Source organism: Eumetopias jubatus, unplaced genomic scaffold (genome assembly GCF_037043125.1).
Source record: "Eumetopias jubatus isolate StellerSeaLion01/CBP00866 unplaced genomic scaffold, mEumJub1_p1.0 scaffold_3, whole genome shotgun sequence".
NCBI classification, from domain to species: domain Eukaryota; kingdom Metazoa; phylum Chordata; class Mammalia; order Carnivora; family Otariidae; genus Eumetopias; species Eumetopias jubatus.
The window spans coordinates 158,541,422-158,613,510 of NW_028274809.1; positions in this window are offsets into that span (position 1 = coordinate 158,541,422).

Genomic DNA, 72,089 nt, shown 5'->3' on the forward strand with positions numbered 1-72,089 from the left:
CATTTATACAACTTAAATATAGCAGTAGTTAAACCAGGTATTAACTGCCATAATTTCTAATAAGACCATGTCCAGGTAAGGCTTTAAAACCTAAGCCAGTCTTTCTAAATATATTTCTATGTAGTAATTTCTGAAGTCCTTGGTAAAAAAGAATCCAGTATGAATTTTGTTACTCTTTTAAAAAATTAAGTCTCCCCATTAATTAAAAATAAATGAGCATTTAAAAAAATCTCTTCAATCCTGAAACATATATAATGCATGTTCTATTTTGTTTTATATACTTATTTTCATATATGGGTATCTGATCTATTTTAGGTTGTTTATCTCAAAATGTTTATGAAATATATATTTCCATTTTTCTAACTTAACACAAAATAAATGATCTTAGGGGTGCCTGGGTGGCTCAGTCGGTTAAACGACCTACTCGTGATTTTGGCTCAGGTCATGATCTCATGGGTCAATCGAGCCCTGTAACTGGCTCCCTGCTCAACATAGACTCTACTGGAGATTCTCTCTGTCTGCCCCTCCCCCCCACTTGCACAATTGATGAGGGAGCAGAAGGCTAGCTGAGGACAAAGCCAAAGCTGGCACCCTACCACCACCCCCCATGTGATATATGTGACATTCCTCAGGCACTCCTGGCTGCCCTAAAGGAAAAACAAGGTTAACTGATAGAGATCACAGTCCTGCAGGACAGGAGTCTCCCTCAGTTTACAAATGTCCTAGTGATTTACAAGGAAGAAGCTTTCTTATCAATAACTTAACTTCCAGAGAGCCATAACTCAGTTTCCTGAAGCCCTAACATCACCCTCCCCTACATGAAATTGAGGGAGGCTGAGGCAGAAGGAAATGTAAATAAAATTGAATTTCTTTTGAACCTGAAGCCCATTGACAAGGACTTGTGATAGGAGGAATGTAACACTCCTACAGGAAACTCCCAACTGTCTTCATGTTGATGCCTCATTAGAGGGAAAAACAACCTTGGCTTGACAATAACCAGGCCTCCAGTATCCTGAGAGTCTTTAGCATATGACAGTCCTTCTGGACCCCCCCTTTGTCCTCACCTCCCCAACCCTTGAGTACATAATCAGCCACTCCTCAAGACCACAGGGCAGCAGCTCTTTCTGCACCCCCATGCTTTAATAAACCACCATTTTGCACCAAAGACGCCTCAAGAATTCTTTCTTGCTCGTCGGCTCCAGACTCCACTCCCCTGAACCTCACCTATATTCCAAAACTACATCACAATAAATGAATGAATGAACAAATGAATGAATCTTAAAAAAAATAATTGATCTTATTCTCCCTACCTATCCAGCACTAATATTCAAAACACCTACCAACTGATAAGGGACCAGCATCAATAATCCAAATGCACATGTCTACACCCAGCATCAATAATCCAAATGCACATGGCTGCTTTGAAATCTGCAGCTGCCCACTAATCCATATCTGCTAAGAAAAAAAAAAAAAAAAAAAAAACCTCTCCCCAAAGTAAGGTAGACAAGGAAGAATATGGGTTCCTATACAATTTTATTTGTGAATAACTGTTTCTATAAACCTTAAAGAAAAGCAACTATGAATTTCTAACTGCTCTTTTTAGAATCTGATAGTAAAACCTTCCTCCATTAATTAGACATGAGCGTATACTTCTCTTTTGTCCATATATTCAATTTTTGCTTTCATCCGATCTGACTGTATAAAAAGTACTTTCTCATTTTTAGAGCCTCCAGGCTCTTTCTTAGTGTGTTATACTTCTGGGCCTGTTCCCCCCTTCTGCAACTTAATATAAGAATCTGTGGGTTAATACCTAGAAAATTCAAAGTAATTTAACCAACTTCTGCTTTAATCCTCACAAAATTCTTCTTAGGTAGATCCAACTACTGCCCCTCCCTTACAGATGAATAAACCAGAGCTTAGAATGATTAAGTAATCGTCCAATGGTACCTATTTAGTAAGGAGAGAAAAAGATCTCAATAATTTTCCTCCCTGGCTGCTTAAAGCTTGGCCGCCATCATGAACACAGTAACTATCTGGACCAGGAAGTTCACGACCGACCGACTGCTTCCGCAGAAACAGATGGTCGTTGATGTCCTTCACCCTGGAAAGACAACAGTACCTAAGACAGAAATTCAGGAAAAACTAGCCAAAATGTACAAGACCACACCAGATGTCATCTGTGTATTTGGATCAGAACCCATTTTGGTGGTGGCAAGACAACTGGCTTTGGCATGATTTATGATTCCTTGGATTATGCAAAAAAAATGAACCCAAACATAGACTTGCAAGACATAGCCTGTATGAGGAAAAAAAAAAAAAGATGTTAAGAGAATAGTGAAAGGAACACAAGAACAGAATGAAGAAAGTCGGGGGACTGCAAAAACCAATGCTGGTGCTGGCAAAAAAGAAGTGAGCTGGGTTGGACAACAGAAGGAATAAAGATCCTGCAGTGACTTTATCTGTGGTGATTGCAGGTTTTTCATGAGAGGATTAATAAACTAAGAACTTCTATGTGTAAAAAAAAAAAAAGATCTCAATAAAGATATGTTTGATTGGAGCTCACACCTTTAACTACTCAAATATAGTGTCAATTTTAAGCTGTTTTTCAAAAAATGTATAAGAAAAGTAGGAAATAGGTCTTCAAATATAATGGGTGGAATACATGGAAACTGCCTCCACAAGAGGCTGATAACTCAAATCTGCGTGTGGACTCCTGTCAATTTCAGCCTTAAATTCTATGGTCCTAAGCAATCTTGTATATGTAAATTCACATTCTCAATCAGTATAAGATGAAAACAAGCAGAGATGCAAACTTTAAGCCTCATTTTGCAAAGAATGAGATAAATTATTTCTCTCCATTTGTTTGACAATGACTGGCAGGAGAAAAGCTTAATTTCAGAGTTCTAGATATAAGTGCCTGCATAGTTTTCCTGACTAATGGTTAGCTCAAAATGTCGTCAGGTTCCACTTCCATGGTTTTCTGAAAATCGGCTGGAACCCCAGAGTGAGACTATAAGAAAAAAATAAAAAATTAAAGTGGTACCCTCCTTCCTACCACATGTAAGAGTACTTATATTATAAAATTGTAAGCATTAATTGGGTAAATAATGGTCAGGTTTGTGCAGCATGGTAAGCTATTCAATGGTTAGATATTATTATGCTTTCGATTACAGTCAAGATTTTTAATTTCATATAACGCTTTATACAAATCTTTTTTTTTGAGGAATTAATTCTGGAACCATTTTTGTACTCTTTTTTTTTTTTTTTTAAAGATTTTATTTATTTATTTGAGAGAGACTGAGAGATAGAGAGCACGAGAGGGAAGAGGGTCAGAGGGAGAAGCAGACTTCCTGCTGATCAGGGAGCCCGATGTGGGACTCGATCCCGGGACTCTAGGATCATGACCTGAGCCGAAGGCAGTCGCTTAACCAACTGAGCCACCCAGGCGCCCGTGTACTCTATTTTTAATACTAAAGATCACATTCAAACTCACACTTCTGATGTTATTTTATTGGTCTAATACAATTTCAGCAGTGTTGTTTTTGGGTTTTTTTTTTTTTTTGTCTGATATTTATGGTAAAAGGTGATCTTCATATTTTATATATGCACATTTTTCAAAACCTAGTTAGATTTAGTTCATTTTAAATCAAATATACTACTTTCCTAATCAAATTTTAGGAACCTATTTTGCTATTTAGTTCAAAGTACATTAATTAAGAATATTCATTTTTTAAAGAGTTTCCCAAGCAAGGCTAGGAACAGAAAGGGGAAGAAAACTGTTCTTGGTTTTGGTAGAAGAAGATATGACACACTATATAATAATTGCAAGTCTATGTTTCATATGGTTTTTGAGGGGATGTAGGCGAAATAAAATCATGCCAACAAGAAAAAATGCAAACATGTTTTGAGAGAAAGGGGGTAGTTTAATTTGTGTAGGCTATAAAAGAAGTTTGTGATAGCAAGTTGGAATGGCCATTCGTATCAAATCAAGGCTAGGAGACCTGACTTAGTTTCAGAGACAACAATTAGTCATTAATGATACTGAAAACAATAAAAATCACAGAAACTTTTTCCAGTGATCTTGCAAAACTTCTTATCTTCCTGCTATCTGTAAATTTTACCAAGTGAATAAAAACCAAATAAAGTAAAACCCGTTCCAAGTGCTTGTATCTCTGGCCTTTAGAACCCAAATTCAGCATCTGTACAAGCTTCTACAGCAAACTCAAAGCAAAGCTGTCATATTAATGGGCACTCATGAGAAAATGAAAAAAGTATTCTAAAACACATGTGAGGTATTATGGATTATTTATGATTGCTGAGATTTCTAGAAAACACTCTTTGAAACAGGTAACAGGGTATCTGCCACATTTTTCATTTCCCCATTCCACTCTATGGTTTTCTTAACAGAAAGAAACAATAGTTTTCTTTACATAGTCTGACATAAAAAAAAAAGTATATCTGCTCTTACAGAAAGCAAGCATGTCTTTGCTTTTGCTAAGTACATTTGCACTAATAAGTACTTTGCATTGCTATTCACTATTACATATCCCAGAAGACTCAATTGTAATCTCCATAATTATCAACATGCAGGTACATTTCACTCAGAATCTCTTCCTTTCATATGGAATTATGTGAGGCCATAAGCTCAATTTAAAATGCACATTAGATTATCAATTTGGGAGAGATTTTTCACCAGACCTATTTCCGGGCCTGTGTGAGGCTACAGAGATAGAAACTGTCCCTATCCCTCCCAGCCTAGGTTGTAATCTTATCACCTTTTCCCTGCCTTGTTTAGGGTAAGATTAACCTGTATTTTCATTTGCTTATGGTCAACACCTCCATGCTCACAGATACCCATAACTAGCAGACAATATAAAGCAAGTCAGAAGACTAAAAGCTTTTCTCCCTCAGCAGCTGGAATATTGAAGTTCCAGTGTGAGTGTTAAGACTCCCAGGATTTTGAACCCTTTTTGAATCTCCAGAGACCACATTTTTTTTTTCTGTGCTACAACTGATTTCCTTGGCTTTATCCTGTGTCCCAGCGAACCTTCCCATATTTGTACACTAACACTTATATTGTGACATGCCTTATTTTCATGACTGACATTTTCTACCCTTTTGCTTTCAGTAACTTGAACTGATATTCCCTGTTAATTTTATACAAATCAAATTAAGTTAAAGTAAACCTAAAGGAAATCTTGAGGAACATCAAACAAAGCGATCAAAAAGCATTCAGAAATCTGCGTGGAATTAGAATGCTAATCTTGTGATGGCTCATATAGGTTTGCAGACTATGTGTATTCATGTGTATGAGGCCAAGAGTTTTTGTTTGTTAATTTTACTTTAGCATTCATTGCCAGAATTACCTCTTTTAACAAGACTGATAGTCTCACCAGGTCACTAGTCAATATTTAATCACCAGGCAGCAACGCACCATTCAGTTCTTGGGCCTGGGCCATGGGTCATATCTGAAGGTGGCTAGAGGTATAACACATAGAACTCCATGTGTCACATAACCCCAAAATAATTCCATAAATTTTAGGTGGGATATAGTGGAATAAACCATATATCACTAACTGGCTCTAGTCTTGAAGACCTACACACAAGCATAGCACATTCCTAGACTTTGATTTGTAACTCAAAGAGGATAAGAACTCCAGAAGAGTTCAATATAGATACCATTAATTATCACGCTTTTAATTAGGCAAGAAATTTTTCATTTTAAAGTTGTCATTAAGCAATCATTTTTACTGTATATCTTTCCAAATACTACAGTACTTAGTGTCATGGTTAGTATTGCCTTGAAAGATATATGGTCGCCACTACAAATTCTTCTAAGAATCATAGACTCTCTATATTTTTTGAACTTCGAGGTAAAAATCTGAGTCCACTAAATAAAATATGGGTCTCTAAATCTATTTTCAAAAACTAATTTTACTTATTATATGTTTTGTGCTTACATAGCACCAATTATGTCTACTGAAGGTTTTGCAGGTAACACTTGTCAGAAAAATTTGAAGATATTGCACACACGCATTTTTTTTTCTGAGAGAGGGAGAGTGAGTGTGAATGTGAGGGGGAGGGGGAGGGGCAGAGGGAGAGAGTGAATCGTAAGCAGGCTCCACACCCAGAGTGGAGCCTGATGCAGGTTTAATCTCACTACCCTGAGATCATGCCCTGCCTGAGCTGAACTCAAGAGTCTGACACTTAACCGACTGAGCTATCCAGGCACCCTGATGATATTGCATATATTAACTAAACTATAATTCTTCCAGTTTTGATAAAATATTTATGTTTTTATCTTCATTCTGCTTTTCCATATTTAGCGTTAGCATGCCATCTCCATTCACAATGTGCATCACTTATGTATACTGGAATGATATTCCATGACTGCCCACATTTTGTGACTTAAAAGTGCTATCTGTATTTTACAACAGGTGTCATTCAATCAAGGTTTTCAATTCTGAGAAAACTAAAGCAAGTTATTAAGTCTCCTGAGCCTTTTTTCCCCCCTCATCTGAAAAATTACCAGAAAAATATTTATCTTCCTTATTTTTAGGTAAATTTATAATGACATACTATATATAAATGAATTGATTTTTGTACCTGGAAATTGTTGAGCCTTAAATATTATCATTCTTTCTTCTTTGAGATTTAGTAATTCATTATCATTCCTACAAGTATTTCTAGTATTTCCAGGGTTATGTCTTTGATCAAGAACTTTATTATGGCTCTGCCTACTTGTGTTCTCTCTCTCTGTCAAATAAATAAATAAACAAAATCTTTAAAAAAAGAACTTTATTATGGAAAATAAACAATGATTTTATGTTAACTCCAGATATTTTTTCTACGCTTTTAATCTATACTATTTAGAAGTAGAATCTGGATTAAGTATAAGCAAATTGGCAGACAATACCCAGGGAGAAAATCCACCCAACTCCATAATATATAATACATTTATAACACAAATAATACACTCTGTAGTAAAACTCATTTCAGGCATTACTAATTTTTTTTTTTTTTTTTTTTTGCTTTGCTTTCTACATGGCTAAGGCAATCATGGAGAAGATAATTTGAGTCAGAGAGAAAGCAGATAGCCAACATTCTTTTAAAAATGAAGCATATTTATTTATCTCTAATTATCTTTCCATGAATCCATATGTGAATAATTTTTATTTTGTTCTGAATTTAAGAATGTACACATATAATATATAGGTATGTATGTATATATATGTATATATATATATATACACACATAGATATATAATATTTCCCATAGTACATGGACTGGTTACATAACTGGCATCATTTTATATTTTTAATATTTTGTGTAGAAATATAAAGAATTATAAAGATTTATAATTTGAAAATGTCATTTTTAAGGGTCCATTTGAAAAATAAAACAACCCACTAAAAAAGATGATTTAAACGAGTTTTCCTGAAAACCCACCAGGATTTTGTTTTTGGTGAAATTGTTTCAAAATACTCTTACTAATATGAAAGTTTTGCATGCTTATGGTGGAACAATGTGTTTCCTTAGATTGCTCTATAGCAAGCACAAGACAGGTTTCCCAAAATGTATTGCGTACACTGTCAGCAAGATTTGAAGAGAGGTCATGCTCACACAAACGGTTCTGTTTGGGTAAATGACCATTATATCCAGTGTCCATATCATATATGTTGACACAAGTTAGACACAGTCTCAGGTGAACCCACTTAAATAGTGGCATGGGAATTTTGTGGTCGCTCCTACATATACATTCTTTCACTTTGACTACTGACTGAATGAGAATTCTTATACTTCATTTCTTTATACCAATATTATTTTTCCTGTGTCAGTGGCTGTAAACTAATGCCTCCAGATGGAAAGTAAAAAAAGTAATAGAATAAGGTGGGGTAGCTATAATACTGACATTTGAAGTAGGCAAATGCATGGACAATTACAAAAACAAGCAAAGACCCATAATATCTTCCTCTTCTAATTAATTAAGATGAATAATAGTACAGGGGGCGCCTGGGTGGCTCAGTCGGTTAAGCGACTGCCTTCGGCTCAGGTCATGATCCCGGAGTCCCGGGATCGAGTCCCACGTCGGGCTCCCTGCTCAGCGGGGAGTCAGCTTCTCCCTCTGACCCTCTTCCCTCTCGTGCTCTCTATCTCTCATTCTCTCTCTCTCTCAAATAAATAAATAAATAAATAAAGATGAATAATAGTACAGGGAAAATATAAATGTTGATTTTAGAAATGTTTTATTTTTGTTTTGTAAATATAAAAATCAACATGGAGACTTAAAAATGGATGAGAAAAAAACACTCCTCAAATCTAACTACCCTAACATTTTTAAAACTATTTTTCCTATATTCATTTTTATGGTCGGTCTTACATTAAATGCTTTTATACTTTTCTATGTATATTTAATATTATGTCAGAAGCCTTTCTTCATGTAACTGCATTCATCCTGATGGTGCACAATATCCCATCCAGAGAATAAGCAGATAAACTATTTATTGTTGCAGACTTAGTATTTTCTCTCTTGCCTTAATATTTATCAATCACTAAAAAATAGTGCCAGTCACCACACTAAGAGTGTCTATATTTTAACTAACTAAGAACTATTTTCAATAATTCCTCATATTTAAAAATGCTATGGGGGTACCCGGCTGGCTCAGTCAGTAGAACATGTGACTCTTGAAGTTGTGAGTTTGAACCCCACGTTGGGCTTAGAGTTTACTTAAAAACACTGCTACAGTGACAACATTTTACTCATATTATTTTATATTTTCTCTATTATATTTTAAGATTGAGGTACCAGAAGCAGAATTACCATGCTAAAAGTTTTAAATGTGTCTTAGCTCTGATTATATAATATGCATATAATGTATAAAACACTTGTACCAAGTTCACCATACCAAACAAGTTGTACCAAGTTATAATGTTACTGGCTTTACATGAGAATACTCCTTTCAGCATTTCTGCTTTTTACTTCAGATGTTCATCAAGTTTAAAAGCAAAGTTATATAAATATATGGACAATTCAGATCATATTTTCAATTAAAATACCCCAGTCACGGCAGGAAAGGCATATATTTTATTAAAACTTGTAAAATTAACTTTTTTTGCCTTTACTTTTTTTTTTTTAAGATTTTATTTATTTATTTGAGAGAGAGAGACAAAGCAGCGAGAGAGGGAACACAGGCAGGGGGAGTGGAAGAGGGAGAAGCAGGCTTCCCGCGGAGCGGGGAGCCCGATGCAGGGCTCGATCCCAGGACCCTGGGATCATGACCTGAGCCGAAGGCAGACGTTTAACGACTGAGCCGCCCAGGCGCCCCTGCCTTTACTTTTTTTTCAGAGATTGTGCATTGAGTACCATCATAAGCAAGCATTGTGCACTATGCAGGAAAACTTAAACGAGCAATAAAGATTGACCAATAATGCATCTTTTACCCTAGATCTCCTAAATCAATTCATTATTTCAATCTCACCATGCCCATTTTTAGCATGTGCATTTTTCATGATAAAGAAACCTGGAGTAAGAAATTAGCAACATACCAAATGTCACATTGTTAGTAAATAAAGGACCCAGAATCCAAGTCTGGGAACATAAATCCATACCTCTGTTACACTAATATGAAATTTAAACTATATGAGAGTAAGTGAAAAACTAGCATACTTTAATTTTAAGACATTTGCTAACTTTACATGATTTGGTACCTGATTACATCAAATAATTGTGCTTTATAAAGAATTTTGCTTTTGTTTTATAATTAGTAAATTTAGTACAAATATATAATTATGAACATTTATAAACTTTATGTTTGCATAACAATATCATTATATTTTCTCACATTTTGTCTAAGAGAAAAATGCCTTGGCAATAATATTTTGGAGGTGATAACCTTCTCTTTTCATCATATAAGAGCATATTTCTATGCAGCGAACAGTCCAACAGACTATTATTGTATCTATTTGTTGTTTCAGATTCTGCTGCCTTTGAATTTCTGTTCTAATATGCTGAAAATATAAACCAGAAGCCCTTTTTAAAACCACGTACTGACATACAACTTTTCTTTCACTTTGGAAAATGTTGCAAACTAACTTAAAAAATATTTAAACAGAATTATATTTTTTGTGAGTGCTTGATAAGAATGTGGTTTTCAACCACCTTGTGAAATTTTAATACGGTTAGGAAGAGTTTGGTTTTTTTTTAAAGCCACATATCATATATTTTATTCTTTCATTACTGCATAATGCAAAGACCAAAATCCTGTTCTCTCTGCTATCAGTTAATAAAACATTTCCTGAATTATTTAACTTCCTTACAAATTCAAACCATTTTTATGTTTTTATCATTTTTCTGTCAACAGTCAAATTCCAAAGGGAAACACTATTTATGTTCATGTTTGCTTTTATTTAAAATTGTTTGATTTTAAAAGGTGTGGCATGAGCAGCACTGTGTTTGTTTGACTCTGGCTGATATATGTTATTATGGGTTGACTTTGAGTAAACTGCCATCTTGTTTGCTTAGAAAAAGAAAGATAGTGCTAATTGAATGAAAACACCATGCAAAGGATTACAACAGTCCATTTTCTTTATTTGAAATATGTCAACACTGAAATATGAATTTGAAAGTACTATATGTAAAATATAGCAAAGATTAAAATGGTTCCTGAAGATATCTTTTGTTTAAAATATGGTAATTTGCATGCAAGAAATCGCATTAATTTTCAGTGCCAAGCACATCTTTTTATTTCAGAAGAAAGTCATTGACTTAATATTCATAGAGGCATTTTTGTTGTTTTAAATGGTTGCATTATCACTGCTGCTTTAGTCTGTTAATGTTGTCTTCCTATTAATCAGAAGCTTGGAGAGCATATATGTTTATTAGCTAGAAGGGTGTTTGATAGTAAAGTCATATTTTCCTACAATTTGCTAGGGAATAGGTGTTAATGGTATAATTTCTCTTTTAAAATCTGATAATATTTCAATTTGTTCACAGAAATTTAAAAAGAAGATATGATAAAATGACCAAAAGGATGACTAGGCTTTTAAAAATATGTATGATACCGGGAAAAATAAGCCATATCTGCAATAGTCTCTATACTACTTTCCCTTTCTCAATTTAAATCACAAAATGCATCAATTTAAATGATATTCCACATTGTTTTAAATAACTCATTTTGTCATAATCTTGTTCTTTTCAATAAAATATTTGAAGCTGCTACTGTATTTTTAAAAATGAAAAATTTAAGAACAATGAGTAATTTACACTGTAAATCCTTCCAACTTGTATGATTAATTTTTCTCCCCTCATTGAGTTTTCTATATTAACCAAATTATCTAATCAAGCAAGGAAACCATTGTTTATCTGAATTATGTAGGCTTCAATTTCAATGCAACTATTGCCTACTGTGTTTATAGAATCAGATTCTGAGTAAAGGTTGCCCTAGATCAAAGTTCTTCCCTGAACGATCTTTTCTCCTTATCTCTTCTTCAGAGTTATCATGTTGCACTTTATATCAGGTGTCCTTAAGTGCTTGTCTTCTGTGGGGGACAAGGTGGGGGCAGATTTAAATTGATGGAGAATGTTCTTGAAAATTATTAATCTAATAAACGATGTGTTTCTAAATGTTAATATTTATGTGTTTCTTTTTTTATCTTAAAGATTTTATTTATTTATTTGACAGAGAGACAAAGCTAGAGAGGGAACGCAAGCAGGGGGAGTGGGAGAGGGAGAAGCAGGCTCCTCGCCAAGCAGGGAGCTCAATACAAGGCTCGATCCCAGGACCCTGGGATCATGACCTGAGCCGAAGGCAGACGCTTAACGACTGAGCCACCCAGGTGCCCCTATTTATGTGTTTCTAAATGTTAATATTTATACTGGGTTGCTACAACATTCAAAGTGGTAAGATATTTGTCCTAACCCATCCTTAGCTCTTGCATAGATCAAGACAAACTGCACAAAGTACATGGAGACTGGCGGCCCCTTCCTTACCCTACCCCATTCTCCATACTCACAGGTACTTAGAGGTACTGGTGCTGCTAGTGAGCATCCCTAGTTCCCAGGAGAATTTTAAGACCCGAGGAAGGTCCTCAAGACAAAAACTTCACCATAACAGAGACTCTCCCACTCATGTCTTATTAACTGATCTCTCCTCTCACATGTATTTCTACTTTAAATGGCATGTCTTAAGCATAGACAGATCCTGTGCAGAGCCTTAAAAATATCCTGATCTTCAGAGTTTACGATAATGGGTAAGAAAGCCCAGTGTATTCTGTCAAATAGAGATATATTCTTGGATACCACTGGTCAAATTCCCCTGTAGGTGGACAGTTTTCTAACACTCTCCATACAACTGGAAATACATGAGATTAACCCAAGTACATCATGTGAGGATATGTGTACACAGATCTCCCAGGAGACAAATTTCATATATTGGAATACACTAATATGTTTTATGAGGTTCCTGTGACCAATCTCTGCCAGAATATAGTTTACTGAAGAAAGCAGGACCTGTTGCTCTAAACCCTCAGTGCCTGAGGTCACAGAACAGGGTTATGAGCAAAAGTGAGTAAGAGAGGTTTATGAACTTGTTCAAAGTCATACAGCTCCTAAGACAGAAGTTGAATTCAAATCTGTTTGGCTCAAGCTTTAAGTCTTAATTACCGAGACTGGATAGATGGGTGGAGAAATGGATAAGCTGATGGATAAACAGACTATACACATACAAATACACACCCCTTGAATACGTAAATAGAAGAATGGGTTTATGAATAAAGCATGTTTATGTATTTATATGTTTTTGGAATAAAGTAGAAACATGAATAATAAAATAATTTGTGGAGTAATATATTTTAAAAACATTTAAAGCCTGGTTTTTAATTTCAATTCATATTACATAAGTCTACGACTCAGAGTACACGAGATGTTTTAGAGAATGTGGACAAATAATTGAAAGTTTAAGCTGCTCTTTTTAGTATGAGTTTGAGGCTTCCTTGAAGGCAGGATGAAGCTTTGCCATTCCTTCTGTCAATGGCATATAAGAAATTCGGGGGGGGGGGTTGGACTGGCATGGATTGGTGATTCAAGTGCCTATTGAAATACTATGGAGCAAACTCTACAGGCATGCTAGATAATTTTGAACAAAATATCCCAAAGGGCATCAATTAATGTTTTCCTTTTATAGGATGTATAAAAATGTGAGTAAAAATTGTGTTCATGAAATCCTCTCTTTGCCAAGGGTTTTGGTGAATACAGAAGCATTTTCATAAAAAAAAAAAAAAAAAAGTAGTGGGTGCCTGGGTGGCTCAGTTGGTTAAGCGACTGCCTTCAGCTCAGGTCATGATCCTGGAGTCCCGGGATCGAGTCCCGCATCAGGCTCCCTGCTCGGTAGGGAGTCTGCTTCTCCCTCTGACCTTCCTCCTTCTCATTCTCTCTCTCTACCATCCTCTCTCTCTCTCAAAAAATAAATAAAAATCTTTTTAAAAAAAGTAGTAGCTTTACCTTAAAGCCAGGCTTTTCCTGACTGCTTAATTCACATTTATTTTAAATATCTATTGTTTGATTCATGTATTTATTGGTATAAATGAGAAAATAAATTCTTGATGGTGAAACTATGTTTAATCACACTATCTTACAATCTTAGTGTCAGACAGTAAACATCACAATCTATATTACATTACATGAAACAAAACATTTTTCATTTCCAGGAATTGTTCTCAGATAACGGATGTGGTCAATACAACTTTAATAACTCCCCAGTAGTTTTCTTAAAGACGGTTCAACTATAGGATTGTGTGAATATATATGGTCATGAACGCCTGTTTTATCATTTGATGATCATGAATTTTGTAGTCCTCCATTCCAAAGGTTATTAATGAATACAGAATTTCTTTTAACAAGATTGTTATAGATTTGTTTTAAGAAGATAGTCTGGCAACTGACAAAGGTCACGGTTGCATTTAAAAACAAAACTGAACAAAACAAAGAGCTAGAATAAAGAAAAGGAGAGCAACCTGCAGTCATACAGAAGACAGACCCATCAGGCTACATTGTCATATTTCATCTCCAGATCAACAAGGCTGCAGGAATCATCATAAATATCTGACATGCTTAGGTTAAAGCAAATGTTTGCGCATGACAACAGCTAGGAAATAACAGCTAACTGATTGTGTACAAGTACAGTACAACCTTACTGCTGGATATTGCCCTAATTATATTTGGAGTTCCTTGATACTGTTATAAAAGGAAATATTTCATCTTAAGATGCAATCAAAGGATTTATTTTAGTTGTTATATATCCAAGTACTGAGATTACTTATGAAAAAACTGCTTACAATCAGGGAGGTTATGTTGTAAAATTAAGCTAAAATGTTGAACAAATTTATTTAGTTAAGCACTTTCATAATAAAATATGTTTTAGATTCAGATATTTTATGAACAAGTGTTTTCCTCCTTGAATACTATGCGCACAGATAAATGCAATGAATAGATTAGGAGCTTCAGTAAAATTCTACAATATCAGCACATAAAAAAAAAGTACTCTTATCTAGCTTGTATGAGAGTTCTGCGATTTTGTATTTCTTTGAATACCGAACTTTTTGAGGGAAGCAGCAAAAACCTTTTGGTGTTTGTAAGGGGATTTAGGTTCATTTTTAAAGATCTCTTTTAAAAAGACAGAAATTGTTTAAGACTATAAATGTCTTTATTGGAATTATGCTCTTACCCTCATTTATTTTAACAAGATTTGTAATGCATTCTGGCCTTTGATCTCTTAGTTTGAAACACTGCCTGTTGTTCCATTATTCCGCCATCCATTTGCAGATAACAATACATCAGAACCTTTTTCTTGCTACAGAAACAATGCCCTTTATTTGAGAAAGGACATTGTTTTGACAGATAAAGTAGGCATTTGATAAATTGAAACAGGTTCTGAATTATTTTGAGGGGAATGTGTGCTACATCTGTCTGCTGATTTTCCACTGAAGTAGTGCTTAACTTTCTTGTCTGTTTGTGATTTATTGAGCTACAGAAAAGGTTAGGAAAATTTCATGGCTCTTCTCATATAATTTGTAAGTGAATCAAACAGCATTTGTTCATGTTTATGAGACTTAAAAGGCAAAATTACTACCAAACATTTATTCACAATATCTATGGTAGTGACAACTAAAACAAAAGGAAAGAGCAAACAGAATTATTATTTCTCCATTAGTAAATTCCAAGCTAGAGGAAAGGAACACCAAAGTAAAACCATCATCCCAGTAATTTTAAGTGGTGTGGAATTTCAAATAAGGTCTCATTGTTAATAATTTACTCTTGGAATAATGCAGCTATAGCACTCTGAGGAAAACACCAAATGCCACCAGAAATGACCTTAAAATGTATCTAAGATACATTTTAAGAGCTTTGAAGAAAAATTATATTAATAGCTTGTATTTTTTTTCTAAATGAGTTTGTAACTTTCAGAGTGCTTCCTTTAATAATCCTGAAGATTTCCCTTGAGGGGAAATTACAGCCATACACAAAAAGTTTCCCAACTAAAAATTATTTAAAGTGCAGCATTCCACAAATCACAAACTTCTATATAGCATTTTCAAATTGAGAACCTGCTCTCTCTCCTGCGAGAATATCTAAAATGGTTTATTTTAATATAGAGTATAACTATGTTCTCGTAAACTTTACTATTAAGCATTCCAAATTTAAAAATCTTCTTTTAAATTATTTTTTGAATCCAGTTATCCATTCAGTCTTTAGATAAGTAGAGACAGAATTATCATCCCCACTCAACAGATGAGGTCACTGGGGAGAAAGAAAGAAAGGTCATGGAATTGTGGCAAAAGTACTATGCTGAAAGACTCTTGATCTTGTAATACCTTTTTCTAGTAGGCAGAACTGCCAAGAGCTGCATAAAACTTAAGAGTTAGATTCTCTACATGGATACTTTCTAAGTATTGTTAAATACCTGGTATGAAAAGCACATTGTTGTTTATATCTTTATGCCAAAAACAAATACACAAGACATAGTACCCTAATTGTTCTGATTCCCTGACAAATATTATTGATTTTAGACCTACTCTTTCCTTCTCTGCATAGATTTTTTTGGGGGGAAAAAGGCTATATTTAATATACAAAAATATCAAATATTAATTTGCTATGTGAATTTTCAAAATGTGCCCTAATTTTCAATGAAAAGAGTAGGGAAAGTTTACAAACAGTGCTGTAAAGCAGAACTAGTACTTTAATAAGGCTGAGGAATGAAATAGAGAGCAAGTATGAGATTATTGCTGTGATAAGATCTCCTCAATAGGTATATTTTTGAAATACAATATACAATAACAGGGGCGCCTGGATGGCTCAGTAAGGTAAACATCCGACTCTTGGTGTCAGCTCAGGTCATGGCATCAGGGTATGAGAACAAGCCTTGTGTTAAGCTTATCTCCCCCTTTCCCTCTCCCCCTCCCACTCATGCTCTCTCTCTCTTAAATAAATAAATAAATAAATAAAATCTTTAAAATACAGTATACGATAACGTACCTATAAAGTATACATAGTAACAAAAATAAATTGGTATTTCCTAGTGCTTCTTAAATTTTGTCTTCTCTTATCATAGCATGTCTTTATGTCTTTTCTCTCTTCCTCACCCCTCCCCTCCACCCCCAGCACACATACAAACACACACACACACACACACACACACACACACTTCTGATCCCGGAAATGCCAATCCACAGTTTAGCTGAGGTAATCTATTGCTGAAGATCCAAGCATGACTGAATTGCTTATTTTTATGTTCTTTTTGAGTCACTTCTAAGTAATGTAGCTTAATTTATAATTAATACATCTGTTGCCAAATATATAGTCATCAGTGTTATAATTACTGATTATTATGTTGCTAAGCCCCGCCCCCAACAAAGTTGCTGTATGCATTTTGAAGGGTAGGAAGTTGTGTAAGAGTAGGTTAATTCATTCAGTTAACAAATACTGAGCACTCATGTAATTATGGATGAGGCGTACTTCTAGTTACTGGGAATTCAGTAGTGGTCAAAACACTCAAAAACTTGCCCTCATAGGAGACGAACCATGAGAGACAATGGACTCTGAAAAACAAACTGAGGGTTCTAGAAGGGAGGGGGTGGGGGGATGGTTTAGCCTGCTGATGGGCATTAAAGAGGGCACATTCTGCATGGAGCACTGGGTGTTACGCACAAACAATGAATCATGGAACACTACATCAAAAACTAATGATGTAATGTATGGTGATTAACATAACAATAAAAATTAAAAAAAATTAAAAAAAAAACTTGCCCTCATAGAACTTAATTAATTCTGAATTTTAAGGGGCATAACCCCTCCATTTCCTGCCTCCACCTCCTCCCTTTCTTTTCTTCCTCCTTTCCTCTCCTTTCTCTTGTTTTATTCATTCATGTATTTATTCATACAGCCATTCAATAAGAATTTACCAGACACTGTTGCAAGGCACTAACTTAACAAACAGCAACACTGGAGACAACTAGTAGTCTATTAAATACATTTGCCCCATACAGAATACACCTTGTTTTCATTTTATTACTCTGAAATCTGTGCTCCATTCCATAACAGCCCCATCTCTGTCTGGGGCCTGATAGCAACTCATCTGATTAGCCTCTTCTAAGATTTCATGGTGTGAAGCAGGAGAAGATGTTAACATGTGATATGACAGCCCACAATATATTTCTGATAAAATACAATTTGGATAAGTGGACACACACATCCTTCCATTGACTTTTGACCAAAAATAATAAACTATGCATTTTTTACTTCTCATTTAATTTTTAATATTTTAAGATCATGGGACCATTTTAACGAACTGCCTATGTGTCTATGTTAATTTTTGTTTCTTTAAAGTAGAAGAATTAAAGACCCATTCTTAATTTTCGACTAATGTACAGAAGCTGCTGCACTTTACAGAAACAAAGATGTGCCTTTCTTAACATCTATGCTGAGATAGAATACAGGCTCTTTCTTTCCCTCCATAGTCTAGTCTAGTGGGCACTACTGCTACTTCATGCACATTGAGCAATTTATATTTTCATAAGCCAGAATTTGTTCCTCCATGCATTTATTCCTTTTGCCTATAATGCCTGTAACCCAAACCTTCTCAGCTTTGGCACTACTGACAGTCTGAAACAGATAATTCTTTTTTGAGGGTGTGGGTGGAGCTATCTTTAGCATTATAGGATGTTTAAAGCATCCCTGAGCTCTACCCACTAGATATATGTTGAATTCCCAACCACCACTTGTGAAAACCAAAAACGTTTCCAGACAAGGCCAAGTATGTTTTAAAATGCCAAATTTGCATCTGGTGGGCAATCACTGCTCTAACCCCATCTGCCCGGCCAGCAGCTACTCACTCTTTAAGACATACCTTAAGTATAAGTTCTTTGAAGCACTTCCCAGCCTTCCAATTACAAATGAAGACCCCAGGCTTTGTGCTCCCAATGTAAATGTTTTTTTGCCTTCTCTTATCTCACCTAACTGTACCCCACACTACAAGTTTCTCAAGGGGGAAATGTGTCTTCTTTTTTTATTCACGTCCCTGAAGCCTGTTAGCTAGTAAATGTCTATCGCCCGAATTCATGAAGGAGAAAAAAAAAAAAGAATAAATGGGATTTAAAGATGTAGATTCATTAGAAATAAACAACCCTGAAAAAAAGTTGTTATCTAGGTACATGAATGTACTATTTTTAGATAGCAAATAAGATAGGGACTTTGAAAACTGTAAAGTGCTCTACGAAACAAGGCAATTACCATATACCTCCCAGTATTCCTTCCTGGACTCTTTGTTATGGAACCAACAAAATTCAATCAAATTTCAATTCATATAATGTCAGAGAGAAAGGGTTCAGATTTCCAGGCTAAATGAAGTATTACCATCATCTGTGGAAACTCGAAATACCCTAAGGGGTGTGTGTGTGTGTGTGTGTGTGTGTGTGTGTCTGTGTGTGTGTTTAACAGAAATGGCCATTGTAACCATTATGAGGGCCTGCTGCTATTTCAGCAAGAAGCTTAAATTAGGCTATGAGAAAGTAACTGAACAGTATTTTCTAGCTTAGTTATTATTTACATTGGCTATCAATAACATTTGTTTCTGTGATACACCTGTTACAAGAAATAATATTTCTTTTGTGTTACATTCCCATCAGGCATAAAACATATGAACAATCACTGATGAAAACTAATTTCAAATGGCTTTCTGCTCAGACTAATGTGGAAACTACGGTTGTAATTATAAATTGCTTATACTTATTAAGACTCTCAGCTCTAATCCTATATGTTTCCTGTAATCTAGATAATCATTTAAAGGAGATTTTATATATTTTGAAAATATAGCTATAGAGCATTATGTTTCAATTATTTTTCCAATGTTTTTTTATTTTGAAAAGGCAAGATGTAGCAATAATTTTCAAAGCTTATTTTCTTAAGCAGAAAGTCAAATGACTAAATTATATTTCTAAACAGTATTATTTTATGAGAAAATTACTATTATTCCCGCAAACTTTTAAAATTATAATCATTTTTTTGTGCTTCAACTTTTAAGGAAAGCTTCTATAATTGGCTTATGTTCAAAGGATATGAAAAACTATGTATTCATTAAGATGTCAATTAAATTTCAGAAATAATTTTAAAAGTGGAAAACAGAACAAGCAAGAATTTTGAAAAATGCAATTAGAAACAAAGGCTCGGATTACTGCTGAATGAAATGTCAAGCTAAATTCCCAAAATGGTAAGTGGCTTAAATATTAAATTATGTGTGAAACAATCTAAAGAATAAATATGTACATAGCTTATGATGAAAAAAACTATTCAGTATTTAAGCCTAATTCAAGTGAATTTCAGCTTGAACTTTCCTTAATAATGATTTTATGGAAACTATCAAAGTGAGTGCTCTGTTCTGCCATTCCTTCTGAAAAATATCACTTGAAGACAAAAGCAAAAAAAAAGTTTAAGAAAATTTGAAAAGCTCAATATTCCTAATAAAAGAAGTTACCAATATCCTTTTCATTTTACTTAGAATCAGAGATTGCACCCAATACCCTCCATTCACCCAATGGCTACCAGCTCTTTCAGTCAACATGATATTTATTCCATTTATTCTGGAAATTGCTACTTTCTGCAACTAGTTTACAGCATGGACAGATGGTTTCAGTTGTACCTACATCTGGGTACAAAATTACAAAAGGATGTATCTATTGGCTGTGCTCTTTTCAAGAAAAAAATAAATGAACATGTCAAAATAATCTTCGGCTATTAAGGATCTTGGAGACATTAATGCAATCTCCCATTTCAGGTAAAAATCCCATTTCCAGCATTCTTAAACTAAGAGATGGCAAAGCAATTTCTTACATTACTGGACGATGTTCCTTTAAATGTCAGAGGAAACACCTGTGTTTAAGATATGCTTTCATGCGTCTTCTACTCACTGGGCTTAGATTTTTTTCAACACTGAAGCTATTCCTAAATTAGTTTTTTTTAAATCTTAATGCCAAATAACAATTGTAACTGATTTTTTAAAATTTAATTAATCTTCTTATTTTGCCTGAACAGATGTATTTATTTATTTGGGAGTACTGGAGGCAAAGAAACATTGTAGCACACTGGACAACACGTCAGAGGGGCCGCCTGTGCAGTGTCATATAGTTCTCTTTGCCTCAGTTTGGCTGTTTGCATGTATAATTCATAGGAGTTAGGACGTTTTATCCTGACGTGCAGGAGATTGATCTAGACCAGCTTTTAAAATAAGGTAACTTTGGTGAATCCAAATTACTCCATTATGCCTCACGTAAGACCTGGCTCCACGACGATTCCTGTTAAAATGTGGTTTCTAAACTTCCCCCTCATAAACCCTGCTCTTTTCGGATAATAGATCAGGAACCCATATTAACTCTGACTTGCTCCACACCGCACTTAGGTGATATGGAACCAATATCGAAGAAATTCTAGAATGAGGCCACTAAGAGTTTGAGTGGCTGAGGAGTATCTCCCTCTGTTTTTTCTAAGGACAGACTTGCAGATGACCTGTGGTTTTACAAATTTGCACAGTGAGTATTTTGGGGTATGTATTCTTTTGTGTTGGTCTTATCCTTATTAGTTGTGTAAAATTTGTTGAACTATCAGATTTCACCATATTTCAGTTTCCTTATCTATAAAATAAGAAACAGAAACATCAGCTCTAAGTTCTACAGGACATAAACTAAATTGTGATTGGATGCAAAGATTATCAGGGGCCCTGCACAAGGTATCCTGCAAAGTTTCAGAAAACTATTTATATTTTAAAAATCAATAAATGTTAAAAGAGATGTGAGAGTGGGATCCACATTCCTCAGCATGATGTTCTCCAAGAGTCTACAAGAAAACATCCTTGGCCAGTTTCCCAAACCCTCTTAAAATTAATGGGAAAACCTTGAACTTGGGGGCCATGCTCATCTACTACTCACCCATGTCTTGACCAATGACATGGCCACATTTTTTTCTTTGTTGTGCTTCCCTTGCTCCTTTGCTGAGATAAAGGTATTATAAGACTAGGGCAGGACAAAAGTCGACTGAGGGTAGACCCAGTTCCTACATGTCCTAAGCAGGCCCTACCCACACCTTCTGAACCTATGAATCTTTGGACAGCAAAATCTTCTCCAAACATTCTGAAACATCAAACCAGAGGCAAGCATCTTATTTTCACTTTCTAACAAATGCAGAAAGAGCTGACCTGCATACTTCATAGATAGTTCACATACCCAAACACAGTCACTGAAACATTAAACACACCAAGGATGCAAATAGCCTCAAAGGAAGGGCTCTCTCAGGCCCTCCTCCATCTGCAGAGCATTTTCCATTTCCCTGTGTTCAGTAATTGCCAGTGTGTTTACTCCACAGTACACACTGCTTATTCCTCTAGTGTTAGAGTAAATATTTCTCAAAAATATCTAACCTTTTTAAAAAGTATTTATTTATTTTAAGGAGAGAGGGTGTGCACACACACGAGAGAGTGGGGAGAGGGGTAGAGGGGAGAGGGAGAGAGAGAGAATCTCAAGCAGACTCCCCACTGAGCATGGAGCCTGACATGGGGCTCAATCTCACCACCCATGAGATCATGACCTGAGCAGAAACCAAGAATTGGACGCTTAACCGACTGAGTCAGCCAGTGCCCCCCAAATATCTAATCTTTTAATAACATTCTCTTTCAGGGATACACAGAATAAAATTCTCAAGGGCCTGTCCTAATTTTGTGCCTACTTTATGGGATGAGATAATGGAAGGTAGGTTCTAATTCTGTCTGAGAATACCTGGTTAAATCATATAACATCCAGAAGGCTTTGATGCCTACCTCCAGAAATAAAGATAAGTTTTCTGAAGAATTTATAAAGGCTGACTTTTTAACTCAACTTTCATGGGAAAGTGAAAAAAAAATTTAAATCCAACTCTCGTTAAATAGCAGCAACTAAAGTGAATTTATTGATTTATTAATGTAACTAGGGTATTCAAAAGAAGGATCTGGCTTCAAAAAGCATTCAAGCTATGTCTTCAAGGATCTGTGATTCTGGTTTTTTTTTTTTTTTTTTTTTTTTCCTGTTCTCCTCTGTGTTGGTTTCATTCTTAGGCAAGGTTTCTCTGTGCAGTTGGCTAAAATGACCGCCGGCAGATCTAGACTTGTGTTTTTCTTCCAACTAGTAGCTCGAGATAAAAGAAAGGATCTCTTTTTGATAGAGCAAGTCCTAGGGATGACTTTTTCAGCTCACTTACGGTTATGTGCCCATGGCTGAGATTCTATATTTTAACTGTTCTTAGCTGATACAGATATATTAGTGTATGGAAAGAGATGATAACAACAACAACAACAACAACAGTTTACCAATTATATGTGCCTTTCCATTTTCAGAGATTTTTAATATGTATGCACTATTTGAACCTAAAAACACTACTACCAACACATAGGCTAAATATTTTATCTACATCAAGGATAAGGAAAACTGTCAATGAGAGAAGTAATATCATGCATTCCTGGCCACATAATTGATTAGTAGGACAGTCTGGATTGAAATGCCAGTCTCTTAATAGTAATCTCGGCTGGAAAAGAACACTAGGGTGGAGGATTTGGACAGTTGTTAGAAACTGCATTTTAACCAGGGTTATTTCTGAGTTATTTATGCAAGCTCAACTGTGTTAAGTAGGAAATTTGGGGAAATTCAGAATGTGTGCATTAGAAGACCCTACACAAATGGTTTAACACTCCCATTCCCAAGATGAGCACCCCTGAGTTTGATTGTGATTTTTAGTATTAAGATTTAAGGAGAAAATTAGAAGAATATGAAATGAGAGCAGATTTCACATTTTCCAGTAAAATTTCATGATTCTTTTATTTATTATTCATTTCTCTGTCCAGTTAGGTAGAATAGCTTGAGTATCTCCAGACTACTAGCTGTCTTTCAAAAAGGTAGGCAGGTAGGACTGGAGGTGATTTGGGGGGGGGGAGAAAAAGAAGAGGGTGACTGTGGTGTAAAAATTTGTAGATGCCGATGTATCTGGATGATTTAATTCTGAGGACTTTAAATAAATTTGAGAAATGACTCTTCAAAAAAGTAAATAACCTTGAAAAGAAAGGGTTAAGATGGTCACAAGTTGAAGTAAGTTGGCACATCTTTTCTCAACTTCTCCCATAAAGTATGTCCCACCAACTTAATGGAATGAACTGCAGGGGTGTTAGAGATGGTGTGTCAAGTCCATACCACTTTAACACCAAGGTATTTGGCTAACAATGGCTGAAATGGAGCAACAGCTAAGAGACAAGATGGATGCTAATATACTGGCTTTGTGGTCCCCACCAAAACATTCAAATGAATCCCTCACTGATGCCAACTTGCACATCTGGATGGAGGGCCATATGATATCAGGAGACCTGAGGAAAAATAACCCTGTGGTATTTGCTAGTCGGAACTTTTGAGGAATTTGATTCTGCCTTAGAAGTACTATCCGATAATGCCCAAGGGCATGGAGTAGAGTATGGGATCCAGAGGTTTCGAAAAAACGAAAACAAAACTATCGGCCAGTACCCAATTTCTGCATTTTACTGCCCACAGAAGTGACCAATTTATAATCAATTCAAAACTGCAAGCCTCTAGAATTAGCATATGTTGACTGTTTGGCTCTTAGAATAAGCACCTGGGCAGTATTTTGATAGGAACAGACACTTTTAATTACTATGTCCAGTGATATTCTCTCTGGCACCAGAAAGCCTAAATACTGAAATGATTGGTAAAAAATTTCTCCATTTGGAGTGTACTCAAGCATATTTGAAGCAAGAGAGATATTTTGGGAGTCAGTTTCTATGAAAATATTTTAATTGGCAAGAATAAATAATATAAAGTCCCTCTCTTTCACCATTTTAATAAATTGAACCTCCAAAATGTAATAGGACTGTTAAACATGCTAACTCTATGCCCAAAAAAGCTTTGAAGCCAACAATATACAAATATATACTAGCTCATGCACTTGAGCGACACAATCAGTCCCCTTCTAATTACTTGATATTCAAGATAATATCTCACATTTAATGTACTTTAGTGTTGGCACTGGCCATAAAGGGAAGGCCAGTATATTCGCACAATATGCGTCAGAGTAAAATAACTCAGAAGACCATGGCTGACAAATATTAGTTGAATGATTTAATACCATCCTATTTCTTTTCATTTTGTTTCAAGAAAAGAACACTTACTTTGTCATTGGTCAACTATAGGTGTTTATGAATTACTACTTTTTTGGTATGAAACCAAATTGTATGAAAATATTACTTTGCCTAGTAGTGATATTTTAAACCATAGGACATCTCCCGTTGTGGAATCAAAATCTATTCTCATTTTTAAGAATAACCTAAGAGAAGTGGAACAGAAACTATTGGTTATCCTCAAGAAAAAATAAAAATTAGACCAATGGCATGCACAAAAACATATTCAAAATAAATATAAACCAAAATATAATAAGCTAAATAAAAAAATCTATGGAAGAAAATATACATTAATGTTTTGGCCTTAAGATACAGATTTCAGAGGCAAAATCTAAAAGACAAATCCCTTGTCCTACCACTTCCAACCCCTAATTTCCTTCATAATTCAACATGTTATATATTATGGAAATATATATAATGGCATGGCATTTAACACCCTGTTTACTACAAAATGCACTTATTATCTGTGTTGTTTGTTGTTTCTTTCCTTCTGCTAGAATGCAAACTCCATGCTCCATGCTTTGTCTATTTTATGCCATGAAGCATTCTTAGCACCAAAAATGTAAGGATCTGGAATTTTATGCCTATTATATGCTAACGATCTAACTCAGGGCAAAAGACGGAAGACTCTTGGGCCAAGGAATTTAATTCTCATAGCATTACAAGCATCAAGAGCATCAGCATATTTGTTTATGTCAGTTCCTTACCCCAAGTTCCATGGGGGTGATATCATATGGGCACAGGTAAGTCCTGCACACACCGTGTGGGTGTGTTTGAATTAGAGCTAAGGAAACAGGAGCTAAGGGAATTCGCATTTTATAACGAGTGGTAAGCAAGCCTGCACTCTGTGTAGAGGAAGACAGTACTTCATCTCTCAGAGTTGCTTACTGTAAACACAATCCTGAGGAATGACTTATGTAAAGAGTAGCAAACTCGGCATACACATTCAGAACACGTGGCGATACTCCATGGCCATGGATCTTGTCCAACAGATCTGTGTGGGGAACATAGTAGGAACTAAATAGTCACTGAAAAAAAAAATCAATGAACAGACTGAAAAGTCTAAATATGTTAAACTTTTAAAAACTATATAACAACTCCAAAACAAAGTGAAAGCACAGACTGTGCAAAAATATTTACAAAAGATTAATAACCAGAGTAAATAAAGAGGTAATCTGAAAATCATCAAGAAACATACACATGAACCAATAGGGAGAAAATGAACAAAGGATAAGAAATGGAAACCCAAATGGCCAATAAATACATAACATTTCCCAACCTCAATAGTAATTAGGAAATTGAAAGGTGAAACTTTATGAAATATTATTTCATATTTTTCAGTTTGCAAATTTTTAAAAAATTGAAAATATCAAGTGGCAGTGACAGAATGTGGAAGGATGCTTTTCAGAAAGAAAAAAGAAAAAAATATATTCATAAGAAATACCATGTAGCAGTTTAAATAAACAAAGGCTAAAATATCAACATGTGCAAATATCAAAACCATAATTATGAGTGAAAATAGAAACATGGGAAAATTCTAAGGCTTTAAAACATAAAAATAATAGTAAGGTTATTTATAAATGCTTTCATGCATGGTAAAAATCGTTAATATCCAGAAGAGTAATAAATATCAAACTCAGGGAAGTGGCTATATCTAGAGATGGAAAGAGATGAATAGAATTTGATTAGGGATAAGAAAGTGCTATTAAATCCCTAATTTTCTTAAGATTAAATGCAAAACAAAAAACTTATATTCTTATTTTTAAGACAAATAAGAATAAAAGCTGGGCATCCTATATATCTTTTTCCATATGCTAAAATGCTTCGTTGTAAAGAAAAAGCTAGGTATCAGTTTGTAGGTGAAGATTTAAAGTCACCACATTTGACAGCATAGAACATAAAACGGATTTAATCCTTTTAGTGTAACATGATGTGGTCATCAAAGCAGACTGGACATGTTCTGTACCCAAAATGATTCTGTTTCTCTCTTGGGAAGTTAAGATCTCATGGCTCTAGCTGCTAAAAGCTTGGTTTCTAGAGCCATCTGAGGATAAGATCTTGTCTTAATGGTTGTCCTCTAGCAATCATAGTGCTGATCTGGATCATAGGCTCTGAAACCAGACCACCTGGATTTGAAACCAAAGTCTTCCTTTTCATGGCTGGCTGCTCCCTGACCAGTTATTTACATCTGCTTTATGACTCAGTTCACATAATTATAAAATAGGAATAGTAATGAAAATGTATTTCTTCTTTGGATAAATCCCTGGTCAACTTCCATCTATAATTTTGACCAGCTTCTTTATCCCCAATTTGGCCCAAGAATCCTCTCATTCTTGAAATCACTCAGAGAAAGGTGAGACCATCCCCATTTTCTGGTATGGATACTGGTTATTTTAAGTTGATCTGTGGCATTCCTCTAGGCTTGTTTATTCATTTATGAGTGGGCACGTGACCTAAGCAGACCAAATCATACCAAAGGAAAAAACCTTATCATATACCCTTGATTTTCTCCTTTCCCTTCTAAATGGAATTAAACAAAAAGCCATGGCCTTCAATTTCCATTGGTGATCATCATGTACCATGATGGGAACTAGGCTGAAGACGAAGGGTTAACAAAGCAGAGCAGAGGGGCAGAAAGATTGCGAGTTTTGATGACATGAGTGAGCCCCAGACAGAACTGCACCCAAAGCCTGCCTTATCTCTGAAATTCCAATTATTGTGAGATATTAAATTTCTTTAATATTTAAACCAATTTGACTTAGCGTTTTCTGTTACTCACAGAAGAACACAATAACTGATATACTATCTCATATATTGAACTGGAAAAATAAATGAGAAAAATTTATAATGCACCTAGCAAAATGCTCAGCACATGGCTATTTTTAGCTAGAACAGGTTGGCCCCTATGTCTCCTTTGTCAACACATTTTTTCTGCGTATTAGGTAATTGGCTTCTATCAGTTAGCCTAATCCTCGTACAACCCTTGCCTTTTTCCATAGTTTTCACCTTCCCCATACATATTGTCTTATAAACAGTGTTATTGATAGGCAGTTTATATTTTATAATTCAGGGCCTAACATAGTACCTGACACAAAGGAAGCATTCAATATATATTTTTAAATAAATGAACTTAAACTCATCTGACCCTACAACACATAACAATGATTCTTATGATTTTTATACATCTGCCTTACTAAGCCTCCCACAGGGAAATGGTTCATTTACACATGGGCAATCGATTATATATTTACAGATACAAAAACTTTCACATGCTAGTATTTTATCATATAAACTTTGAAACTTTGTAAAAGTTAGTTGTTTGATTCTGGTATAGTAACACTCTAAGACTTATCCTCAGATGCCACAGCTTAATGAGAGGCTATTCCTCCCATTGTTCACTCTTTTTCCCTCATACAAAAATTAGAAAGCCAAAGATAAATAGAACAATTAGAGACTCAGAAATATCTAAGGAAGAAGGAAAACAACTTTAAATATAAGTAAGGTAATATTTGTAAGTCAGGAGTAAAATATTCATTCTACCCACTCTTAACGCTAACTTTTAGCAGTTACATCATTTAGGAGAGAAGAAGAAAAAAAAAAACGATATGTTCAACTACAATGAAGTATTTAAAATACTATTTTAATAATAGCAAGCACAAAAACACTTAGCATGTTCACTCAAACATGAATGCTTAATCCTTCTGAATTCTTTAAATCTCTGATCTCCTTTGGGAATGAAATAACTTAAGGGCTCAATTTGTACTGGTAGCTTAATGATTAAAGATGAAAAAGTCTTTGCCTGTGCATCTGATTTTTATATGCCTTGTTTTACTGCAAATCCTATTAAAATAAACTCTGCTTTTAGTTGCTGTGAGTAATTGGATCCAGTACTTCACAGTTGAAAAATGTTGGCTTCCAATTTTAATCTTTCTTACTAAAAGGATGACACTAGAAAACAAGAGGGCTGTAAGTACTACGGAAGATACAACTGTCAAAATAAAATGTAAAAATAGTCTACTATGTTGGTAAATCGTGTATGTCTACATGTTAGGGACAACTCACAGCTATTTGCAATAGTACTTTCTTATTTGTTACAAATAAAATGAATGTGGGTACCTTTTCTACTTAATTTTCTGCCAATAAAGTAACATAGTATTTTAGGCCCAAAATAAGAAATCTAATGCTGGCCTTTAGACTTTATAACTCATACCCAAAAAATAGTTACCTGATTTAAATATAATTCTGTAAAGTCTATGTATGTAAGTACATGTATGGGTAGGAAATAGGAGCAAAGTGGGGATACTTTGAGAAGAAAAGTCTAGGGGCGCCTGGTTGGCTCAGTCGGTTAAGTGTCTGCCTTTGGCTCAGGTTATGATCCCAGGGTCCTGGGATTGAGTCCAGCATCGAGCTCTCTGCTCAGCGGGGAGCCTGCTTCTCCCTCTGCCCCTCTTCCTGCTTGTGTTTCCTCTCTCTCCTTCTCTCTCAAATAGATAAATAAAATCTTTAAAAATAAGAGAGAGAGAAGAGAAGTCTAACTTGATTTTGCTCACGGTCGGCACCAAGACTTGACATTCAGAATGTTTTTTTCACCAGAATCTTTGCGATGACAACAAAAATATTTGCTTAAAAATAACAGAAATATGTGCAAGGAATGAGAAATGTGTACAAGTTACTGTGTAGCAAAAGGTGAGTGATAAACAAGCAGATTGGATAGCGGCCTCTAGTTTCTTCTCAGTCAGAAAGCAAGGATCATCCCTTGTGAACACAAGACAGTATTGTCGTGGATAAAATTCCAGCTTGCAAAGTAGCAATTAGAACTGTAGAAAACTATCCCTGTGAAATTTGTAATACCCTGGTCCTAATAGATATCTCTGATGAGAAGGACAACAAAATTAATGTGATTTATTTTTATTTTATGTAGTGAAATGTCGATATTTTGTGAGACCTACATAACTCCTTGAAGCCCAATTTTCCAAATAATCAAGACATGTTATAAAATGATGTACAGCTAAATAGTTATTCAAACTGCAAAATACTAGTTGATTTCAATGTAACATAATATTAAACATTCATTGATATGATTTCACATTGCAACTAGTCTTCAAGAAACCCCTCTTGTAAAGTTTTAGTGTAGTATCAGACATAATATGGTGTATAATCAGTTATGATCTATATGAAGCTGTGTTTTCTCTATATACTTCAGATGTAGATACAGATTGCAACAAATTGAATGTAAAAGCTTTTTCATTAAATCAGACATTATGGAGAATGATAAAAATGTGAAACAATACCACTCTTCTCACTAAATATTTGTTTTGGGAAATACACTCATTTTTCATAAAACTATATTGTTGTTAACAATATAATGAGTTTTTAAATTTTATGTAGTTTAAATAGATCACATAGATTAAGGATAAATATACATATTTTTAAATACTCAGGTCTAACTTAGGATATGTAGCTGTAGATTAAACCACATAAACAAAAGCTTTTTGGAGTCCTCATTAATTTTTAAGAGTAGAAAGAGGTCCTGAGGCCAAAAAAGTTTGAGAACCATTTGGATTAGATAAATAGGCATGTTAACATGTTGAAAGAAAAAAGAAAGAGAAAGAGAGAAAAAGAAAGAATTTAAAAGAAAACCAGAAAGGGGATAAAATTTTTATATAATATATTTTAGTAAAATTTTTAAATTGTAATAATTGTTTCACTTGATCAAGGTCAAAACAAAAATCCAAAGTAAATTGAATACACTTCTTTCTAAAATTAGAAAAAATCATTTCTGTATCTAAGAAATATTCCCTAAAATTTCCACTGATAGAAAAAGAAATTGCACAAAATATTTTGAAATTGAATACATCTTTAAAGTAGTTATTTCCGTTGCAGACAATACTGATTGACTTCTCTTTGGTGAAAAGAATACTAGAATTCTCTCTGTCTTCCTACCTACCAACCTGCCAATTTACACATGATTTTACTATTTACTGACAAGGTTTAAATTTTTGTAGTGTGTCCTCAAACCATAATTCCCAGTTACTGTTTCACTTATGAAAGGGTTTAATACCTCCTACCACTGATTTTCCACTCAAGCTTGTGGGGTTTTTATGTTTTGTGTGTGTGTGTGTGTGTGTGTGTGTATGTGTGTGTGTTTCTCTCTGGTTTGAATACATTATATTGTCAAACAATTATTTCAAAAACAAATCAAAAGAACCCTTCAGCTCTGTGGGTAAAACGATAGTTTCTGTGTTCCCCACATCACCTGTCTGGAAATACTGCTGTTCTTACACACTATTAATTCATTTGTTCTATACTGCAGCTAAATTTTCTTCTATTCAAATTTTGAATATGTTTTGTTTCTCCAAATTTTATGTTATCTCTATCCTTCATAGCTACATTGTGTTCCTACTTACCTTAATTTCTCAAAAATATTCATAGGTATTCACTGTTATTATCGCAAACCTTTTACGTCAGAAATATGAATTTTAGTTCTTCTAGCTTTTTCTAATGTAGATATGAGTTTTATCATACTGCTAACAATTTCCTTTTGTTTACTTTGCTTCACAATCTCCCCTTTCATTCCAGTCCTGTTTTGTTTTGTTTTATGTGATTTCTGAGTTCCTGTTATTTTGATCTTACTGTTTACATTCATAATAAAAGCACTCATCAGAAAATTTCTTCCTTCAGGTCACATTTCTTTCAAAAAGAAGTTATTTTTCTGAATTTTTCATGCTATAGATTTTCCTTTCATCCTTTTTTCCTTTCCTCCTCCCCACTCTCCTCATTTTTTTTTCCATTTTCATCTTGTTCTTGCTACTTTTGCTTTTTATTTTTGCTTGATTTGCACAGTTGTCATGCCATATTCTGTATGTTGTTGTGCTAAAACTGAGAAGATATATTTATCAGAATCTATTTGGTCCCTCTTACGTCTTTCTGAAAAAAAAAAAGAAAAGATAAGTAACATTGATGATTTCACCATTTTTCAATTAGGAGTATTAATGAGATCTTTTTGGATTTTGTTGACTCTCTAGTCTCTGCTGTGAAGAATGGGGTTTGGGTTGGAAGCCAAGCTTTGTCCCTTGAAACAAGAATCTTCTATTTTGCTATTGCCTTGAAATGTTATGGCACGAAGTTGCACCCTTCCTCGTTTGGATGACAGTGGTCTTTTTTTCTCCTTTTGTCTTTACTATTTTTAGTTTATTCTGTTAGATATTGGAGCAAGAAATATTTCTGACCCAATTTATTCTTCCAGCTTTCTCAGAAAGTTTCCTCTCAAACTGCAAATTAATAATTTTTTGAAAGCTTGACTTCAATTCCGTTTAATGTAAAATTTTGACTTTTCTTTTACTCTGGAGATGATTTTGTTATTGGCTCTCCAGTTAGAATGCTCCAAGACTCCTGGACATTGTCATTGTTGAGTTCATGTTCTAGTAGCATCAAGTTCATCCACAGGTTAATATTTTGGGAGACTGGAGGAGAGCTAATTTCTAAACTTCTTTGGAAAAAGGCAACTGTACTCTTCTCTACCAGTTTGGAATATGAACTGAAAGCAGGTTTTTTTCATTATCCCAGCACCATGAGACATACTGTATAATATTAAGATTTCCCACACAGTAATAACACAGGATGCAACCAATTTATGCAAAAATGACTTTGTGAGTTTCACATATGCACATACGTGACACAGATAATTAGGTAATTCTCTATATAACGCTTGCCTTTGGGCCTGCAATGCTTGCATTTAGTTACCAATATAATAAATTCGTGATATATGAATATAATTCCTACTCATTTTGCTGGGCATTGACACATCTTCCAGATAAGAAAATGTTTGAACGGAAAATCACATGGGTTTTTCTTACAAGATTGAAAGTTAAAATCCTGTTCAATATTTTAAATATAAACTGGCTTTTGAAGTAATGAAATTACTCTGAACAGATTTAATATGCTTGTTCTTTTTAATGTGATAAGGGCATTATATATTTTGTGAAATAAATGTAGAATAAGTTTAAAAATAAATATACATGGTCCATTTACAATACTCCAGTGAAATACATGGGTGTTTCACTACATGTTTCACTGACAAAAAATAATCACATAAATCTTCCACACACAGCTGCAATTTAGTGAAATATGCAGTTTTCTGTTTTCTATTACTGTATACAGTATAAATTCTTCTGCTGGAAGACAGATTGTGACAAATTTGCAAACAGCATCTGTATTCATACATTTGAAACATTAATTTATCCAGCAATAAAAATTTTGATTTCCCAAAAGGAGAGTCATGCCTGAGAACTAATGCCTATTTTTGAGACTTAACTGAGTTTTCAATGTTAGTCATTTTCTCATGAGTTACGTGTTCCCATGGAAAAATATACAACTTAACAGCAAGTACAGAGAGTTAAAAGGGTCGCACAAAACATAAATCTGTATGCCTAGTTTATGTATGTGTATAATTCATATAAATAAATTTTTGACTACCTACACTTTCCATTATGGAAAATGCTTTTGTTAGCAACAGTATCAAAGGAATAACAAGGAAAGCTCTATAATATATACACTAAATTAAATGCTTACATACTACATTTTTTGAAATGATAAATATTGCTCTGGGCATAATAGTGAAATTCCTTGAAATTGAAAAATAAAGCCTATGTTTATTGGCCAGTTGTATTGTTTATTTCTAGATATAGTATTTTCAAAAGAACTCTGTGAAAGTAAAACAAAGTAGAACTATGTTAGTGTAATTCCAACTATTTAAAGTGTGTTTTTGTTTTCCTTTTAATTCCTTTGAAACTTACCAATCATTCAACAGAGCCACTTTTTAATTTCCAGTTCTGCAAATAATGACACAATATATAATCTCTACAATAAAGAAAGCAGTTTGATTAGTCATTTTTGTTTGTTTTGTTTATTCTTGTTTTATTTTCCTTGGTATCAGTTATTTATTTCACTCCTAACACCTCCTTGAGATTATTTGATTTCTTGTCCTTTAATTTCTTTTTATTCAATAACTGATTCATGAGGAAAGAAGACATTTGACTAGACTATACCTTATAATTTTCTCAGGAAACTACTAATCTCACCAACACTTAAGCAAGCCAACCGCAACAGCTCCCCAAGAGTAGCACACAAAGAATAACCTTATCTTGGATTTCTCTTGTTCTACAGTAGTCTTACAAGTATTGATCAAATCATATTTTAAATACATGCAAAAAACATTTTTATATGACATAATACGAGATTTTAAAATTCAAACAGCTTTCTCAGCTATTTGAATAGTGACGATCTGAAATCTGCATCCATGCTGCTTTTTTAATTAAAATTTTACCCAAAGGAAAACAGTATTTAACAGTTTGCGAGTTTACTCTCTCTAGAAATTGTGTAGTGAATTGTTTGCTCATACCATAAGGTGCTCCAGTGTCTTGGGTTTTTGCTTTACTGGCTCATTTTTTTTTTTTTTCCTTTCTCCACTGCTGTTACACTTTTGACCCAATTTAATTGACACAGGCAACAGCATCCACATTGTTCTCTGATTGATTATCTGAACAGGTAGTGGGGGGAAAAAGACAAACCCGAGAGCTGGCTGGGACATTCACTTCAGTCACACTAAGCTGGCAGGGAGGGAGGATCACTCAGAGGCAGAACCTGAAGAAGCTACTTTGTAGGAAGCAAGTGACCCCAGGGATTCTTCAACCTCCACGTTTATGAATTTCTCATTTTTAATTAATTTCCTCGTTCAAGTCAATACATTTTCATAGATCATCATCTCAGAACTGTTGTAGGGATAGAAAAACCCGCACTGCTTCACTGTTGGCATATGTGTTAGGTATTCCTGAATTTCACCTTCTCTACTTGAGGAGAATGTAATATTAGCATCTCATTTTAGGAATTTATCACTCATTTTTCTTCATGGATTTCAACTTACTCTAAAAGAAAATCAAAAAAATTATGAGAATTTTGTTTGCCCTGGTTTCATTTGGGGTTTTTCTTTCTTTTAATATTTTCTTTTTTACCAGCCATAAAAGAATTGGAAAATAAAGCAAATTTACTGGTTCTTCATAAAATTCCAATTGTTCACTAATAGCCATTGAATTTGATGCATTGTTTAACTGCTGTGAGCTTCCTTAACTACTGTAACAACTTTCATAATTTGTGTTTCATCATTTAAGAAATAGAACATGAGAAAAATACATTTATTATATCGTGACTACATTTTGTTATTTGAATGATAGGAAAAATTTTTATGAATGCATTGCCTGAATTAAGGCAGTCCTATGCTTCAATTAAGTTGAGGGACCCTTGGCTTTAGGGGACCTTAGAAAGGTGGGATTTTTCCCAAACACCTGTTTGATTTGGGTTATTGCATGTACTGCCTTGAGAACTAATCAAGAAGTGACACCATCTGGGATCCATGCACTGTATAACCCTGCTTTGGCCTTTCTCAAGCCACTCACTCTGCAAAAAGAAGTTTACAGGAGCCAAAGAGTTGCACCTACTCAGCAGCAACACAACCCCATCTGCACCATCCCAAACACCTAGGACTCCAGAATTTCCTACCAAATGTCTCTGTGCCAAAGTCCAGGGCAGGTACAGGATTTTCCCATTGGTCTATATTACCAAGGGCAGACTGTGCCAACACCAAAGCATCATTGTTTCTGAGAAAGGAAGGACAGATTTTGGATGGATGATAGGGAGTCCCCTATGCATCTTCATGAGGCTGCTCATGATGCAGAATCAGCCTCAAGGGAGAAGAGAAGAGGAATGGACTGTAGCCAGAAACTAGTGATATGGAAGAGGGATAGAGGGATATCAAGAGCCTTCTTGATTGGTAACTTTGTAACTTTATTTATAATCTTAAAATATTTAGACACTTTGTCATTTGACCTCCCTTTATACTCATACCTAGGTAATGTTATATGAGGGCTACCTGAAAGTTTATCTTTTATTCGTATTAAGTCAATTACTCTACTTGAGTCAGGATGATATAACTGGTACAAAATATATATAAATATATATATTATATAAATATATGCAATCATATGTAGATAGAAAGTCAATCAATGATTGTGAGGGGTTTAGGGGAGGGGAAATGGGGTGTGACTACTAATAATCATGGAGTTTGGGTGAGGGGTGAGAAGATACGCTAAAATTAGTACTGATTATTGTACAACTCTATGAATAAAAAAAAAACAAGGGACTGGATGGTTCAAAGGGTAAATTGTATTACATGTGAATTATATCTCGGTAAAACCACTGTTTAAAAATAAGAACTGCAATGGGGCGCCTGGGTGGCTCAGTCATTGAGCGTCTGCCTTCGGCTCAGGTCATGATCCCAGGGTCCTGGGATTGAGCCCTGCATCGGGCTCCCTGCTCCATGGGAAGCCTGCTTCTCCCTCTCCCACTGACCCTGCTTGTGTTCCCTCTCTTGCTGTGTCTCTTTCTGTCAAATAAATAAATAAAATCTAAAAAATAAATAATAAATAAACAAATAAAGAACTGCAAAAGAAACAGATTGAATCCTGATATAAAATCTAATTTAAGTTTACTCTGTGAAATAAATATAGTGTAGTGTGGATGGCCTCTTTCTGAGAGTTTTGATAGTTTATTGCAGGAACAGTATCTCCTATTCCTCGCTGAAGATTCTGGAAAAATCCCAATGAATCAGCTGCTTTTATAGATGTTATCATTTACTTATTCAGAGTCTAATGGTCCTGTCTTGCAATAGAGGGAGTGGATCTTTGGTATTCCTTTTCCAGATTAGCTACTGAGCCTTGCATAGTTTAGCTCTTCATAGGCAACACAGCTAATACACATCTACTAGTATCTTACCACACATTAATATTTACTAGTGTCTTTTCCTCTAAAAGTAATCAATCCAGGTATTGCCTGTCGTAAATACACTGTAAGATCAATTAACCAAAATGCCACCTCTACATAGTTGTTGTAGAAGTCGATCTATATTACGCTATTTAAAAAATCCCTTATTTTTTAGAATATCTAAACTTTTCCATACCCTTCTAATAATGCAATTTTCAACATCAAAATATCATTTTCTAATGTAGAACTCTGTACAAATACAAATGTTCTTTCAATGGTACGGATATTTTTTAAAGACTTTCCATTAACATCACAAAACCCCAATTCATGTTTTTCTCTTTCTGCTGTGCTTACCTGTTGTCTTTGTTAAAATCTCTCATATATGCATTTTTCTCTGTTTTGATTATCCTCATTAACAAGTGCATGCCCACATTCACTAATATCTATATTATTGTTAGACTTTAGTTGACCTCTCTACAGTCTTCTGTCCTTCAACTCATCTGGCATTCTACTGTCGTGGTAATCCAATCATGACAACATGGGGACCCCTACTGCCTACTCACATCAAAACCTAATTCCTCTTCAAAGTTTTAGAACCCGAAATCCTGCTTCCAGTAGTATATATTACATACATCACTCATTAATCTTCAATATGAAATATTCCATCCAATTCTCAATCACGACATATCCACTTCTTTGGACTTACATTCTCATTTAAATATGTCTGTGTTATCATTTTAAAAAGGGAACCTGGTCTTAAAGAATATGGTACTCTCTGGTGTGCTACTTGGACCATCTCTTAAGAATGAACTCATTATCCCCAACTGCTGTGAATGTGGCAGAAAATGGCTCTCATGTCAGCCCACTTTGACAAATTCCTCAGCTAAAGAAATCTTCCTTGTCCAAAGTCACGCCTCTTCTCATGGGCCAGCAGCATACAGGGACTAATCAACACAGGTGTATAAAATCTTGTCACTCCCAGCTTCTCTAATTTAGGACAACTCTAGAAGGCCATACCAAGTTCCAGCTGACTATCAGGCTAGTTGAATCCATCCCTGGAAATGCATCAAGCTCAACTTCCCTGCTAAATCCGGCTTTTTTCCTGGCCCATCCACAGTTGCTGATTCCATACTAACTCCCTAACAAATGCCCTCAGTTCTAATCTCTATATTGAGGTCTGCTTTGAAGGAAAACCAACCTATAACAGAGATATTAAACAATATGTGCAAAGCTTTGTCTCCATTAATTTGAACATGCTTTCCTGTTCTACATTCTTTCACTTTTATTCTTCACACATTTAATTCTACTACTTCATAAGCCCATATAAGTTTTATATACATATATGTGTATGTGTGTATATATATGCAATCTTAATTTAATTTAAAAGAATTGATGATTCCTTAAGTCTAGAACAATGGTTGTTTATCCATTCTACATTTATCTGTGACATTTACATAAATTACTATTCCAGATATTTAAATTCTGTTTCTCTAGATTTAAAAATCAAATTAATCTGTCTTAACAAATCTAATTCTTTCCACTGCTAATGGGCATACTAATCCACATTTTACAGAAGAGAAAACTGAGACTTGAAATTAAGTAATTTACTCAATACTACCTCATTGGAATGGAACACAGGACTCTGTTGTATCAAAATATTAGTTATTTATACTATTACCAAAAAACCCACAAAAAGTCGAGGTACTAATATGAATACCAGATACTTTAATATACGGAGTTGGCTGTCAATATCAGTGTAACTGCAGTTTGAATGTTCATTTTATGATTCTCTAATAAGAAGAGTTTACTTTTTTAATGAGTTTAAGATTTCCACTGAATAAGATCATAATTCATGTTTATTGGAAAAAGACGGAAATGTTTTAACTTCCCTGTCTACAAATTGCTTTCTGAAATATAGCTCCTCTTAGCTTTACAAGACAAACTAGATGGGAAGGAGAAAGATTTGGATACACTGTAGCTAACATTTCATTTCCTCTTGGCAACTCCTGGAATTCTGTCATTAGGCTGTCATCATATTGTGTTTATTTTATCCTGATATGAAGATATAGGTTTATATGAAGAGACCTGGGGAAGTATTTAGCCGAACAAAAATGCCTTCAAAAATAAAAGTTAATTTTTAACTACTAAACATATAGTAATTATAAAATAAAATCGCATTGGATGAATATAAGAAAAAAACATTAAAATTAAGTATTGCTCTAATCTTTTTAAGTGGGAAAGGAAATATTTTATCTGCTATCAATAATAAACACAAATCCCACCTTACTTATTGTTTAGAAGAGTACTGCTAAGAGAAAAAAGGAAGGGGCAGAAAGGTAGATAAGGCACTGCCCATTCTCACTGTCAGCATGGATGGTAAAGGAGGAAAGACGGGCTGGTATCATGGGCAGTGTAACAGAAAACTTGAACCTTTTGGCCACAGTTGTGTGCTGCTCAGATGCCCTGAATCTCCAGCTGTCAGAGGTATTGGCTGCTAAGGTGTGATAGCTGACCCTCTTCCCAGGTTTTTCCCTAATGACAAAGGACACGTTTACCTAAAACTAGGCCCCATTCTTGGGGGAAACCTGCCCTTTTAGTCCTGTTGGTACAATATCCATGATTATTTTCTTGGTCTCCTCTCTACGGATGCAGATACAGAGATACAGATAGATATGGGTATAGATGTTGAATTTGGTTGCAAAGGTGTTAGGAGGACTTCAAAGCTTGAAGAAGAGGGTTTGCAGAAACAATGGAAGTTTCTAATACCACTGGAATGAAGCCCAGGAGCCAGATACTGCTCTTGTCCTTTTGGAAATACTTTTATAGCTGGTTTTGATCATAATGCCCATTCCCTTCTAACAGACAACAACTACATGAGGCTGTTCTAAATTCTTGATTAGATGGATGTCCTTGTAAAATAAGCAGTGCGTGTTTGTAATCTAATTTTGTATCAGTTACGTTTTCATATTTTTCCACATTCATTTCTATAATCACTCTCATTTTCTTGATATACATCAAATTCCTGATTTCTAACTAATTCATAGGATTCCATTGTGTGTATCTGCATATTTTATTTATCCACCCCCTTAATCATGTATAACTAAGTCACATCCAATCTCCTGCTGCCTCAAACATTACTGTGACAAATATGCGTACGTGCACCTCTGGGAGGACTATCAAGCCAAGGGATCACTGAGCCATGGGTGATAAACATAACTAACTTAACAAAGAGCTGCCAGAATATATCCCTAAATGGTTATATCAGTTTGTACTCCTTAATAGTGCACGAGGAAGGTTGATCTCTTCACATAATTAAACCAGAATATTACCCAACTTTCTAACTTTTCCAATATCTTACATGGAAAGTTTTTTTCAAAACAGGTTTAATTTGTGTTCCTTTAGTGGATTTGAACATCTCTTCTTCTATCTGTTAACCATTTGAATTTTCTCTCCATGAAGAACCACTTAATGTGCATGCCCATTTTTCTATTGGATTTCTAGTCTTTCTATGGTTGGCTTTCAGAACTACTCTATAATTTCATTATTTTTATCCATTCACTGATTCATCTACTAGGTGGATTTTAATTGAGCACTTATCATGTTGTAGCCATCGTTTTAGACACTTACACTGGTGAACAATTGAGACCACAGATCCTAACCTGCAGCTTCTGTTTTGGTTGGAAGGAGAAATAGATAGGGGTGAGTAGGAAATAATACACATGTAAATAATAAATAAGGGTATAGTCCGTTAGAAGGTGATGAGAGGACAAGTGTTAGGAAAAAGAAAAGTAGAACAAAATAAAGAAATTGAGAGAAGGATGATTAATAAGCAGAGAACTACCCAAGTAGGTGACATTTAAATAAACACTTGACAAAGTCATGATTATTATTTTTGAAGGTATCTGGAGGAAGGATTCCAAGGAGAAGCTAACCAAAGACTTAACATAATGCAAGTTAATGCAATATAAAGACTATGAAAGCTAGAGGAAAGTGGAGGGCATCTAGTTAAGAAGAAACTGAGATGGAACACCAATGGCAATTGTTGAGCAGAGGAAGGACATGTCTGGCTCTTGATTTAAAAAAAAAAAAAATCTGGCTGTGTGTTGAAAATGGGTATTAGATGGGCAGGTGGAAAAGGAGAGAGCCAGTCCAGAAGCCATAGCAGCATCCAGGTTCGAGATGATGAGGACTTGAATGTGATGTTAACTGTAGATGTGATTAGAGCTACTGGAATTCTGGTCATATTCTGAAGGTAGAATCAAAGGATATTAATTCTTTGTGAGTTTTCAAGGTTATATATAACCTCTACCAAACTGTCACTTGACTCCTATGTTCATTTGGTGTTTTTTTTAGTCAATAGAAGTCCATAATATCAGTGTAATCTAATCTATCTCATTTTCACATTATAGACTGTGTCATTCATGTCAAGTTTAAGAGGTTCTTTCCAGCACTAATATTGTATGTTTCTTTGTATTAGCCTTCGAGTTTGACATTTCGTATTTTGGTCTTTAATCTTTTAATCATTTATCTTTGTAAAATATTAGGTAGGGATCTTTTTTTTCCCCTCTTTCCAAATAAGAAGTCAGTTTTTCCAAATGCAGCCCTTAATTTCTCATTGATTTGTATCACGTACATCATATAATATGTCCCCATAAATACATGGATCTTAGTGAGTTATAACAAGCCTCTGTTCTGCTTATCTCATAATTGGAATTAGTTATATACTAACTATAAGTTTGTATCTTCTGTATACAAAACTGTAAAAACTATGTAACTGATTTAAATTTCTGGCACCATTAGGACCAAGAAATCTCAACAAATGTATTCCATGGCAGCAAAAATGTCTGGGTTACTCCCTGTCTTTTAAATGTTCTGATAAATAATTTGAGCCAAAAGTCTGTATCTTGGAACACTTGTATAAGGGGGTTTATACCATTTAGTTTTTATAGGTCAGGATAATAATATGCTTATTTTCTTAAGAAGGAGAATTTGTTAGAGACTTAATTTAAAAAAGATTTATAGTTTCACCAATTTTACATTATTAGTGATCAGACAGACTTGAGTTAAATTTTGGCCTCATCTCTCACTGTCTTGGTACATTTTTGAGGTTCTACGATCTTTGGTTGTCTTCCCTGTGAAATAGAAATAAAAATGCCCATGACTCAATTTCGTTATGAGAACTAATGCAACAACGAGGGCAAACTGTAACTGATTAATTTGTCAAAATGAGAAACAGTGATTCAGTGATAACTCAGGCCTAGGAAAAAGTGGTCTGTTTTATCTTTCCTCTATTAGTTATTTTCCACTTAACAGAGCTGCACTGTGAAGCAATTCTCAGTAGTCTACTGGTCTGTAAGTGACAAAGGCAGATGTCTTAATAGCTGTTCTTTATCTTTAAGAACAGAGCATGATATCCTGCCAAGCTTTGAAGAAGAAGATATTATTTGACCAACTTCCTTACTGTTTTTGGCAGTATTACAGAACTATATCATATGAAAAAACATTGCCTAAGTGTTTTCTCTAAGGTACTAGGTAAAATATGGTGTTCAGCAATACAAATTTGTAAAAATATGTTAACAAATATTCCTATTACAGTGTTTTATTTTGTTGTTGTTGTTATAAGAAAACTCTTTAGGTGATGAAGAAAGAAGAATGAAGTCATTTATTACCCTTTATTTGTATAATACTGTATTTTACTGTTGTATAGATGATCAATAAATGTTTATTTACCAAATTTCTATGTACCCTAAGTTGTAGTGACAAGAACAATCCTTCAAATATAATATTTAAATAGCTTTATCTTCAGTATTGTTTAATACAATAAGTATATTCTTTTTTCTTTCCATATATAATTTCATTGCATTTCTACTGTGGATTTCTGGAGATCTATTTAATGCTAACCCTGAGCAGATGTTTGGAGTCTAGGTTGATGGCTTAACAGCTCCTGACATAAGCATGACCTTCATAAAATTAAAGCATGGGTTGACTAATATGGTATAAGTGGCCTTTTATTTAAATCTGAGTTGGAGGAACAGAGTCAATAATCACTGAGTATGAACCAAGTGTAATAACCCAAAGATGATGAGGCAGTATTTGCCCTTTATCAGAATAAGGTTAAAATGGCTGTCAAGGTGACAGACACTAATCAGTGAAACCTGAACAATTATGCCCAATAATCATTAAATGAAGGCAGGGAACTAGACTCCTGGGAAAGCACCAGTGGTTGGCAAAACAAGACCTGCTTTTATCAAGAGAATTGCAGAATTTGGAGCTGAAGGTTGGACTGTACTCAAAGTCAAATTTCTAGATGCTGCCTCTTAGCATATTAAGAGGGCACAGTTAAATATGATACTTGTATAAAACTTGCTACAGAGAAAGTATGTACATTAGGAAGGCTAATAATTTCATAGTCCTCTGAAGAGGAATGAATGCACATTATCTTTTAAAATACTTTATAATAGCCACAATACTGACTCTGCAATTTATAGTATATTCTTTTTCATAAGTTGATCTTTACAACATAGAATCTAGCTAGAGAAATTCCATACCTGTTACATTTATCTTTCTGAGGTACAGTGTCAGACGAAAAGCAAAGTACCATCTCAGGGCAAAATATGCTATTTTTAATTTCCGTCTGAGTGACCCTTAGGACAGAAAAACCATCCTGCTGGCTATGTGATTTCATCATCAAAGATGTGGCAAGATCAAATGATCTGACTATAGTTTTGTACAACAGAATAATATGGAATATTCTAAAATAGGAACTATCATTCTCTGTACAACAGCAGGTTGGAAAGAAAGTTTTCCTTCAAGTGACTGGGCTGGATTACCTCCTGGAATCTATCACATTAAAGCAGAGGGTGATCTTCCAAGTGTCCACTGACAGTCCACTTCTTAATACATCTGGCATTAGATCATTTTACAAGCCTCATTACTTAAACTGTGATCCTTCTTGGAGTAAATGTTGTAAAGGAAAAATAATATTCTGCTATTATATACTATGTACTTATCTCTTCCTCACATGCATTTCTCTAGGGAAGAAACAGTATTTTACTAGTGAAATCTGTAGCAAAATAGAAGTATTCTCTTTTTTGCCTTTCTGCCCATATGGTTTATTGCCTCATATGTGAAGGCTATTTTTACATATTACAAGTTATCATTAAGTACTTATTTATTGAACAAAAGGCATTCATATTACTAAATATTCTGTGTCTCTACAAAACCTAGATATATTTTGCAAATACTTGTTGTAGTGGCACACCTGATTACATTCTACAGAGTTGTTATATTCCTCTCTCCACTTCTTCCCCATCATAGCCACCTTAAATGAAATCACCATCATCCAGCAGCTTCCTAACGGGACTCCCAACATCCATGCTTTCTCCACAATGTAACTAGAGTGATTCATCTAAAATGTCAAATATGATTATGTAGTACCCTTTTTTAAACTTCAATACCTAATTATTGCTCTTAGGAAGTAATTCCAAGTATTTAATGTTCTATAAACCGAAACATGTTGAAGTCTTTGTCAAACTAGTTTCTAGCCGCAGGGCCTTTGCATGCACTTTGCCTTCTCTATAAGGAGAGTTTTCTACTCTGTATCCCATCCACTATTCTCACCTCCTACCCAATTTTTTCATAGCATTAAATATAATTTCTTGATGGACATCATTACTTATCCCCCAGCCTAAACTGGATACCGTGATTTTACATACTCCTTGCATGTGGCACATTTCCTTCACTGAACTTAACACAACTTAAATAATTATCTGCACAATTATTGTTGTTAGCGGCCCATGAGGCTGATGAACATAGGCCTTTGTTCTGTCCATTACCGCATAACTAGTACCTAGTATATAGTGGTTTTCCAAAGACTATTACTTGAATTAGTGGATTCTTCCTCTCAGCACTGCTTAAGGTTTAGATTAGTAATATATTGCTGCTTACAAATAACCTCCAACCAGTGTCTTAAGACAATAAACATTTATAATATCATAGTTTTTTGTGGGTCAGGAATCCAGGAACTCTGACCCCTGGCTCAGAGTCTCTCACAATGTGGTAGTCTGGGTGCCCACCGGGACTGTAGCCATCTCAAGACTTTACTGTAAAAGGATCTATTTCCCAAGCTCATAAGTATGTTTGTTGGCATTCAGTTCCTCATGGACTGAGGTCCTCAGTCCCTTGCTGGCTGTTCGCCAGGAGCTGACCTCAGTTCTTTGCCGTATGGGCGTCATCACAGGGTACCTCATAACATTGCAGTGCTTTGGCTTATAGGAGTAAGGGAGAAGAGTCTGAGAGACCATATGAGCAATATGAAAGTCAATCCCTCTTATACCTATACGTCAGAAGTGACTCCCCGTCACTTCGGCTCCATGCTTTTACATAGAAGCATATCACTAGATCCAGCCACATTTAAGGGGAGGGTATTACACAAGGGTGAGAATGCCAAGGGAAGGGGGAGGAACATTTCAGAAGCTGCCTACCGCTGAGCACTCCGACTTGTAAGAAGTACCTCATGAACATACTTTACCCCCGAGTCAGAATTCCTTTTAAAGTACTCATGATTGCCCACTTCATCTAGGACTACTGCAAAAACATAATCTGTCCTACTAAAATCCATTTCCTGAAAACAGTACTTGATCCTCACAGCAAATACAACAACCCCTTGAACTGTCGAGAAACTCAACAATTATTTATTGAGTGAAGGAGTGAATAAACAGAAATAAGAGAATATTGTTTCTCCTGGTTTTTAAAAAAGGAGCATAGAAAATCTCTTTCCCATTCTTCAAGTTAAAAAGACTTCTATTTCTGCACACAAACATTATGAAGTTACTGCCTCTTACCTTCAGATCCTGCCCTCTTGCATATGCTAAAGATTTGCAGGGGAGGGGAATGGGATTCGTTCTAGGATAATAGTCAAATTTCATTGCTTTTGTAAAAGAACACACATATTTTATTTTTCAAACTACTTATTCAAATTCCTCACAGAATGAGGTTTCTTGGAATGATGATTTGTTTACAGTGCTGAGAATCATGCCAGTAAATGACATGCTCAGGCTGGGAAACAGAGTAATATCTGTGAGGCCATGAGGCTTACTCCATAACTATTTTTTTTAATTTAATCAGTCCTGCAAATCCTCAGACCTATTCCTCTAAGGGGAAAAAACTGCTCAGATTTTGCACAACAGTTGCCAATTCTTAAAAGACTAAATTAGCATTAATGAAGAAAACAGTGGGGAAGGAAGCACACCTGCCACAGGAGGAGACATGTGGAGGCATCCTCCTTCGTCCCTGCTCCCGTCTTCTGAGGGCTCATGTACTACATTAGCGGGGGATGAAGATGTGCCTTAGCCCACGGAACTCAGAGAGTGGCAGGTCAGTTTTTTTAAATACTGGATAATGCACAAAAGAAAGAATCCAAGCAGTTGGCATGTGATTAGTTAACTTCAAGTAAAATACACGTATATTGCATTAATAATATATTCTAATGATCGTCTTTACAAGACAATGAAAATAAGGTCACAGACACGGGATTCTAGAGAGAGTCCATAGCTTACATGCCTGCTGTTTGGTGACAACAAGAGAATAATAATAATGAGAATACCTGGCAATTATTATTACAGGTGAAATCATGTTTTTAAAATAACTTCCGGAAATGCTAGCATCGCTCAAATAGTAGAAATTGCCTAATACTTTTAATGCACTCTTTGCCAAAACCACTCATGCAAGTACTTATTGATGAGTAGCAACGATGTCATAAGTCAAGGTCATGGTACACATGAGTCTGTGTACCAGGCAACTAGTTTGACTGCCACTTGTATTTCCCTTTACCATGTCCTCAAATATATCGAAGTACATTTTTCAGTGTAGTTAACTCTGGCAGGAGAGTAATTAAAATAAATTAGTATGTGAATTGTTTAGTGTGGTAAAGTATATACTTGGATTTTGGAAAATTATATTTTTATGATATTAAGAATTTATTCAAGAATGCGTTACTTATTTCTATTCTTATCTTGATGTAGGCCTTTCAATCACTACAGTTTTATATATAAAGGTCCTCTTTTTCTCGTTAACTTTTGTCAAGGTGCTTTATGTTTTTTTGTTGTTATTATGCACAGACTACTTTCCACATTTCAATTTTAAGTGTTTACTGCTTATGAGAGCAGTTAATATTTATTATTACCTCATCGTCAGTCACTTTTGTGAATTCTAGTACGTTCCTTCTTCCCCCAGAGTATTTTAGGTTTCCTTAAAGTACAACGTGTAGTCACCAGGAATAGACGATCTTAACTTTTTAAGTACAAATAAATACATTTATATTGTATATGTTGATTATTACATGTTAATGCAAATTTATATTAGACATACTTTATTTTTATTGCAATTGCTATGAAAACTATGAGTGCAATAGCAAAAATGCTGATCTAATTCCTTATATTAACTAAAATAAATTCAGTATCTTTTAGGTTTGAATGATGTTTGTGGGTCTAAAAAGTTTACTTTTCATCTTTATTATAATTTGCTATAATTTATGATGGTACATTAAAGAAATCAGGAGCTTTTTCTACACGTGGAATGAGATATTCTTTAAGCTTCACACAGAACTCAGCTGTGAAATCATTTTATTGTACTCTACTTTTTCTTTTTAAGTGGGGCTCAAACTCATGACCCTGAGATCAAGACACCAACCAAGCCACCCAGGTGCCCCTTTTCTATTGTATTTCTTAATGAAAGATTTTAATTCAACTTTTCATGTTTTATTTTCCAATCATTCTTGTATAAATGTTGATATTTTAAGTTCACTAATTATTCAATTACCATATATTAGTAAGTTTGTAAATACAGACTTGCGTCTTTTATTCTATCTTTATCTATGGTTCCGTCTACTTAATATTCCCTTAACAAAATCTGTATTTTTGTCCTGGTTCTTGCTTCTTCAATCTCACTAAGCTTTTAAATGACATTCTCATCTTTACAACATCAGTGGTTATTTTATTTTTTCCCATTTATTCAATGTCAGCTCATTAAGAAACTTCTACTTTCTACTTTCATTTTAAAAAATTAAAATTATTTCTTAGTTTCTTTACTTTTTTCTTCAAATTTGATAAGGAAGATGATGAAGTCTTCACATTTCCTTCTGAATACCATGTGGCTAATCATAGGTGGTTTGGTATGAAACGTGGTTAATTGATTTCTAGATAATTTTGTAATGTCAGTTTTGATTTTTTTCTTTTTAAGCCCAGGGGTTCTATGGTGATAGAAGCTACTTGGGGGTGACAGCTGGAGCGTGAGCGCTCCCTAGGGGATATGAAATGCTCTGGAAGAAGGAAACCATGTGCCTGAGAGGGAAGGAATTCGAAACCTGAGCCACTGGCTGCACTGTGGAGCCAGGGTAGCAGCTTGGGACAACTGACTCACCTCCTGAAGATTCCATGGCATACATTTTTATTTTGTTTAAGTCACAGTTACTATTTCTTCTCATTATATATAGCTGAACTAATGGAACTATAGATATTAAATAGTGAATTTAAAATTTAAAATCAAATTCATTAAGCTTTTAATTTGAATGAAAGGCTGAAAGCTGAAAGCTCATAGTTAATCTGAGCAAATTTAAATGTATTCCATTAGATATGGAAAGCTAAAAGCAAACTTCATGATTACAGAGAATGGATGTAGCCGTTAGCAACTTAGGGGCTATAGACAACAGTTCGATAGTAGTTTTAATCACTGTTCCTTCAGGTTGCATTAACAGAAGTATCAAGTCACGAATGTTGGCGGGTAAAGTAAAAATTTGCCTTTACTCTGATATTCGGCTACCACCAAGTGCATAATGTACAGTTTTAAAGTCCATACTTTAATGGGAATATGAAAACACTACAGAATATTTAGAAGGGATCAGTCAAAATGTATAGGGACTTAGAGGATATTAATATCTCTTTATATATTGGAAGATCTCTCAATGGGAAGGAAGCGTTAGTGAGGATGATTTAGGCTCAGTACATTAAGGACTAATGGGTGGAATTAAAACCAGTTGTTTGGAGTTTCAAGTAGATCAGTTTAAGTTGAACATAAAAAGGGACTATGCAACAGCTGAACATGAATAAAATTAATTTTCTCTGGACATAGTGTGTTTCCTGTCACTGGTGGTGACTTAGGCCAAATAACCACATGGTGGAGATGTTGTAGAGGGAATTCCAGCATTAGGCTTGTTGGAATAGAGGACATTTAAGGTTACTTCCAAATTCTGGAATCTGTCAATTAATGGGCCAAATATAAAGAAAAAACTCCCAAATTGGTCATTGATGAATTATTCAAATTCTTGTATCCCCAAATTGTTGTCCCTTAGCTTAATTAAGTAAAAAAAAAAAAAAAAATTCTACGCTGAATATATTTGACGTAGAAACTTTTTGTTATGCTGAACACTGGCTTAATTTTTTAAATTATGTATACTTATACATTACATGTACCTGTCATACAAAAGCTCTAGAATCAGCATAAGGAGAGTGCTTTCATTTTATAAATGTATAAAAATACATAAGGCTAAAATGGTATTGAAGATAAATATTACAGAGAACACAATAACCCAAAAATGGGTCAGCACAAACTATCCAATTGATTAGATGCTTGCAGAAAACCACAGCAAATGGCAAAATCAATTCACCAATCAGCTTTGCAGTGTTTTATTCTAAACTCAGCCAGCTGGGCAATTAGGCATATACTTGGTGTTTTTATGTTTTTCATTGAAGAAAGCATCATTTTCCTTTGGAAGCAGATGGTTAGGAACTATGGATGGGCCAAAGTTCACTAAGGTTACTCTCCTATGAACAGAGTAAATTGATGTGGTAGAATATGCTATTATGAATCTTTTGAATGATTCAAAACTGAGACAGAAGCCTTCATGAGTTGATATTTGGTTACAGGTTTTGTGGCTAGGAAATTACCCAATAAGATTTTAATGCTGTGATTCTCTATTGTTATTTATACAATGTTCCGCTCAATTTACTTTTTTTGTGGTTTATGCCTCAACTCAAGGAGAATTTCAAATGATTATTTTAGATTTTGTTAAAAAATAAAGAAATGAGACTTTATTGCAATTTTTTTTGAAAACCAGACCTCAAAACAAATTGGTACTAAGATCAAATTCTGTTGTTTGAACAAAGCTATCAAGTAATCAGTGACTACAGACTACAGATGAATGTTTAAAACACCCAAGGATCATAGCATTTTAGAACTGAGAGTGAAATTAGAGGCCATTTATTCTAACTCCTTTATACAAATGAAAGATCTTATGCCTGAGATTTCAAAATTCACTTAAGACAGCATGAGGTCTGTAAGACAAAAATCTCACCAGGTCCTCAGGTGATACTTTAATCTTCTACAACTGTCCATCCCTACATACAGTAGAAATATTATTAAAGTATTAATTTCACTAGAATGAGGAGGGTTAAAACAGTTCAACAGAACCATAGTTCATTGAAGAGAAACTACACCAAGTAACAGAACTTCCATTATGCCATTAAAAAGGTTTTCCCTTGAACTTGCCAGCAATTATGCTTGGATACTAGTCTGTGGAAATACCACTTTATTGCTTGATAACTTTCTAAATTAAATAATGTTCAGAGATTTTTTTTAAGCCTTCTCTTGATTAGGCATTTTTGGTGATTTTTTTCTAGCATTCTTTTATCAAAATTTAGTTTTGAGTATGAGAATAAGATAGGATTTGTAGGAATGTAGAAACCAAGAAGCAGAAACTACTGGGTCATTGCCTTCAACATGTTTAACATCTGAGTTTTAAACATATTTGTATGGCCATAGCCTATACATACGACAAGAATTCAACTCAGGTTTGTAAACGAGTGAAAGACTAAATGGATGAAGAAGAAAGAATTCGATAGCCTGCCTGGCCCTAGCCAAAAATATCACATATAAAATATATAACTCCCAAGTAGACAAAAAGATAAATTCCAAATGGACTAAATGTTCTGAAGTGAAATGAAATGAAAACATGGAGAAATTATTTTATAAACCCAAATGAAAAAGGTCTTAGGCCTTTCTTCCAATACACAACACAAAATTCAGAGCCTTAAACTAAAAGATTGCTATAGTTGACTATTTCAGATGTGGTTGTTGGACAAATCCATATATGTTGCCTGTGTGGGACAATAGTTTTAATATATTAAAACAAAAAGATAAAGGAAAAACCCAAAAATGCCTTAGTGGTAGGGAAAATCAAAAGACAAATGAAAATGATTGCAAATCTGTGGGGGAAAGGATTGCAAATATATCACAAAGGGCTAATTTAATTCATGTATAAATAGCTCTTAGAAAAAAAAAATGACCAGAATAGAAAAATAGAAAAATGATGTGAAGAGAAAACGAGAAGGAAGGAAAATACAATGACTCTTAAAGGTATAAAAATATGCTCCATTTCAATCAATAATGAGAGAATTTCTATGTAAAATCAAACTGAGATTCCCTTTCTCATCTGTAAGACTAAAAACATTAAAGCCACTTTTGATAAAACACTCTTCTAATCAGCTGTGGGGAAATAAGGAGTCCGATATTTTGCTTTTGGGAAGTGATTAGATGACATCAGTTGAGATTACATTTAAATATTCTCTTTGATCCAGCAAATGCTGCATTCTAAAAATTCACTCCTAAATGTGTAAACTTTTATAAAGATTTTTATTGCATTTTTTGTACCAGCAAAAGACTGAAAAAAATAAATATTCATGAATGGAGGATGACTTAATAAATTATGCTACAATTACACAAATAGCATGTAAATGTGACCAACAGTGGGGAAACTTTATGTATTTTTATGAAGGAAAATTTTCTGAGAACAGAAAATAGTTAAGGAGTTGGGGGGGAAAATGTGATAGGATAGCTAGCAAATAGGGAGGAGAAAACAGATATGTATATGTATATATTGATTCGGAGCTAGACTTTCTGAGTTTGTATCACTCATAACAATCTGAGTGATCTTATGCAAGATACTAAAATTCCTGTGTCCTACTTGTCTCATTAGTAAAAAGCAGAAATAACAGCACCAATATAGTAAGGATGAAACTCTTCACATGGTTCTTTGTACATAAGAGCTATATAAGTGTTAGTTTCAGTATGATAATTATTCTTGTTATAATTATATAATCTCATTACATGTTATAATATAAATAATAATTTATTATGTAATAATTATACATAACATGACCAGGACTCACGAAAATAGTGGAACTCGTACTATAACAAGAAGAATAGATACCAGAAAAAAAAAAAAAAAACTGAAGTCCACAACACAGGCTTGAATACTCCTGTTTGATGAAATCTACCTCTGGGCTACTCTACTCTGACCAGCAGGTAAGGGGGAATGTTTATCTTAAAACTATTGTCCCACACAGGCAACATATATGGATTTGTCCAACAACCACATCTGAAGAAATTTAATTTTAGCAAAATACTTTCAGGGTGGTTTCCAAAAATTTTTAAAGAAATTTTCCTTATTAATAGTCAAACTTCTTAACCAATGGATTTCCATTTCATTGAGTGCCCCTTTCTTCTGAATGATTTTGTTCTCCTTTCTTGAGGTCTCTGAAAAGGTGATTCTCTAACTTTAGTTCACTAAGCCTTAACTATGATTTGAGATGAAGCATTGTAGCTCAGTGGAAGTAAAAACTCTCATGGGAGTAAGTAACTCCCATATTCTGTTCAAACTACATCCACAGATGACCTCATAGGGATCACACACCATGGTGCATGCACTAGTCCTGCCATGTTGAAATAGAAACCTAGTTTTGTATTAGGCACACCAGTCTGTACTGAGTCACAGATGCTAGACTATTTGCTCACTTTTTTGTATTGTTCTTTAAGTGTGAACTGTTTCACAATTAGTTTTATTTAACTGAGAGGTTGGAGGAGAGAAAAGCACCAAAATTTTTGAGTTTGGAGCTCCAGAAGTTCTTAAATGTAGGTTGGTTTAAATGGTTCATGAAGAAATTTAGTGAAAGCTTGCCCACATATTGCAATTTTGAAAGAACAAGAAGCTAAGTTCACAGTCAACTGAACAAAAATGAGGATTTCAAAGCATCTGAGACCTTTCAGGATGGGAGTGCTGTCATGGGATAACTGCATCGATATTGGAGATGAATCTCATTCGAGTGACTACAAACCTGCTGGACCATTTCCTGAGATATTGCATAAAGCAATTGAAGATGGCGTGGCGTGATGTTGAACAGTTATACTCTTGCACTCTCTATTACAAAGAATTTTCAGAAAAGTAACAGATAAAAATTTTGTCCTGACTATATGTGACATGGTTCTCTTGATTTGCTCTTCTACCAATATCTCCAGTGGTACTTATTTTCTTTAAAACTGATTTTGGAATTAAGAAATAGAATACGTTTCCTATCTAAAGGACAGAAAGTGAAAATAAAGGAAAAACAAGAAAGCATTTAATGTTTTCTTATTTCTTTTTTTTTTTTAATTTTATTTATTCATTTGAGACACAGAGATACAGAGAAAGAGAGAGAGCACGAGCAGGGAGAGAGGCAGACGGAGAGGGAAAAGCAGGCTCCCCGCTGAACCAAGAGCCCTATGTGGGGCTCAATCCCAGGACCCTGGGATCATGACCTGAGCCGAAGGCAGACGCTTAACCATCTGAGCCACCCAGGTGCCCCATGTTTTCTTATTTCTAAATGAATGCAGACATAGTACACAATATGTAATGTAGGTTTGAATTAAAGGCTGTAATATTTATATATTTATTTTTAAACATCAAAATATTTGTAAGAGCACCATACTTCTTTTAAAATCCAAATTTTCTTTTCAAGATATTATTTTGTGCCAGCTGGGAAAAAGTTTTAGTAATCAGATATTATCCTTTTCTGATTGATTTCAAATGGAGTAGACCACTTTAAAGATTTACTTTAATTTATTCTGATAACTTACAGGGCTGTATTTTGGTGGACTGGGTCAAACAGCCCTTTCTATTGTCCAATTTGCCATGGACAAAAGCAATACTAAAACTGTGGAATGGGTTTTTTTTGGGGGGGGGTCACTGATTTAACTAAAAGGGGTATTAATTCTGGCACATTTAAATTCTTTGCATGTAAATCTAAAGAGCGGGCTGGCTGGTTAGGAAAGAGCGACACTCAATCATTTTGTAATAGTTAGGATCTAAGTGGCCAACTCGCAGACCAGGTATCAATGAAACTTTTTCTTTAAAATGCAAACCTGGGAAGAAAGAAGGGCAGGCTATTTATATAAATGAAGCTAAAATATACTAGAGCCGTTGTTCAATAGTTCAGTGTAAAAGGAACCCAAGTCAGGGGCTACTAACTACAGTTCAACAGCGATCCTAGTTGAGCTGGAGGAGAGCTACAGCTTTTGTTTTGCCCTCGTTATTGTTTTGGGTATGACTGGGAGTTTAATGATGTTGGCACAAGGCCTGAAATGCAATTTGCTATTTTTATTACTCTGTCAATATGGTGCATTAAGGTCCTCAATACTCTTCAACAAATGTAAAAGAAAAAAAAAAAAGGACCTTTTTTATATCAAGCTCTGTAGAAATTAAAACAGAAATGTCTAATGTACATTCCTCAATACCACAGTTTAGATTAAAGCTTCTGAGGTAATCTAACTTATTAATTTAAAACTATGATAAAAACCTAAACTGTAGAGAGATATATGGTTTCTAGGGTTGCCTCTAGGGAGCCTTTCACACAGAAGCCCTTTCTTCCTTTGTGTCCATAGTACAAAGGTAAAAAGCCAAAGTAGAAGACAAGGCCTTCTTCTTAGCTCATAAAACATTTTCCCTTTGTTTCTGGCTGGAGATAAACAAAGTCTAGTTAATAATCAGAGGTCAAATAAAAACAATGAGATAAGAATGAAAAGGGATGAAATAATTTACAATTTTTATACCACAACCATCACTCCTGGCTTCTTATCCTCAATTACAGCACATTAAAAGTAGTAATATGCATTAAAAATGAAGATATACTTCAGTCATTATAGACAAAATCACCCCAACTTTAAAGCATCACAACTTTTCCCAAAATTTCCTACTTCCCTTTTAATCTCAGAAATTACCAAATTACACCATGCAAAGTGATTTTGCAAATTGCTTGTAATTGAGGCAAATGTGTGGCTTTTGCCCAAACTTTCCACATAATTACCCTAATTATTCACTTGGCTTTTCTATAAAATCCCAGCACAACAGTATTTTAGGTCATGTTTCTTTGAAAAAACAAATGTAGTGAAGTTTCGGATCTCAAATTAAGAAATATTTCAGATTTTCTTAAACTGCTGGAGTTTACCAGTAATTTAAATGCATAATTGTTATGATTTATGGTTACCAAAGAAGAAGTATTGGAATTTGGTTATACTGTCTGTCTGGTTAACGTTGCGAATAATCTGAATTTTCCTTGTCAAAATTCAACTAAAGTTAATCCCTTTGTATATGTTAACCCTATCGCTTTATCTTGCTCCTTGAAATTTCAGGTGATTGCATTATGTTTTTAATTTCCATGTCAGTCTTTGTCTTCGGAGCAGGAGTCAGTAGACTTTTAATATAAAGGGGTCTGACAGTAAATATTTCATGCTTTGCAGGCCATAAGATCTCTGCTGCAACTATTCAACTCGACCACTGGCTCACTAAAGCAGCCACAGAAGATCCAGAAACAATGATTGTGAATGTGTGCTAATAAAACTTTATTTCCAAAAACAGGCAGCAGACTGGATTTGCCCCACAGGTTTTAATTTGCTGAAAACTGATTTAGCTTTTATAAACTTCAGGGCAGAGACAGGGATTTATATCACTTGTTTTGCTTTGTTTTAAATCTCCATCACTTATAGAGTACGCAAACTGTCGTACTTCTTTTGTAGAATAAAGTTATTGACATATATTTATATGAATGCTCATTCCATTTGAAATAACTTGAATTAATGCAAGATATTATTATGGATATTGACTCTGAATATAATCTGAAAAAAGAACACTATTCTCCTTCATAGTCAAGTAAAATTTTTCCAAATTTAAATCTGTTTCTGTTGGAAAACTGGATCTTTGAGAGTGTGGTATGTATTAGAAATATACAACAATATTTGGTTCTTCTCTATTTCTGGATATCCAGAAAGCTTATAATTTCCTACCCACCTGAAGTTAGGCTTAATTACATGCCAAATTTTGGCCACTGAAATATAAATATTATCAGTGAGATAATAATAATTCCTGACATATATTTATTATACACAAAACATTAGCAAATTACAAGTATTATCTCTTTATATATCTCACACAAAAAACAAGCATATATGAAATTCCTGAGTAAAGCCTAACATACTATCTGAAAACTCCATTTATCAATGTTTTGGATTACGTTTAAATAATAACAATTGTGATACAAAAATAATAACAATTGTGATAACAAGAGTATATAGATCTGTAGTGCTCATTATGTGTGCTTGCTCTTTTCTGAGCCCTTTTTATATACTAATTATATACTCACAAAAAACCTGTAAGGTAAATACTATTATTAAATCAATTTTACTGAAGAAATAGCTCAAGCACAAATTCCTCAAAGTCACTTAATTGAGAAGTGCTAAGGTCAGGTTTGAACAGAGCAGCCTCAAAGCAGAGCCCATACTTCTAACCATTAAAATATCTTTGCTCTGTTGTTACTAAATTTATGTCAGAAGCATGGGAATTTGGAACAAAACTTCTGACTGTGTTCATTACTATTTGGAATTAAAATGTTGAAAACTGGGCGCCTGGGTGCCTCAGTTGGTTAAGCAACTGCCTTCGGCTCAGGTCATGATCCTGGAGTCCCTGGATTGAGTCCCACATCCGGCTCCCTGCTTGGCAGGGAGCCTGCTTCGCCCTCTGACCCCCCCCCCCAAGTGCTCTTTCTCTCATTCTCTCTCTCAAATAAATAAAATCTTTTAAAAAAATAAAATAAAATGTTGAAAATTAAACTGTATGAATAATCAAAAACTTGGAAGTGTAATATTGCTTATGCTGGCAATATTTTGACAAAAATAATGTTGGAAATAGCTTAAATGTTCAGTAGTAAAGGATTAGCTTTCTAGTATGCTTATCTCTAAGACCGAATAATATGAAAGCATTAAAAATATAGTAGTAAAAGACTACCAGTGGGGGAAAACTATTCACCATTTAGTGAATTGGAGTAAATAGCTTCCCAAATAATGTATTGTTTCATATCTACATATGTATATATTTCTTATATATAATATATGCATAAGAAAAATACCAGTGGTGTGCTGGCAAATGTTTAATAATTGGCTTTCTGGGAAAAAACAGATTTCCGCAATGTAAATACTCACATCCTGGCTGATTTCAAGCTACCTGTGTAAAATATCTGGGAAGTTACCAGATCTGGGAAGAGACACTTAGCTCCAAAAGCCAGTACAGGCTGGCTGGAGCACACCACACACTAAATGTAAGTGTAGGTAATTTCTGGATGGTGGGAATGTAAGTGTGTCATGTCAGGTCCTCTAAGAAGCAATTGCTGAGTTTAAAAGTTCAAGGGACTCAGTGAGGAGAAGTCTGTGAAACATAAAGGGAGAGAGAGTTGGAGAAGGCAAGGAGAAAGTCTCCAGACCATGAGGTAGGTCTCCACTTGTGAAAGGAGGATGGGGATGGAAAGGTTGGTTAAGGAAGAGCTTCAGACCCTAGACCTCAACATAAGTCTGGGAAAATATCTGCTAGGACAATGGGGAGACCCCAAGCAAAAGTTGCCCTTTAGAGGAGATCTGTGTCATATAGGAATGTCAACTCTAGGCTGGTTGTGCTCAGCCACAAGCTGGGAGCGGCTAGGGGAAGTATGGCCCTACTTGAATGACTGTAATAGAAGATCCAAAAGGGGCAGCAAATGGGGCTATCAATCAACTCTGCCCTGGAGCAGGTTCTCTTGAAAGCGATTTTAGAGGCTCACTTCCATGGCCTCCACAATAGGTATCTACTTTGTCTTATTATCTTTTCATTATTTTTGTTCACATTTTCTACAACCTATTGATTTGAAGATGGAGAAATATTTTTTAATTATTAATAATTCAAGCTGTGTTTAGATTCTCTTCATTCATATATCATACATTTTACAATCTCTCCTCAGAGTGAATCATTACCTGAGTCTTCAAAGTTTATAAAGAACTTCCACAGATACTATATTAATATAGTATAATATATTAATATATGACATGTTACTTTATTTATATTTCCTTGAATAATTTCATTTAATGAATAATTACTACTTCCACTATTAACATTAAAAATCTGAAAATCAAAAAATATGTGACTCTTCTAATGCCACACAGCTAATAATGATGGAGCCAGTATTCAAACATAAGAAAATCTTAGATATCTTCATTTTTCCCACATTTTTGAAAACAATAATGACTACACTGGCTTCCATTGGTTTTCCATACACTATTGTGATTTCAGTATGAGTTATAATAATTAATTAAGAGCATGGCCTCTGGAGCCAGGCTGCGTGGGTTTGAAGCCTTGCTCTGTGATTTATTAACTGTGTGACTTTAGGCTAAGTCACAAAATCTCTCTGGGCCTCAGTAGTAACATCCTTTACATGGTGATGATGATGATGATGACAGTACCTAATTCACAGGGTTGCTGTAAGCATCAAATACTTGGAATACTTGCAAAGCATTTACTCTTGTAAAACACTTGTAAAGTGCTTTGAAGAATACCTGGCACATAGGAACTACATGTGAATTTAACAAAATGTGTTAATAAAATTATCATCATGTAATGGGTAAAGGAAATCTAAGTTTAAGAAATATTAAGTAATTTTTCCAAGGTAAAGGAAATGAATACCTTAATTATGGTTTTTAAAAAGAAAAGATCAGCAAATGCAATGTAGTGAAGTACAAAAAGCCAATGAGCTATGCAACCTTGGCCAAGGCACACAACCCCTCTGGACCTTAATTTCCTCATCTGTGCAATGGTGTGTTTATAGTAGACAGTTCCCAAGGCTCCTCCTAGGTCTATAGTTTTAGGGCTTCTAAGAATTTAATTTATATCATTAAGTTCTAAGAAAAACGATTTTCCATTTTTTTCAGGGGGAAAATCTACAACATATTTAATACATAATACCAAAAGATCAAAATCACCAAACATGTATTAAGTTACTATGTTTTTAATAATTGCCAGCAGTATAAAAGAAACTTAGTTCAGGTTAGTATAAAACATTTCACGTTTTTTAAGATAATTTGTTTTTTAAATTAAAATGAAGTATGTGTACAGTATTTAGCACCTAAGACAAATATGTTCAGACATTTTCTTTTGCAGTTGAAAGTGATTAGAAACTGTTGGAAATTGTGGCACCTGCAAGAAAACTTTTGGTAGGATAATTCTTGTTGCAAAAGCTTTGGGGATTTTTTCCTTTGCTATATTTTCAGAGTCAGGCCAAAAGTGGTGGTTAACATACCAGTACTGACAAGAGTCATAGTGATAAAAACATTGCCATCGTATCTTTAAAATTTTGGTATTTGTACTATAATACACTATTTCCTGCTTAAGTAAATTGACTAGGGCATGCTATAGGTAGGACTAGTTTTGAATTAATAGCTTAATCACAATAAACAAGTAATAACACTGAAGAAATATGAATAACATAGTTTAATAGCCTTTAATTATGGGCCACTCTATGTATTCTATCACTAAAATCCCACAGAGGAGGGTGCCTGGGTGGCTCAGTCGGTTAAGCGTCTGCCTTTGGCTCAGGTCATGATCCCAGGGTCCTGGGATTGGGTCCCGCATCGGGCTCCCTGCTCAGCAGGAAGCCTGCTTCTCCCTCTACCTCTCCCACCTGCCCGCTCACCCCCACTTGTGTTCACTCGTGTGCTCTCTCTCACAAAAATAAATAAAAACACTAAATACAGTAAAATCCCGTAGAGCATCTCAGAGATAAGTTTTGTTATCTCCATCTCCCAGAGGAGGATGCCAAGGAATCTCAGAAGCCACGCTAGGAGCTACTATTTATTTATTACTTCTCTTTGTGCTGTGAAACATGGTGTGGTAAAGGACAGCAGGTCTGAGATAGGCAAGCTAGACTTAGATCTGCATTTCTTTTGGGGGGACCTTCGCTCAGGCCAAGAACCCACTCAAATGGAAATGCTATTCCTGAGAATATTTCTCCCTTCTCTACACCTATCACCCCACCCAACAGCATTCCACAAACACCCTAGTTCCTCACTCTTCAGATGGAGTAACTCTGAAGAGCCTGTTCAGTCCAAAAGGATTAAGCTCCAACGACGTTCAGTAGTATTGTCTAGATAATGCAAACTTAACTGGGTACCTTCCTTTCTCTGTCTCACTTCACTTATGCTTCACTAGGGTTTCCTGTAATTATACCCAAATTTCTTGTGCTAGAATCCTTGTCTAAAACTGTGCTTCTGGTGGAACCCCAAACAAGACATGAGAAATAGAAATGACTTAAAGAAGTTAAATAATTGAAGCAAAAAAAAAAAAAAAAAGTTAAATAGCTGTATTCAATTTGGCACAGCTGTTAGAAGCCAAACTCTGGTCATATCTTTCCTGTAGTTTTCAGAATCTAAACTTATAAACATTATCCTACCTGCTCCCTACCCACTACATTAAGTAAATGTACTAAGGCTCTATAAATAGAATAACTAAATCACCATTACTAGATAAAAACCATTCATAATACAGCCTAGATACATTGTGCTAACCTCAAAACAAAGGGAAACATTTAACAATCCATAAAGTTAGTATACCTTTGTTGAATTTGGTTGGGACTATTAATTCCAAATAGCTAATAGTCAGTGTTCTTTATTAAATGTACCTTGTATTCTCATTTGCTGACAAAATCTTAGTCAACAAAGATATTTTTGTTAAATATTATGGAAGACTGGTATATCTTTCCTTATCAAAACTTATTATGCCACTGATGACATTGAAAAATAGGATCCAATTTCTTTAAATTGGAATCTCTTTGAAGCCAAAGAGCATGAGTACCAAAGGAAATGTTAAACCAATGGATAATATAGTACCCTTGAGATCACTTTTCAGTATTTTCACTAAGATCAAACTGAGGATTTTAGATAATAGCTCTTCTTTTCCTTCCTTGTCAATTCACTGAGTGTATCAAAAATAATAAAATACACTGATTCTTGAACATGTGATCACATGTTCACTTTCTACCAAAGTTAACCTTGGAAAAAATTTGAAAAAATGTATAACTAATTGAGTAAACCCAAAATATAGAATTTTAATCTCTAAGTGTACAAGCCATTCTTTCTAACCTTGTGTTAGACACCCTGATCTCCAATGGGTTTTACTTCAAAGTACCTGGTTTGACTTATGTTATTTCCATTTTTTTCTTGACAATATTACTATATTATATTGAAATTTCAAACAGTGAAAACATGAAAGAAAGTTGTGAACAAATGGATTCTATATGTTTAGATTGGTTTAGATGGCTATTGATGGTGAAGATTTTCCGAAAGTTCCATTGAAAAATGCTTGCCAGCTGTGCAGCTTTTTATCTTGATGAAGTCCCAAAAGTTCATTTTTGCTTTTTTTTCACTAGCTTTTGGAGATGTATCTTGAAGGAAGTTCCTGTGGGCTATGTCAAAGAGGTTACTGCCTATGTTCTCCTCTAGGATTTTGATGGATTCCTGTCTCACATTGAGGTCTTTCATCCACTTTGAGTTTATCTTTGTGAATGGTGTTAGAGAATGGTTGAGTTTCATTCTTCTGAATGTGGCTGTCCAATTTTCCCAGCACCATTTATTGAAGAGACTGTCTTTTTTCCATTGCATGCTTTTTCCTGCTTTGTCCACAGAATGGGAGAAGATATTTGCAAATCACACTACAGATAAAGGGCTGGTATCCAAGATCTATAAAGAACGTCTCAAACTCAACACCCAAAAAATAATCAAGTCAAAAAGTGGACAGAAGATGTGAGAAGACAATTCTCTGAGGAAGACATACAAATGCCTGCCAGACACATGAAAAAATATTCATCATCATTAGCCATCAGGGAAATTCAAATCAAAACCACACTGGGATACCACCTTACACCAGTTAGAATGGCAAAAATGGACAGGGAAAGAAACAACAAATGTTGGAGGGGTTGTGGAGAAAGGGGAACCCTCTTACACTGTTGGTGGGAATGCAAGTTGGTACAGCCACTTTGGAAAACAGTGTGGAGGTTCCTCAAAAATTTAAAAATAGAGCTACCCTATGACCCAGCAATTGCACTCCTGGGTATTAACCCCAAAGACACAGATGTAGTGAAAAGAAGGACCATATGACCCCAATGTTCATAGCAGCAATGTCCGCAAGAGCCAAACTGTGGAAAGAGCCGAGATGCCCTTCAACAGACGAATGGATAAAGAAGATGTGGTCCATATATACAATGGAATATTACTCAGCCATCAGAAAGGATGAATACACAACTTTTACATCAACATGGTTGGGACTGGAGGAAATTATGCTAAGTGAAGTAAGTCAAGCAGAGAAAGTCAATTACCATGTGGTTTCACTTATTTGTGGAACATAAGGAACAGCATGGAGGACATTAGGAGAAGGAAGGGAAAAATGAAGGGGGGGAATCGGAGGGAGAGATGAACCATGAAAGACTATGGACCCCAGGAAACAAACTGAGGGTTCTAGAGAGGAGTGGGGGGATGGGTTAGCCTGGTGATGGGTATTAAGGAGGGCACGTACTGCATGGAGCACTGGGTGTTATATGAAAACAGTGGATCGTGGATCACCACATCAAAAACTAATGATGTATTGTATGGTGACTAACATAACATAATAAAATTTTTAAAAAAATGCTTGCCAGATCTCTAATTTTTGTTATTTTTTTAAAGACTTTATTTATTTGAGAGAGTGTGAGAGAGAGAGAGAGCACAAGCAGGGCGTGGGAAGAGGGAGAAGCAGACTCCCCGCTGAGCAGGGAGCCCTCCGCAGGGCTCAATTCTCAGACCCAGCGATCATGATCTGAGCCAAAGGCAGACACCTAACCGACTGAGCCACCCAGACACCCCTATTTTTTTCACACTTTTTTTGTTCAATTCTTTCCCTTTCAGCTCCTCTCTTAATTCTCTTTTAAAAATGCTTTAAAAATAGTAATAGCAAACACACAGTACTTACTGTATTCAAGGTATATAATAAAGCATTTTATTAACTGATTTAGTTATCATCTCTTGTTCAGTAAAAATTATCTCTGCAGTAATAGAATTATTTTTACATGAGAAAACCAATGAAAAAAGGTGAGAAATAAAAAGCAGTCTATGACAGCCAGCAATCGTTAGGACACTATCTGCCAGATATGAGTGAAGCTAGGAGCAGGCCCAGAACTGCACGTGGAAATTGAAGAAGGTAATTTATAGTAAGCATTACTTCCCGAAGGTCAGTTCATCAGGTCAGAGATTGGAAAATTTTGTCTATGAAGTCCACCCAAAAAAGAAACTACATAATATTCCCACTGATATATGGTACCAAATAAAAACAAATGTTAAACAACAACAAAAACCTCTCAAATTCAGGACCATTGACAACTATTCTGATTTAGATTAATATTTAACAGTTCTTTTTAAAAAGCAAAACACCTTCATTTGTGTGATCTATTGCTGACATGAGCTGCATTTTTTTCATACATGAAGTGATTATGGTTCCAAGTATAATTTTAAAATGCTATAAAGGGTTTGAATTATATTTTCCGAAATGATCTTAGTGTTCAAAAGAGTTATATCAGCAAGTCATATTGATATCCATATAATATTTATAATGGTATCATAATACAATGTAAGATTATTAATATAAAAATTTATTTAAAAAGTTATATTAGAGGTCATAATAAATCTAGACCTTTAAAACTAATTTTAACAGGTGTAACTGGGATACAATCAACTGCACTTATTTATACTGAACAATTTGATATATTTTCACATAGGTATATACCCATGAAGCATATATGTATACACATCTGTATACAGCCATGAAATCAACACCACATTCAGAATTATAAAATCACAGATTGCACCTCTTTGGATTCCACTCATCCCCAAACTTTCCTCAAACTTCACACAAACATTGAGCTGCTTGTCTTCACTATGGGTAAGTTTTCATTTTCTAGAATTGCATACTAATGGAATCATGCACTATGTATACTAATTTTTAAATAGATTCTTTTACTCAGAATAATTATTTAGGATTAAACCATAATTATTAGAAATTAATGTTGTGGTATGTATCAACGGTACATTTCTTTTCATTGCTGACTAAAATTCTATTGTTGGGATATGCTACAATTTGTCTATTCATTCACTAGTTGGACATTTTTGTTGTTTTGGTTAATAAAAATAAGGCTGCTATGAATTTTTGCATTTATTCTTTGTGTAGATGTGTGCTTTCATTTCACTTTGATAAATACCTAAGAGTAGAATGAATAGGCTACATGGTAACTATATGGCCAACTTCCTAAGAAACTGCCAAATTGTTTTAAAAAGTGGATGTGCAATTTTATATTTGCACCAGTAGTTTAGAATTCTACTTCAAAATTTTGATGCTCATTTCCTTTTCTGCATAGTATATATGCTTATATGCTATATGCATATCTTCTTTGGGGAAGTGTCTGTTCAAATATTTTGCCCATTTTTTTACACTAGTCTGCCTTCTTAATATTGACCTGTAGGATTTTTAAGTATATTTTAAATACAAATCCTATGTTAGTAATGGTTTTTTAAATATTCTCTACCAGTCCATGGCACCCCCAACCCCATTCATTAACAGTATTTTTTTTTCCTTTTTAAGATTTTATTTGTCAGAGAGAGAGAGAGCGCACACGTGCAAATGAGAGCTGGAGCACAAGCAGGAGGAGTGGCAGGCAGAGGGAGAAGCAGGCTCCCTGCTGAGCAAGGAGCCCGATGTGGGATTCGATCCCAGGACTCTGGGACCATGACCCAAGCCAAAGGCAGAGGCTTAACTGACTGACCCACCCAGGCGTCCCAACAGTATCTTTTGAAGAACAAAATATTTTAATTTGGGGGAAGTTTAGTATATTGATTTTTTTAATAGCTTAGGCTATTTGTGTTATATTTGGAAAATCCTTGAAAAACCAAAGACCACTCAAATATTCTCCAGTTTAATTCTAGAAACGTTATAGTTTTACACTTTACCTTTAGAACCAAAATCTGTTTTGTGTCATTTTTTCATGACACAATGCATGTAAAAAGTATGTAGTAAAAGTTGATATGGCTACCCAACTGTTCCAGTACTATTTGTTATTAAGATTATCCCTTCTTCATATGTATGTTTAAGTCTATTTATAGACTCCATTATGTTCCAATGATTGACCTATCTATCTTTATGCCAATAATGTAGCTTTATAATACATGTTGAAAAGATCTTTATTTTTTTCAAAGTTGTTTTAGCTGTTGTAGGTTCTTTACACTTTTATATATATTTTAGAAGTAGCTTATCAATTTCTCTCTTTTTTTAAGATGTATTTAGATTTGAGAGAGATAGCAAAAGCAGAGGGGAGGGGCAGAGGGGGAGAGAGAGAGGGAAAGAATCCCAAGCCGACTCCCCATAGAGCACAGAGTTCCAAACTCCATGCTGGGCTTGATCTCATGACCTTAAGACCGTGACATGAGCCAAAATCAAGAGTCAGATGCTTAACCAACTTAGCCACCCAGGCACTCCAAAGTAGCTTATCAATTTCTACAAACAAAACAAAACACCAAAACTTTCTTAGATTTTGAGTAGAAGCTACAGATAAATTTGAAGAAACTTAATCTTAAGTACAGTGAATCACTGATTTAATAAACAGATCTCTTAATTTACTTTGATTTTTAACTTCTCTTAGCACTGCATTGCAGAGGTCAATGTAAAGGTTTTATACAACTTTGTCTAATTTATCTTCAAATATTTCATATTTTGATGCTATTTTAATTTTTACTTCTGGTTGTTGCTAGCATACAGAAATACTTTTTTTTTTTTGCTCTTGGTTTATTGATCATGGATCCAGCATTCTTGCTATATTCACTGGTAAGTTCTAGTATCTTTCTCGTAGATCCTATATAGAAAATACACATTTTCTGTGAATACAAGCTAATTTCTTGTTATACAATATGGACACTTCTTTTTCTCTCCTTATTGCACTAGTCAGCACATTTAGTACAATGGTGATGGAAGTTCTGAGAGCAGACATCCTTGCTCTGTTCCTGATCTTTGGAAAAAATCATCCCAACTTATTGATGATGTCCTTTATCTGAAGAGGGAATGCACTTATATTCCTAATTTATGGGGTTTTTTAAAAAAATTAATAACGGATATAAGATTTTGTTAGATACATGTCTAGCACTTACCTATTCAGATTATCATTTTTTTCTGTATTAAGTCTGATAGAATGACAATTTACATTGATTAATTTTTAAATATTAACCCAAACTTACACTTATAGGATAAATCCCATTTGCTCATGATGTATTATTCCCTCTTATAGATTAGTTTTGATTTGCACAAATTTTAAGAATTTTTATAAATTATTTATTATTTCTATGTACATGTGGGATATTTGACTTTAATTTTTTTTTCACTGAAATGTCTTTGGCTCTGTTATGTGAATAACACTGGTCTCAGAATATTCCATAACTTTTCAATGTTCTTAAAGAGTTTGTATAAAAATATACTTGCATTTCCCCGTCCATGCATTTATGCTGTTTTTTCAAACATTTTAATTCAAATATATTATAAATCCAAATCTATATTACTTTTTTCTTTAAACAGTTAATTTAAAAGTAAGTGAAGAATCTTTTATATATGTCTTCTGATGCTTTTATTCTTGAGTATTTTTCGATTTCCATCTAATGTTTCCTTTCTATAAGAAATAAAATATTTAACACTTACTGTAAGTCAGAGATGCTAGAGATGAATGAATTCAGCTTTTCCATGTCTGCAAACAGTCTTTAGTTCCCCTTTGTGATTGATAGATTTTCCCTGAGTATAGAATTTTAAATTGCATATGGTTTTTTTCATTGTTATTTTTGGGTTTATTTTTTCTTACTTGAGCACTTTAAAAATGTTGCTCCACTATCTTGCAGCTTGCACTTTTATAAGCTATAAGTCTGCTGTCATTGTTCTCCTTCATCTCTACATAATTTTTTCTCTCTGGATGCTTTCTTAAGATTTTCTCTGTATCTCTGATTTTAATCTTTGGTATAGGTTTCTTCACTTTTTTTTTGTTTAAGATTTTATTTATTTGACAGAGAGAGACACAGCAAGAGAGGGAAAAAAAAGGCAGGGGGAGGGGAAAGGGAGAAGCAGGCTTCCCGCAGAGCAGGGAGCCCAATGTAGGGCTCCATCCCAGGACCCTGAGATCATGACCTGAGCCAAAGACAGATGCTTAAGAACTGAGCCACCCAGGCACCCCAAGTTTTCTTCACTTTTTTAATGCTTGAAATTTATTGAGCATCTCTGATCTATGAGCTTATTGCTTTCAACAAATGTGGAAAAATTTCAGGTTTTTCAAATATCTTTTCTGCTCCTTCAATCTTCTTGAATTTCAATTATATATAAAAATATATATATTATATTTATATTATATATTATATAAAATATATACATATTTGTTTCTTTTCTTTCTTTATTCAACTTGAAGATAGCCCACAGTTTACTGATGCACTTTCCACATTTTTTCCCAGTATTTTCCCTCTGTTTAATTTTAGAATGTTTCTGTTGCTAGTTCTTCCAAGTTCAGTAATCTTTTCTTTTGCAGTATATAATTTTTGTTACTATCATACAATGTATTTTTCATTTCAGCCACCATGCAAGTTGAATTTAGTTTTGTTTTGTATTGTTTTTCCCACATCTCCCACGTCCTCTTCTTCACATGCTCAGTCTTTGTCTTCTTGAATGTATGGAACATATATTAACTGCTTTTCTGTCTGAGGTTATTACTTCCATAATGTTTTATTTTTTGTCTGTTTCAATTGATATATTTTTCTCCCTATTGTGTGTTCTATTTTCCTGCTTTTATGCATGCATGATAATTTTTACATGGAACCCAGACATACTGAGTCTTACCTTGATTGGTGCTGGATATTTTTGTATTGCTATAAATATTCTGTTTTTGGATGTAATTTTTTTGGAAAAAGATTTATATTTAGAACAATGGTTCCTCAACTAGAGGTAGTTTCCCCCCGAGGGACATTAGTCAATATCTAGAGACATTTTTGGTTATTATAGTCAAGAGAGGCTGCTTACTATTGGAATCTAATGGATAGAGACTAGAGATACTGTTTAACATCCGACAAATCACAAGTCAGTCCCACAATGAAGAATTACCTGGCTCAAAATGTCAATAGAGCCATTATTGAAAAACATATTTGAGAAGCTTGCTTTTAAGCTTCTTTATATGGGACCAGAGCAACCACAATAATGAGGCAATGCCCTTAAGAGTACTCTACCTGATTTCTCAACATTATCAGAGTTTTCAAATATGGCTGATGGGGAATACAGATCATTCTGGGTCCTGTGTGAGCTTTAGTGACTGTTCCTCAGTTCCATTCATATGGCCTTTTTTTTTTTTTATTATGTTATGTTAATCACCATACATTACATCATTAGCTTTTGATGTAGTGTGCCATGATTCACTGTTTGTGTATAACACTCAGGGCTCCCTGCAGAATCTGCCCCCTTTAATACCCATCACCCGGCTAACCTCATCAGCTTCACATTGTTTCCTCATACCAGTGCTCTAAAAGTATTTAGCTGAAGATTCAAAAGGGACCCTCTTCAGATTTCCTGAGCTCTCTCTCGATGCAGTTCTCTCCTGTTATTTTTTCTTGTCAACTGTTAACCTCCTTTCCCTCAAGTTCCCCAGCTCTAGCTTCTCTACTCAGGAAGATCATCATGATCCATTTGCATTCCCATTCCTTAGCTGTGCATGGGAAACTCCTCCAGGCAGTAAGTTGGGACAATTTAGGCTCACACTGTTTGCTTTCCCAGAGATCCCTATTCTGCACTGTCAGTTTTCCTGTATCTGAAGAACACAGTTTTATATATTTTTTCAGATTTTTTCAGTTGTGTAAGCAGGGGGGCTAAATTTGGTTCCTGTTACTTAATCTTAATCACAAGTCTCTTGTATTTGATTTTTAGCACAGTATTCAAATTTGAACAATAAATGTACACTTTCTTAGGGAAATAGGACTGGATCCGTAATTTTAATAAAGTTTAATGTAGATAATACCTGTGTTTTAGAAGGAATGTTTCCTATACATAAATACATTATTCAGAAAATGTTTTCCACATAATTACTTTGTTGATATGTCTCTGGCATATGGAATTTAACAGACTTTTTTCTCCAATGGCATTTGAGTTGTTTTACATAATAAGTGATCAGTCTCAAATTTACACGCAGAAGGAGCGCCTGGGTGGCTCAGTCGGTTAAGCATCTGCCTTCGGCTCAGGTCATGATCCCAGGGTCCTGGGATCGAGCCCCACGTCGGGCTCCCTGCTCAGCGGGAAGCCTGCTTCTCCCTCTCCCACTCCCCCTGCTTGTGTTCCCTCTCTCGCTGTGTCTCTCTCTGTCAAATAAATAAATAAAATCTTTAAAAAAAAAATTACACGCAGGAAAGGCAAAGTTGGCTGTTTTATTTAAAATATATATTTGTTTCCTCTAGTCCAAAACTCATATATTTACCAATTATTAAAAAATTACATATAAGCAAAACATAGGTCTTCTTTTAATCTATAATTTTATACAGCTGTAAAATATATTACTGGTTATGAGGTGGTAGGAACAGATAAATATGGAAGCAGCGGTTATGAGTCAGAATTCCTATTCAAAATCTTGGACCAACTGCTATTAACTACAGCTGGGGGATATAGAGGACACTGGAGAGTGCCACCAGCCTCTAGAAGTGTTGGAACAACTAAATGACTATGACAAAAGTGTATAAAAACTTCAAAGTAAATGAATGAATATAAACAGGACTCAGTGACTGTAGGTCTCAGCTTTCCTATCTCTAAATATAGATGATACTGCTAATAGAAAATATTTAGTGTGCACTTACTTTGTGAAAGGCCCATTGTATGTATTACTTGATATGTACAAGATTTCTGCAGAGTAGCTGCTACGATCATTTTCATTTCACAGGTGTGGAAACGGGCACAAAGGAATAATCTTAATCCCAGGAAGAACGAGTAACAAACAGCTTTTAGTGGCAGAGTCAAGACTATGTATTCTAACTCCTACTTAATACTCTTTTCAAATAGAAGTAGTAAGAACAACATCATATGCTTCTGTCTCCCTTTACCAGTGGAGTATCCTCAATAGGCTTAAGCAAAAGAATACATATTTCAACAAGAAAACAAATTCCCCACCAATTTATACAGCAATAAGAGAGTTTAATGGATATAGAGTGGGGACAAGAGAATTGGTTTTGAATCAGAGTATCTGGATATGAGTCTTTGTTATGTAGCTAATCATTCACCAAATATTCATTGAGAGCTCAATTCTGTCAGGACCTCTGACAAATAAAAAAATACAGAACTGTGAATTTTTTGGAGATAGGTATAAATATCTATAATTATATATACACACATATTTAAAAATTTACATATCTATCTATACCCATGTGTATCTAGTTGTACCTATCTACCTACCTACTTACAGATATAGATAAACACATATATCCTAGTTATATGTCAGTAACTTTGATGCCAGGTTAGTTCAAAGTGCTTATTAATCTCCTACTTTAATTCAATTTAACTGAGAAAATATACCGACCCTTATGAATTGGCATGCTGTCTTCTTCAGATAACTAATGGTAGGTCATTCGATTTAACTTAATGAAGAGGACTGATTTTGTATCATTACATCAATCTTGTGAAACTGGCCAAAAACATCCTCTTTATATTTTTCATGGAAGAAAGCTCCAGAAATTGTCCCACGCCCTTTAACTGAAATTTACTCTGAAATAGGTAAGTAGAATGACTCCTATAGAAAGTAGGACTCTAGAAATTTAGCTATTAATTAAAACAACAACTACAACTCTACTACACACCTCAAAATATCAAAGACAACTTTTTTAATACTACCTTTGGAATTACTTTATCTGTGTTTTGGGAAAATATATTTAAAAATAAGGAAAACCCTAATATCACTGAAGTGATATTATTTCAGTATTTTTTCTCATAGGTGTAATACGATATACAATATCCTGATTTTTTCTAAAGTCACTTTGTAGTGGGACATATGAATACTGTCACATACTGGGTCACTGCAAGCTGAATATATTTTCTAAATCTGTTAGCTATCATGTCACAATTCTTAGAAAACAGATCCAAAACAGCAGATGGCTGAGAATTTAGATTTCCTGTACTTAAATTAGTAGTAAAGATGTCATTACTAATCCACAGACCCAACTGAATCTTTGAATTCCTCAACAGAATGTTTCTATATATTGCTTAATTTTTTTCCAGACTTGCAGGTTCAAGGTAATCTGACTCTTAACTACTGCATATTAATCTGTCATGGCATATAGCTTATGGGATTTTTTTTGTGGATTGACTTACAGAGAAATATTTTTATTAACAGAGTTAAATCTTTTTTTTTTATGTGCCTCATTCTCTGGAAGAAAGAAAAACACATATAACTGCACTTAAATCAGTAAAGAATTATAATTTTAGATAAAATTTATCTGAACAGTAATCATGTTCAGTTGACATAATCAGATTTGACCTCCAACTGAGAAGTGAAAGGTTACATTATAAATCTATATCTACCAATACTCACCCCATCCTTTACTATTTCAGTTATATTTAATATTGTTTTAAATAGAGCTATCAATAAAATCTGAAATTAGATTTTGGTGAAAAAGAACTTCAATCGTATTTGCAATGTGCATTTATGGAATATTTATCAATATAGTGTGATAGATTTGATTTTCATGTTGAAGAAAAAACTACATGCATGAATCTTTCCATTAGAATGGTATTAATAAAGACTGATTAATATACATTGCATAAACATTGTTTAGTCTTAGGAATAAGTTGAAGATATGGCAGAGGGATTGCTTATTTTTTATTTAACAAAGAAGAAAAATGTAAGAGAGTTATAAGGACATTTAAAAAGTGTTATATATTTCTGAATATATGCAAGGTCAAATGGTTCCTGTAAGTGAGGACATTTGAAAAATATCATCTGGCCATCCCTCTCAACAAATATTTATGAATGACCCTCAAAGGATATGTCACTAAGTTATGGGATTTGAAAATACACTTTAGATTGGGTTCTTATACTTGAGATAAATAAGTACACGTGTACACACACGTGGTCTCAGTAATTATACTTAAAGTTCTTATTACTGATGCAGTATTTATCAAAGTCAACAAAATTAAGTGACTTGGCCTTCTGGAAAATTTTACAGAATTGAACATTACAATCTGTCAAAATTTTGAAAAGTATCACATTTATGGTCTTTAACAAATTTATGTAAGACATACTAAATAGTTTTCC